At 36.0% G+C, this 72089-nt stretch overlaps 5 protein-coding genes across 6 annotated transcripts; 3 read left to right on the top strand and 2 right to left on the bottom strand.

Annotated features, from left to right (window-relative positions):
• The first annotated feature begins 12203 nt into the window (after nt 1–12203).
• Nucleotides 12204–16218, top strand: LOC121250180. The gene is made up of 5 exons (XM_041149175.1): nt 12204–12357; nt 12810–13699; nt 14003–14203; nt 14408–14603; nt 15744–16218. Exons 2-5 carry the CDS (start codon nt 12845–12847, stop codon nt 15923–15925), a joined length of 1434 nt encoding a protein of 477 aa, XP_041005109.1. The 5' UTR covers nt 12204–12357; nt 12810–12844; the 3' UTR covers nt 15926–16218.
• Nucleotides 16219–32091: 15873 nt separating this feature from the next.
• Nucleotides 32092–44448, top strand: LOC121249945 (dnaJ protein ERDJ2A-like). Of its 2 annotated transcripts, XM_041148819.1 has the most exons (12): nt 32092–32246; nt 32474–32548; nt 33307–33548; nt 33651–33746; nt 33960–34080; nt 34197–34303; nt 35663–35880; nt 36669–36846; nt 36949–37068; nt 41585–41671; nt 42922–43032; nt 43442–44448. In XM_041148819.1, exons 3-12 carry the CDS (start codon nt 33363–33365, stop codon nt 44270–44272), a joined length of 2055 nt encoding a protein of 684 aa, XP_041004753.1. In that variant the 5' UTR covers nt 32092–32246; nt 32474–32548; nt 33307–33362; the 3' UTR covers nt 44273–44448. The 2 variants fall into 2 exon arrangements, with proteins under 2 accessions (XP_041004753.1, XP_041004754.1); XM_041148820.1 differs by lacking the exon at nt 32474–32548 and having other exon boundaries at nt 32093–32246.
• A 1502-nt stretch (nt 44449–45950) lies between these two features.
• LOC121248539 (DNA repair protein RAD51 homolog) lies at nt 45951–49119 on the bottom strand. Its single transcript, XM_041147021.1, is given in 10 exon segments — nt 45951–46218; nt 46324–46445; nt 46621–46750; nt 47105–47218; nt 47294–47388; nt 47765–47856; nt 48041–48151; nt 48275–48419; nt 48913–48932; nt 48935–49119. Coding segments are annotated over 10 exon segments (1026 nt in total). The 5' UTR covers nt 49008–49119; the 3' UTR covers nt 45951–46094.
• Nucleotides 49120–50860: 1741 nt separating this feature from the next.
• On the bottom strand, nt 50861–51716 carry LOC121250537 (secreted RxLR effector protein 161-like). The gene has a single exon (XM_041149666.1). It carries the CDS (start codon nt 51665–51667, stop codon nt 50951–50953), a length of 717 nt encoding a protein of 238 aa, XP_041005600.1. The 5' UTR covers nt 51668–51716; the 3' UTR covers nt 50861–50950.
• Nucleotides 51717–62163: 10447 nt separating this feature from the next.
• LOC121249433 lies at nt 62164–64049 on the top strand. The gene is made up of 5 exons (XM_041148145.1): nt 62164–62545; nt 62687–62821; nt 62921–63152; nt 63647–63707; nt 63777–64049. Exons 1-5 carry the CDS (start codon nt 62164–62166, stop codon nt 64047–64049), a joined length of 1083 nt encoding a protein of 360 aa, XP_041004079.1.
• Nucleotides 64050–72089: the final 8040 nt, after the last annotated feature.

Below are 72089 nucleotides of genomic sequence, written 5' to 3'. Positions count from 1 at the left end.
TTTGAAATTCAAATAGATATATATATATATATATAATGTGTATGCGTTCTTTGCCTTCTAATTGTGAGAAAAAAATGTGCTTTGCATTAACAATGTGTTTGATTATTAATAAACAAGCTTGTAAATAGATTTCCCCATGCATTTGTAACAAGAGACTTCATTCACATGCTTTAATTCATCACTTTAGAGCTCATCAGGAAAGCTCACAGCCTTTGGCAGATTAGGTTTGGGCGTGCTTTCCAGGAGGTACTTGGTGACCAGTGATGCATGTAATGCTGCTCCATAAGGAAGTGCATCTTCATTAACCATAAAGGTGAATGTCCCCATTTAAACTTTCCTTTAGGACAGGTTTGGGGGATGGGATGAGACACAAAATTCTCATCTCATCTCATCTCATCATTACACCTTTTTCAAATCCTCATACAAAATATAATAAACAATTCAACTTTTTCAAATCCCAATTCACCTTTTTCAAATCTCAATACAATAATAATATTAAAACACAATATTTTAAACTCTCAAACAAAACACAAAATTCTCAATCTCACCCCCCCAAACCTGCCCTTAGTCTCATTCTTCATCCTAATGTAGAAGAAGTATTCCGGAATCACCTCTGCATAAAACGAGAAGTCTTCTACTCCCATCATTGGTTGCATTTCTAATACGTTATGGCCACCTAGCATATTCCCTGCAACTTTCTGGAAATGCTCGTGTAGATCTTTGTCATTTACAGTCACTGGGTAAAAGGGCTTCTGATCATTTGCATTGAAAGTGACAGTTGCATTGCACCTCTGTACACTTGCTTATTTTGTGATAACCTGTCACATGCATAGTTGCATCGAAATATAATTAACTAACTTTCACCCATAGAAGTTTTCTTTTTCTTTATATATATATATATATATATATATATATATATATATATATAAGTAATGAAAAGCTTTATCAATGAAAACATGTACACATCACATATTCCTTAAAGACGCTAAGCATTATTGACAACAGATACAAGACAAATGTTCTGCGATATATACTCATTACAACAAGAATGGTGCTTGTGTGTGTTATGCGAGCATGAGAGTGGAGGTAAGGGGAAAAAAAAGAAATATTTTCTAAAAAGTGAATGTTGATGGTCACTAGGCGTGTTGGAGGGATGCGACTCGGGCTAGGATGGGCTTTAGTATCTAGGCCGGGTCCAACCCATTGGGGGATGAGAATATCCCCTCCAGTTACCCCACTAATTCTTAACGTACGTGTATAGTAGGAATTTTTCCATTTTTGAGGGCGTATAGGCAGAATGTAAACGTCTAACTGACATGCTCTCAAGTGCGCCCGTCTGACTTCCCACATTATTTCTTACAACCCAAATCGCGAGATCCATACCCTGTCACCCTTCCTCCTGCAACGCGTGTCAGTTTACAATCCAATGAAGTCCATACGGTGTGGACTTCTATTTATACCCAGACTCCTTCCACTCTTGGTCCTTTTGCTTTCATTCCCTCTCGAATTTTTGAATTCCCTGCATGCTGCTTGCCTTCTTGCTTTCTTCTTCTCTTTCCCCCCTCTGCTTCCTTCTAACCAATTCTTCTCTTTCTTTCCATGGCTTCCAATAGCGCTTCTTGCCCTTCTTCTTGAGGTGCATGCTATTCCCGTCCAACGGACTCTTACAAGACCCTGAGGGGTTTGGACTCTCCAGAGGTCCGTGGTGCCTTGCAGTACTTTGAGGGGCATCATTGAGACTCAGTTGTTACTCCCGTCGACCTGTAGTCACTAAGATCCTTGTACGGGTTGACAGACTCTGTTGCGCTGGAGATCTCGGTGGCCCATCAAAGAGCCTTGGATTCTGATGGTTATGCCACACAGGTGGCGTTATTCCTGTTGATGTTCTCGAATGGGGTGCGGCTTCCCTGCTGCATTGTCTGGCGCAGAGTGTTGGAGGACACAGAGACAGACTACCTAGACCTTACTGTTGGGGAGTTCTTCCTCCCCTATAGCTTGTTAAGGCATTGATGGGAATCTATGCAACTTCCCCTCCCTTTAGAGGCAGATGGTTGCTTACTTGGAGTCTCAGTTTTCCCATATCAAGGACTGGACTCAACGGTTTTCTTTATGTTTGGTAGGGGATGGGAGTTCCATACCTCGAAAGTTGGTCAGCAAGAATTCCCTGTCTGTCGTTTAGGGGGTTGTGCTTGAAGACAAAGAGGTCCGATCAGCCTCGACTAAGGAGGATGAGGAGGCTTGGTTAACGACTATTCGAGCCAGGGTGAAGTAGTCCCTCGAGTATGAAGTCGTGTCATCGAAAGTCTTGGAGGTGGCTCCTTGGTGAAGTTGGGGCCCCTACCAGCCTGCCAATGGGAGTGGGAGTGGGCTCAGCATGGTAGTCGTCTGTCGAGGCGAGGATCCTAGAAGTCGGCAAGGTGCCCCTGGCCTCCTGAAGGGCGACAACCCTAGAAGTCAGTGAGGTGATTTTGGTTTCGCCAAGATGAAGGCTAAGGGCCAAGTTAGGGATAGGCTAGAGTCTGTGGTTAGCACTGGTTTAGACATTGTGCTTTTGGAGGGTGAGGACTTCGGGTGCTCATATGGGCGAGTGCCGACAGACAGTGTCGTAGGCAAGCAAGAGGTCCTTTCGGGGTAGGGGACCAGAAGAGACGCGGAGGGTGTCACAGACCTACTAAAACCTGCATCCGGGTTGAACCTTGGGGAAGGTGTTGTTGTGGAGGAGGGCGGGTCGCATGAGGGCTATCTGGATGCCTAAGGGGCCATGGGGAGATGACACTACAAGCAGCACTAGGGCCTCATTTGGGCCTCTGCCCAAGAGACTTAGCAGCTCCCCATCTCGGGAAGCCATCTTGCCCTCTTGGCATCTGGGACATGCAGGATCATCCAACGAGGCTGGCGGGAGTGAGGCTCTACAGGTTGAGTCGGGGTTTGATAGGGCTCGCACCTAGTCTACCCGGAAGATGGCCGACAAGCTCAAGGCTTTCTTCTCCAGGGTAGTGCTTGTTGTGTCCTCCCTCTCTTTTCTCTTTCCCTTCTTTCACCTTTTTTTTTTTAACTTAGCTTTCTCTCCTTGCCAAGGGGTGGACCAGCTAACGACTGTCATCGTGGACGACCAAGGGGCCTTGGAGGAAGAAGTATGGGGACTTCAAGCCCAAGCCAACTTGACCTAGCGGTACGCCCGACAGGCAAACAAAGAGAAGGAGGAGCTAGATGAGGTCCTCATCAAGCTGGACTTGGGTCGCCACCAGGAGAGGGCAGATCTTCAGGTGGACCTCGCCAAGTTGTAGGAGGAGGCCAACCAATACCACCTCGAGGCTAAGCTCTGAAAGGAGGACCAGGACAACTAACATGGCCAGCCAGACTGTGGATAGAGGAGGTGTACAAGTTGCGGAAGTCGTGCTACGAACTCTAGGACAAGAATTCGATGCTGATGAAGCAGCACGATTCTTATGCACGGTCATATAACTGGCTTCAAAAGACTTACACGAATAATTTTGAGTCTTGGAAGAACAAGTCATCCCTCCTCTAATCTCAGAACAAACAGGTGAAGGGATCTGGAAGTTGAGGTGGCCACCGCCCAGGCTGACACATACGCGAAAGTTGCGAGTGGAGCAGTTGGAGGTTGAGTTGGCCACCTCAGAGCGCGAGCTGTCCTCCTATGATATGGTCGGAGGACCTGAAGTTCAATTTGGCCGACGTCCAGGACAAAGTTCCTCGATTGTTAGAGTATATTTCGGCAGCAAAGCTCTTTTGTAATCGAGCATGAGCCTACGACTACATGAAGGGTCTGGAAAGGTTACAGGACCATTTGTTGGAGAACCCACAAGAAGACCTAAGATTCCTCGACTTGAGGTCTCTTTAACCATACCTGGTGGCACTACGACACAACAACTCCATAGGCAAGGATCTGATGCTAAACGCCTTCCTTGACGAGCCCTCTCCTTGATACTGTATTTTTGCTTCTTCCTTTCTTTTCTTTTTCTTTTTTTTCTTTTTTTTTTTTTTGTAAAGGAAAGATGTTAATACATTCTTTCGTTGAACATGTATACTTTTTTTGTGCAATATACAAATTGATGTCTGCTACGCACTCGCAATTTGTCCTTTTTCTCTTTCTTTCCCTTTTTTGTTCATGCATAAATTCATACTCCTTACCCGGTCTTTGCCTTGTCTCCTTTTGTGGTTGTTTCCTTTGTTTATTTCATACTTACGTGTGAGAAAGGCCGAGTCCCAATGAGGAGTTAATGTGGTTGGGTGGTCAAATGACTCACCCTCGTCCGTTGGGCCTTGGTGAGGAATTAGTGAGGTCGGGCGATCTTTGACCTTTCTTGCCTTTGGGTTGTTTGTGAGGGAAGTCTGACAGTCTGATAAATTGTCTCGCCTATTAATCCTTTGCGAGAAATGAGTGAGGTCCATCGGTCCTTGACCTTTCCCACCATGGATTTGCCGTGAGGGAGGTCAAGAAGTCTGATGACTTGTCCCCTTTTAATCCTCTATGAGAAATGAGTAAGGTCGAGTAGTCCTTAACCTTTTCCGCCTATGGGTTCACTGTGAGGGAGATTGGGCAGTCTGATGACTTGTCCCGCCTTTTAATCCTCTACGAGAAATGAGTGAGGTTGGGCACTACTTGACCCTTCCCACTATGAATTCGCTGTGAGGGAGGTATGGCAGTTTGATGACTTGTCCCGCCTCTTAATCCTCAACTAGAAATTAGTAAGGTTGGACGGTCCTTGACCTTTCACGCCATGGATTTTCTATGAGGGAGGTCGAGTAGTCTAATGACTTGTCCTGCCTCTTAATCCTCTCTGAGAAATGTGTGAGGTCGGGCGGTCTTTGACCTTTCCTGCTGTGAATTTGCCGTGAGGGAGGTCGGGCAGCCTGATGACTTGTCCCACCTCTTAATCCTCAATGAGAAATAGTGAGGTCGGGCAGTCCTTGACCGTTCCCGCCATGGATTCTCTGTGAAAGAGGTTGGGCAGCCTGATAACTTGTCTTGCCTCTTAATCCTCAACAAGAAATTAGTGAGGCCAGGCGGTCCTTGATCTTTCCCATTGTGGATTTTCCTTAAGGGAGGTCGGGTTATCAAGTGAATAGACCCGTTTGTTGACTCACAACGAGAAATTAGTGAGGTTTGGCGGTGATTGACCTTTCGCGTTGTGGATTCGCCGTTACGGAGGTCGGGTTGTCGAGTAGACTGGACCTACGTGTCAACTCTCATTGAGAAATTAGTGAGGTTGGGCGGTACTTAGGCTTTCCCACCGTGGATTCGTCGTGAGGGAGGCCAAGTAGTCGAGTGATTGGACCTGCCTGTTGACTCTCAACGGTATGGTTTTGTGAAGTGTTTTCTACAAAGTTAAACACATAGTTCTAAAGAGAAGACAGTTATTCATAATCTTTGGAGGTTGTATACACGTCTCTCTAATACATTTAACCGAAATATCTTCATAGATGTTCTGCATTCCATGGGTGCGAGAGTTCCTTTCCTTGTGAGTCCTGGAGTAGGTAAGATCCGGTTGTTTGTTGGCCGTGAAGACGTACATGCCTTCCCATCGTGGCCCCAGCTTTCCCTCTTCCTGGATAGTTGTCCCTGCTTGCCTCAATACCAGATCACCCACCTTGAAGGATCTTGGTCGAACTCTCCTGTTGAAGTAATGCACGACCCTTCTTTTGTTGATTGTCATCCTCATCTCGGCCTCTTGCCTCTTCTCCTCTAGCAGGTCGAGTTGCTCTTCCAACTTTTCATCATTCAAGCTTTGGCCAAAGTACTAAACCCTGTAGTTGGCATTCTTACTTCCACAGGCACCACTACTTCACCCCCGTAAGTGAGGGCAAAAGGGGTCTCCCTTGTTTGTGTCCTGACCATGGTACAGTAGGCCCACAAGACCCCGGGAAGCTCCTTTGCCCAAGCTCGTTTCTTGTTGGCGAGCTTCTTCTTTAATATCCAAAGCAATGTCGTATTAGTCACTCTAAGTTGTCTGTTAGCCTGGGAGTGTCTTGTAGATGACTATCTGAACTTGATTCCTAGGTCTCTGCACTAGTCGTGGTAGTGGTTGTTCGAGATGATGTAGCGAGAGATACCGAACCTACACACCACTGTCTTCCATAGGAATCGAGTGATGATGTTGGTCGTTATTGTTGCCAAGGATTCGGCCTCTACCCATTTGATGAAGTAGTACACGGTGACGACCATGAGTCTTACTCCTCCTTACTCAATGGTAAGGGTCTGACCAGGTCGATTCCCCACTGTGCAAATGGCCAAGGCGACATGGCTAATGTTAGCTCCTCCGGCGGGCAATGACGTATCGGGGTGAACACTTGACACTTACAGCATTTTCGGACGAGCTCTGCCCTGATCACTTTTCCTGCTAACTCCTTCCCACTGGAATGGTTCCTGCACACCCTTCGTGTATATTCGCCAGTATGTACCACGCTTCTTTGAATGAGACACACCTCAGGAAGGGTGTGGAGTAGTCTCATTTGTACATGACCCCATCTACCAAGGTGAAGCGCGCTGCCCAATTTTGACTTTACGCGCCTTCCACTTCTTATCAGGGAGCTTGTTTGCATCCATATACTTGATTATCTCTATTACCCATTTTGGAGCCCCCGTCTGACTTCTGAGATTTCGAACCCTACTGCAGGCATGTTGACTGTTCTAATTATCGTATGTTCTGGCATAGGGGCGTATTCTTTTCCGAATGTGGCTCACACTAGCCTATCAACCTTTTGGATCTCTCCCCTCGGTACCTGCTGGATCTGGAAGTAGCGGAAGTTCTCATGTTTTCCCCACACCATCAGCAAATATTTCTTTAACTTCTCGCTTTTCATGATGAACTCTCCTTGGACCTGGTTAACGACCACTTGGGAGTCGGCTCATACTTCTACTTTATCAGGACCCAGTGACTGAGTGATTGCTACTCCAGCCAACAATGCTTCATACTCTGCCTCGTTATTGGTGGTTTTGAATGCTAGCCTGATTGCGTAGTTGTGTTCCTCTCCAGGATGGGCCATCAACGAAGACCTGCCAGGGATTCATCAGAGGTGCATCTTGGACCTCTTCCGGGAAGTCGGTGAATTCTACAACAAAGTCTGCTAATATAGATTTTATGGGTTGCAAGAGAAGAACAAGAAAAAGAGAAAGAAACAAGAACTGAATCAAGAAACACACTGATGGATTTTACTTCGAGGGAAAATCCCACCTCCTGAAACTACAACAAGCAAGTTCTTCCAGATATCTATTTCTATCTTCTCGCTGGCTTTTATACACATACATGAAACAAATCATTTGTAATACAAGCATTCACAAGTTTATGCACAATTACCACTAGTTTAAAACGCATCACTTCACTAATCTTCCAACGCACCGTTTTGTCTACTTTTTTTCATTAATTCTCCTTCTCGACAACACTTCCTCTAATCTTCCACATCACTTCTAATCTTCTTCTGCACTTCTCTTCCTTCCTAACATTCTCTCCTTCTTCAAAAAGCATTGACCACAAGGTTGGCATGGCAAGGAGTTCAAATTCACCAAACCACAACGCATCTTTACAAATTTCAATATTCCAACACTCTTCATAGAGCCCATTATTTGCAAAGCCTTAGATCATTGCCATCCAACCAATGGAACAAAAATTATAAGGGGCCACTGAAATATATCTCTGACGACTTAATTCCTCATGATATTACTTTCCTCTGTCTAAGGGCCAGTAAGTTGGTATTTCAAAGAACTTAAATGAAAAAACAAACAAAATCATAGCATAAGTTTTTGTTCTAGGGTGAAGGGCCACAACCCATTCATCCATTACATCAAACACTTTGAAGCCAAGTTTCCAAGACTTGCATTTCGCACAGACTTCAAAAATAGTACTGCCCAAATACAAGTCAAAAGCAAACACAGATTTAAGAATCTGAGTTGCCATTTCAAAGACTGGGAACATCTCCTTCTAAACTTTTGTTTCTTCCTTCTTCATATATTGTTTTTTTCACTTCTCATATTCTTTTGTGCTTCCCATATTCTCAACTTTATTTTTAGTCAAACTATTTTCTTCAAATGACTTTGGAGCATCAGTAATATTTTGAACTTAGTACGAACTTGGTGCATCCCCCAAATTGTGGCGTAAGCTGGAACATTTCTAGTTTCGTCATGCTTATTCCCTTCAAGATCGTCACCAAGAGCAGGTGTAACTTTAAGACCTTCAAGATCAGCACCAGGAGCAGGTTCAACTATTTTCTTCCCTTCCTTATAAAATTCTCTCCTCTAAGCCTCCTGAAACTACAAGAAGCAAGTTCTTCCAGATATCTATTTCTATCTCCTCGCTGGCTTTTATACACATACATGAAATGAGTCATTTGTAATACAAGTGGTAATTGTATTACCATTAAAACTGCTCATATACAAGGAGAGGTAAAGTGCTCATCCCCATTCAAATACTATGTAGAGTAAAAGTGCTTACTATTCAAGTGAGCACTGTGGGAACAAAAGTGCTAGCCACTTTGGTGAGAACCAAGGGGCTTCATGCTCGTTACCCTGACAAGAACCATGCAAGGCAAAGTGCTCCTCAGTTAGGTCGATTTGGATGCACAGCGGTGACAGGCGTCCATCCCTAGGTCGATCTGGATGCACGGTGTCGTCGTGGTCCATCTTTGGGTTGTTGTACCCACGATGGTGCTGTGGGTTTATCCTTGTGTTGATGTCGACACACAACACTATCGTTGCCGTGGATCTCAGCACCAAAGACCCATAGCACTAGCACTGCCATCAGTTTGGTTTTTTTTGTTGTGTTGACCCACGGCGACACTGTGGGTCTTTGATTTTCATACCCATGACACTATTGTAGGTTTGGTCTTGATGATGTTCAGACTAATTTGATCTTTATATTTCAGATGAAGATGAAAATTTGTGTATGTTCTATGATTGATTGACATCTAAGATGGAGATTCTAAGTTGTAGTTGTGGAGATTTCTTATTGGACTTCAATCAACTAGTTTGATTTGGATTAAGGTATTTTTGTCTAATTTGATTTGTTGTAGGGGTATTTTAGTCCATTCAGATATGCAGCAATGGAATTTTAGCCTAATCCAAAAACATATTAGGGGCACTTTGGTCAAATCAATATCTGTAGGATAGGTATTTCAACCTAACATGGGATCTATAAGGGGGCATTTTGGTCTAAGTTATTACATGAATTCCTATGTCATAGCTTCTAAAGTCACTCTTTTATTATAAATAGAAGTCTAACAATTATTTAAACTTGAGTAAATAACAACTGCCTCAAGTAAAAGGGTCCTGCTGTAGGGACCACTGCATTTTTTGATCGCTAGTGCATTTGTGTGTGTGTTTTTTTTAAATATTAAAGAAATACACAAATGCACTCATGGTCACTGATGAGGATCAAATGCAGCGGGCAACATAGTATTTTTCTAAGTAAAAAGTGCTTTCCGTATCTCTTGAATTTGGACATTCGAGTATTTTTAACGGAAACTGAGTATAACCCTTATACTATAAAAAGGGTAATCTCCAAACAAGAAAAAAAAAATCACAAGTTTTTTTTAATCAAGAAGATAATCAAAAAATTATTAAATAGAAATATGAAGAGAATTAAAAAATTGCAATATATATAAATCACTATAGATGAGTTGGATTCAGAATTGATCTCAACTCATTATTTTATTTCATCTCATTATTACAACTTTTCTAAATTTTCATACAAAATATAATAAACAATTCAACTTTTTCAAATCTCAAAACAATAATAATATTAAAAAATAATACTCTAACAATATTTTATTCAACTTTCATCTCATCTCAACTCACTATCTAAACCTCGCCTTAGTATTAATACTAAGAGTTTTGCTACACAATCTCCACCACTCCACACTCCAGATTTTTTTAAATTTTTAAATTTTTTAATAATTTTTTTTAAATTTTTTTTGAGTTTATTCTTTTTAAATTATTTCAAATTTTCAATTTATTATTCATATAATAAATATTTGATAAAAGAAAAAAATAATAAAAATTAAAAAAAAATGTGAAATGTGGAGTGTGAGAGGTTGTGAAGATTTAATATACTATTAGTAATCCACGCCCCCATTATGGCCCATTATATATAGTATTAGTATACCATACTAATACTATATATACTATATAATGATATAATGATATAATAATATGTACATAGTTATCTACTAATACTATATGTTAGTGATAATATGGTATAATTACTAATACTATAGTGATTTATATAGTTATTTATATATAGTGAATTACTAATATATATATATATAGAAAAATGCTGGAGGCAGTCGGTTGGTGAAAGGCTGGGCAAACAGTGCTGACGTGGACAAAACAAAACGACGTCGTTTTCCTTTTTTTTCGTTTACCCCATTTCCCCAGCTCTCCCTCATTCTCTCTGTGTTTCGACCCCTCACTATTTTTCGAAGACCCCAAGACCTCTCTGTGTTTCTTCGACCCCTCTCCCCTTTCTCTACCCATCTGCCACGTCCGTCCTCACTGTGTTTCGAAGACCCTCAAGAAATTTCGCTCCAACTACCCTGTCCATTCTTACATCTCCAAAATGCAATTTCTCTCGCTCGAAGCCATTCCGTTTCTTTGAATCAACTTCTAAATGTAGAAAACACCATGAATCATGCTCCAAAGTCTCCATTTTTTCACTGGTATAAAAGGTTTCTTCCTACAATCATCGTGGAATATTCAAACTAACAAATTCATTAACCTTAAGAGAACCAATCTCTTTTCGATTTCAACCAATTCTTCTATTTCACTCATTGAAATCTCAACAATGGAAAAATTCCAAGATTTATTCATATCAAACAAAGAGGAAAAGCCATAATTCTCAAGCTCAAATCAGTCATCTAAGAATAAGAAAACCCATGATTGTTACCTCAAATAGCAAGCTTTCCAAACTAAAAATGAACTCACAAGTCCCAAAATCTCTTTGCAATCAAACCCAGATTCACGCTCTTAAAAATAAAAAATAAAAATAAAACACTAACATAAAAAATTTGTGACCAGTTGAGAGCAATTCCAAGACAAAAGTAACTGGAAAGGCAGATGGGAACAAAGTGGAGAGGAGATGGGCACTCAATGCAGTTGGATCGAGGTAGAAACCCAGAGAGATGGGTTTCAATCGACGAAGAAAGCTTGGCAAATGGGTTCAATCGGCTTTGGTCTCGCACGCAGAGCAAAAGTGAGAAATGCAAAATGAAATGGTTTAATTTGCTTTCAAGTTCATTTTCTCTCGTTTTCCATTTTTTTTAATATCAACTGACGTGACGCCACATTAGCCCACTGCACGACATCTACATGTGGAGAATGTATATAGAAGAATAGATATATATATATATATATATATATGTGTGTGTATATATATATAATAGTATCATAAGTGATATAGTATTTGATTATGTATGTTAGTGATAATATGTTAGTCTCTAACCTATTTATATATTTGATTATATATGTTGGTGATAATATGCTTGGTTACATATATGTTAGTAATAATATCATGGCTACACATATTTTTTATATGAGTGTATATGATCAAATGTATAAAAATGTATTTATCAAAAAGAATATATATTATAATTTATTATGATATAAAATGTATTTATCCTTAATAAATATATATATAGTTTATATTAATAACATATAATCAAATGTTCATGTTTAAAATTAAAATTTTTAATGATAATGTTATATTAAATGTTATATTAAGATTTATAAGATTAATTTTATGTTATATTAAATGTTATATTAATGTTATATTATTCGATTATTATTATTATACATGAATAATAAGATTTTAAAATTTAATGTTATATTAATTAACAATTTAACATATAATATTAAATTATTTATATAACATAAAAAATTATATATATATAAATCGGTCAGGTCCGATATTAATAAAAAGAAAATTGAAATTGGATTGATTTCGCCCAATTTAAGAAAAAAATTAAATCAATATCAGACCAAACTATTTTTAAATCGAACTAAATCCACCAGTTCACCATTTTTGTTTTTCAATCCTAAAATTTATTCAATAGATGTGATGAATAGAATGGGGTGTAATTCCTCAGAATTGGGCCTAAGAAACTGAGTATTGTAGGGACTGGACCTACCAGAGAGGTCCGGTCCATCCATATATTTTATTTTTTGTTAATAAATATATGCATACGTGTACGCAACAAAAAGGCATCTTTAACTTCATAACTCATCTTCTTCCTTGTTATCTTCAATTTCAAAGCTCCTCTTCTTCTTCCTTCTTCGTCGTCCTTTTGGTTGGTTTGATTGGTGATTGAATGTCCTAACAACTTCAAATTCTCCAGATGAAATAAAAGGTATTATATTTCTCCATTTATTCGATATTCTTGATATTGAGGTAACCGTAGATATGGTTTGAAAACCCTAATTCGAAGCAAAGACTGATTCAGGGCGTCTGCGTAGCTATTCTTCTTTTCTATTATGTTACTTGTTGTTCCTGATGGCTGGTGTTTCTGTAATTCCTTAAATTCAGCTCTCTTTATTTTTCGGTTGTTAACTTTTTTTAATTAAAGAATTACTATGTCCAAACAGGAGAATTGTAGGCAAAAATTCGTCGTCTCTATGGTTCCTTACACGAATATGATTATTATGTTGTGTATAAGTTCCCAGTGACCCTTCCACCACAAAATTTGAGCTCATTAGTTCTTTCCGTATCTCCATGTAATTGGAGGTCTTTTTTCCAATTTGTTGCAAAAAACTTGTAGCATTGTCTCTGTTTCTTACGGGTGTAAATTTTGGATTTTTTCAGTTATACCTCTTGTTGGTTTTCGGCCGTTATAGCGCATGGCAAACTTTGACGCAAGAGTTTCATATTCTTCACTCTCTAATATAGAAAAGGACAATTCCAGATTCCACTATGAAGATGACTACAGTGATTCTCCATGGTCTGTGCCACAAGCCCCATCAGGCTCAAACTCCTCTAAACAAGAATACTCATACCATTTCCCAATTGAATCCAATGACTTTCTTGATGGAGGATATGATTCAAGTGATGATACTCGAAATTCCATGCCAACTAACTTTCCTCCTGAGGTGAACTTAAAGAATGTGCTCAGTGGCATGTTTGCCATTTTGACTGGCCGGAACAAATCGGTTCCAAGACTCACCTCAAATCAGCAACTTCCCAGTTCGGATGTTTCGTTTCTTGAGTCTGGAAAGAATGGAAATACCTTTCTTCATTCTTCTGTTTACATACCCAGTGCCCCACCACTCCTCGAGCCTAGTGGAGTTAATTATAGCGCGTACAAAGAGGTCTTGGAGGCCGAGCCCCCCGAGTGGTTGCCAGATAGTTCTAGTACAGTTTGTATGCAGTGCACTGCTCCTTTCACGGCACTGACTCGTGGTAGACATCATTGTCGGTTTTGTGGAGGGGTTTTCTGCAGATCTTGTACGAAGGGGAGGTGCTTGTTACCTGTTAAATTCAGGGAGAGAAATCCGCAGAGGGTCTGTGATGCCTGCTATGATAGGCTCGATCCTTTGCAGGGTATTTTTGTGAACACTATAAGCAATGCTGTGCAAGTAGCAAAGCATGACGTCATTGATTGGACATGCACAAGAGGTTGGTTGAATCTTCCTCTTGGTTGGTCCATGGAACATGAGATATACAAAGCCTCCAATACATTGAGAAGCTACTGCCAGGTGCAATTCTGACTTACATCACAGCTTGTTTTATACATGTCAAATTTTTTTTGTCTCTGTAAAACTAAGTTCAGTTTCCTGCGTTGTAATGTCGTATATAGGATTCAACTTGCTAAGCATGTAGTTCATGCTAGCTCATAGATACTGTTTTGGGGCTTTATTTGTGTTGAATCTTTGCTTCATTATGTACTTGTCAACTAGCTGCTCATGGTACTTTTAGAAGTTGGTACTTCAATTACATTCTAAGTAACCATATCCTTTACAAAGTGATTTTTAACTTCAGATTGTTTTTGGAATGCACAGGTTGCTAGGTTGAATCCTGATAAGTCCATACCCTTGGCAGTTTTAAAAGGAGCAAAAGGCCTGGCAATTTTAACTGTTGCTAAAGCTGGTGTTCTAGTTACTTACAAACTTGGCACAGGTTTGGTCATTTCTCGAAGGTCAGATGGATCATGGTCTGCACCGTCATCCATAGTCTCCATGGGCTTAGGATGGGGTGCTCAGGTAAAGACACCATTGGTTCTTAGTATTTCTATAGTATATTTCCGGCTTTTACTGCTACAATAAAACTTGAAATTTTATCAACTTAAATGAATAGCATAGAAGAAAAATATTGGATATGCATGTTTTGGGATGAACTCTTTTACATAGACGTGAAGTCGTATTCTTTTGGCATCCATTGATTTTATACTTGCCACGTGTTCCCAGATTGGGGGTGAGCTCATGGACTTCTTAATAGTGCTTCATGATTTGAAAGCTGTGAAGACCTTTTGTAGTCGGATGCATTTTTCTCTTGGTGCTGGTTGTAGTGCTGCAGCAGGACCTGTTGGGAGAGTGCTGGAAGCAGATCTTCGTGCTGGAGATAGAGGTTCTGGCATGTGCTATACTTACAGTTGTAGCAAAGGTATTGTGTTATCTATTAGGTTTTCTCCATAACTTCTTGGTTTATAGGGGATCAGAATCGTATACTTGTATGTCTTTGTATACTGGTATGAGCACCTTATAGATAGCGATAACATGAAATAAGGGGATAAACAGTTGTTTGTATCATTGGCTTTGACCTGTATCTTCCTCAAGTTTCCTCTTCTTAAATAGGGGTTACCTTTTGTATACCATCTTGTGTACTTGGCCGATGCCTATGCATTTCAATATAATCGTTCACTTAAAAAAAATTTAAAAAAAAAAAAGTATCTTCCTCAAGTCTTGTTGAAATCTGTGAAATCTGCTGAGAATTAACATCCAATTTGTCAAGCCAGGGAATTCACTGCCATATCCGTTTCTTGTTTATGGATTTATATTGACCAATCAATCAACTACTAAGCCGTAATTCAGTTGGTTGAGTTTATTTTCATGAATTCTTTTGACTAACGCTATAGGAAAAATGTAGTGATAAATGATCTGTGTTCCATTTTGAACATTTTATAGGGGATAGCCCATACTCATCTACTGTATTCATGTGAACTCTGGTACATACCTTAGGCGCCCACTTTTTTCCTTGCTGGAATTTGGTGGTGGGTTGGTGGGAGGCATTCTTCTGTCAGTGTTATTGAATTTAACTTGATTTCAGGGCAAGTGAGGAAAGATATGTTTTATGACTCTTTTTAGTATAAGGGTGTTTTGTGTTGGTTGATGTATATCTTTGCTGCTTTCAGGATTATATGTTCTTTTGGTTGTACAGTACTTGGCACTTAAAGGTTATAACTGAATTGGATGTAATTATTTTCAGAAGACAGCCTAAAATAAATACACAATGGAGTGAACAGAGACTAGAGAAAAATGCCAAAGTATCATGGTCCAGAGATCAGTTATTGATTTGCTGTTAAAATAAGTATTTTGGTTTAAATATTTAAATCAGTTTGTAGTAGAAACCCAACAAATGGAAAAAAGTGTGAAGTATTCATTTCTGCAAGAAGGTAGTAAAGGCAGCTCAAGGATGTTTCGTGAATTCCATTCTAATGTGGTTTTTGCATATTTTATGGTAGCCTGAAAATCAAGGAGCACAGCTGATATCTTGTATTTTTTTTTTTTTTATAAACTATGACAGGCGCATTTGTGGGAGTGTCCTTGGAAGGGAATGTTGTTGCAACAAGGATGGACACCAACTTGCGCTTCTATGGCGATCCTTATCTCAGCACATCTGATATTCTACTTGGAATGGTAGACAGACCAAAGGCTGCTGAGCCCCTGTATGCCTCCCTTGAAGACCTCTTTTCCTGTGTACGGTGATGGTTCCAATTGTCTGTCTTTGCAATATGGCGTCTTTCTGGTGCACGTGAAGAATCTTTGCAACCACTGGCAACCTTCACTTTTCAGACACATGGTCAGATTCTGTTGCGTATTCCTCATCTTAAATCTGTTACTGTAAATAAGTCATTATTTCATGTACTCTGTATAAAGGTACTTACTTGTCTCGTGCGTGCATCTGTAATTGCCAAACCAATCAGTTTACTATGACGTGATACACTTAGTAGAACCGTTTGTTTACCCGTATAAATGCAATAAAATGATATAATTTCTCTTTCTCTCTCTCTCTCTGATTCGACTATGCTTACCAAAGGACTTCCTGTCATGCATGGTGGAACAGAATCATTCTAAAGTCGCATTGTAGGCGAGCATAATATGGTTAACAATCTGAGTTGTGTTGGCATATTTTAGGGTTACTTGGTTTTGTTATTGATGATGTGCCATGGTGTGGAGCAAGAGCATCATGTGCCGCGAAATTTGATAAGGAATGTCTTGGAATAGTCTGAGTACCGCATCTGATTAGCAGCATCAGGTAATTAAGAGCTCGTTTGAACACTATCTATGAATAGCAGTGAAATGGTTTAAGTTAAGATGTTTTATTGGATTTTGAAAAATGAAAGAGAAAAGTTGAATAAAAATTTTATAAAGTTAAAAAATTGTTTGAATCTAATTCATTTTTTATATATTTGAAAAAATTACATTATTTTTAGTCTTTTGTTTGTAAGTTTGGAAAAGTTATAATGATTAGGTAATGATTAGATGAAAATTTTGAATATTTAAAATTGAAAAGTATTTTATATTTGAATGATGGTTGAGAATGAAATATCTAAAAATATGTGAGAATATTTGAGAACAGATGTATTTTCAAACTTATTCTGTCCCAATTGAGCAAGACAATTTTTGCGAGCTATAATTAGCTAATAATACTTTTTTAAGATGCAAAACATAATCATCATCAAGATATTTGTGTTGGGATAACTGGCAATTAAATATTGAAAAACAATAGCAAACGCCCTTCCAAGCTGTCTACTTACAGATCAAGAATCATTTTCCAACTAAAAAAATACAGCGCTATACAAGTTGAGGATGGCATGGGGTACTCGGCTAAAATCCACCTTGGTCCTTTGAGGGATGATATGAGTTTGCCCATGAAGGTTCAGAAACTGCATTACATCCCTAAGAAATCCCTCCTGCCAGGACTTATAATTTCAGGAACAAATTATCGAAAAAGGTTCACATACTAGAACCAAGATTCTTTTATTTTTTTAATTCAAAAAAAAAAATTCCTTGGGCATGAATCGCACCTAGTATATATATTTAGGTCTAAGGCAAAACATGGATCATCTGGTTCGGACCAGCTCGAAAAAAAATCCAGCCTGGATGAACAGTGCTAAAACATGGATTAAGGTTTTTTTTATTTTTTTATTTTTTTATTTTCCAAAAATGGAGGACAACACTCCGTAATTTTACTTAAGAACCCTCACTCATTGGAGGAGTGCTATGGTTATCTCTTGTGATTATTTGGTGGTGACAAATATTCAAGAAATCCATAAGATACCTTGGCAGTTACAATTATTCCATAATAACTTAATGTAAACACTTTTAACAATAAAATATCACTATTGTCGACAACATATAGATGGAATGCCTCCTTTCCCTGACCTCTCCAGGCAACACTTTCCCCTAACTCCTTGTTTTGCCAAGAAATCTGCATCAGCATTTGCTTTTCTAAATACATGTGAAACTGTAACACCCATGGTAGATATCTATAAGATCATTTGGTCCCAGTAATTCATTGCTGACCATGGCATTCCTATCTTTATTTTCAACCAGTTGATCCCCACTTGAAGAATCATATTCTATATCTACCTTTTCCAGTTTTTTTTTTTTTTCTACACAGCTTTGCCCCATCAAGAAGAGCTTGTACCTCTATCTCAATATTTATAACTTTTGTATTGTCGAGAAAAGCTGCAAGACAACTACCTCTCACATTCCTTAATACTCCTCCTCCTCCACATGGTCCCAGGTTGCCATGGCTACTTTCATCCACATTCATCTTCACCCTACCAGAACTTGGTTTCTTCCATACAACTCTTGCCAATTGTTTAACTTTAGTGGGGATACTGGGAAGCCCTAATTTTCTCATGATATGGTTTTCTGTAAATTAAAGCTTTGCAACCCATTTAACTTTGCCTAACGATTCAATAAGGATCATTTTAACTTTCCAACATGCTAATGATATATCCTCCTTTTTGTTGTCCATACTTGCCTTGCATCTCCTATTCCACAGAAATCGACTGATGATTAAAGTAAAACAACAATGCCCACTTGAGATTTGGTTTGTGCTTAGAAAAACCATAACATCACTCTTCCATTGCAAAATTATTCCACACCTAGATAGTAAAGTCTCCATTATACAATACATGATCCATTGATTCTATGTGAGAAGATTCTCAACAATCACATCTTGAGGCTAATGGAATTTTACACCTCTAGATATTAATGTCAAAAGGCACTCCTTTAAAGAAACATTTCTACCCAAATATGGAGACCTTGTTGGATATGTACTTATTTTACTTCCATTTATCCCACTCCAACTTAGATTTCGATTTCTTTGTATGTCCTAGGCAAAAGTGAAGAAAAAGCCCTAGAGGAGGATTCTATCCAAATTGGTGTGTCACTTCCTTCTCTTATCCACATCGGTTTGCTTTTAATTTGAGCTACAAGAGCAGGTGACAACACCTCTCTAAGGATTTGTTCATCCCATCCTCCAATCTACAACATATCTTAAAGACTTTAACTTTTAAATCTAGTTTGCTAACATGCTCAACTTCTTCTACCAAAATGCCAAGTCCTTACAAGGTTTGGAACCAAAATGATACCCCACTCTATCTAAATATCCACCCTAAGTGCTTTAAATCTTCTGAAATGAGTCGAAAGACAGATTTCCAAATATTTGAATCTTGTCTTGAAGTTTAAACCTGGTAGGTTAGGGTTGAATGTCTTTTAGGTATTTTGCTCTAAAGTATTTCAGCCCACAAGGGATTTCTCTTAAATAAAAACCACCAAGCGAACTTCATGTGTAGGGCCCCCTTTACTGTTTCTAGATCTCACCATGTAACACAGTGAAATGAAGCCTGATTTATATAATTTTGCCTACTTCGAGGGGGTAGCCTCCAAAAACTTAGAGAGAAACTGAGAGAAATTGTATTAAAAAATAACCATTCTAATATTGCCTTACACATACTGAGGATATTAGTAACTAAGGAATCAACTCCACGGCATTCTCAGAGTCTCATCCAATGGAATCACAATATCTCATAATAGAAAAGGGTAAAATAGTAATAAGAGTTTCTCTCAGATTCTAATGGGCTCAATAAGGCATTACAATTGAAAAGAAAGATAAAAACAAATGACTAGTCTCAAGCCCACCAGTGCAACTCTAGGCCTTCTTCGATTTAATCACCAACTAAGCTTCCTGTGCCTTGGCCCATGTTAAGCTCATTAGCCTCTTATGCCCATTAGGCCCTTCATGCATGTGACATAGTCCCCCCGATTAGAACACCTTGCCCACAAGGTGTGGGTAGGTCTTCTTCATATCACGATATGCTTCCCAAGCTGCCTCCTCCGTGAGCTGTCCCTACTTGCGAATCAGCAGCTCAATCCAAGATTGGTTCTTCACCTTTCTCATTCTTTTATCTAGTACTTCTTTTGGTTATGGTCTCATTATTCCTTCTGCACTTATGGGTGGCAGATATTGGTGTGCCACCACCTGCTAGCTAAGCTTCTTCTTGATTTGGGACACATGAAACACTGGGTGGATGGGGGCAGCTCCAATCAATAAGTGACATCACCAATTTTCTGCATGATCTTGAATGGCCCGTAAAAACAGGAAGAAAGTTTCAAGCTTTGGCAATGGGCCACCGAAAGCTAGCGATAGAGCTTGAATATAAGGTAAACCCATTCCCCTACCTCAAAAGATTGCTCCTTTCTTTTAAGATCAGCATATTTCTTCATCCTGCTTTGGGCCTTCTGTAAATTGTGCTTCAATAACTGTAAGATTTGGTCTCAGGATCTTAGTTCCTCATCTACTGCCTCGACCTTTGTAGTACCAGAGGTAGGGAAGTAGTTTGGGTGTTGCATAGCAGTATAAGGCCTCAAAAGGGGTGATACGAATCAATGAATGGTAGGTGGTGTTATACCACCATTCTGCCAAGTGAATCCAATAAGCCCACGCTTTAGGTTGATCTCCCACAAAGCACCTTAAGTAGTTCTCTAGGCACTTATTAACAACTTCACTCAGACCATCCGTTTGTGGATGGTAGGAAGAGCCGAATTACCTTGAAGAGTTCTTGCCAAAGCAGACTGGTAAAAACACTTCCCCTGTCTGAGACAATCGAGTGAGGCATGCCATGAAACTTAAGGCCCGGTTTATATTCGCAACCCATCTCAACTCATTTCAACTCATTTCAACTCATCTCAACTCATCTCACTACTATTCATCAACTTTAACTCACAAATCTCACTACTATTCACAACCCATCTCACTACTACTCACAATCCATCTCAACTCATCTTAATTCATCTTCGAATCCAAACGACACCTTAAGGACATTTTTAACAAAAAGCTGAGTCATTGTCTTGGCAAAAAAGGAGTGAGCTAAGAGATAAAGTGATCATATTTAGGTTGCGTTTGGATGTTGAAATGAGTTGAGTTGAGTTGAGTTGAGTTGAGATGATAAAATATTGTTAGAATATTATTTTTTAATATTATTATTATTTTAGAATTTGAAAAAGTTGAATTGTTTATTATATTTTGTATTGAAATTTGTAAAAGTTGTAATGATGAGTTGAGATGAGTTGAGGTGAGTTGAGTAACCAAACGAAGCCTAGTGAGGCAATCTACAAGCACCCACACACTATTGAACCCCAAAGAAATGGGCCGAAGTCCATTGTAATGTGTATCCATGGCTGTGAGGGAACTAGAAGGGGCTGTAGCAACCCACTTAGCTTAGATTGGTTTGCCTTGACCCTTTGGCAAACTTCACACTCTCTGATATATCTTTTTAAATATGATCTCAATCCAAGCCAATAAAACTCCATTTTAATTTTGTGCAAGGTTTTTTCATAGCCAGAGTGCCCACATAGTGGCCCACCGTGCAATGTCTGTGAATCTTTTGCCTAGACCCCCCATGATCAGCAATCAACAACCTCTTTTGTAGTAACTTAACCCCCTCTGATGGTGAAATTCAGTGGAAGCGTCCCCTCCTGAAACTGCGAGAAAAGACTGATTGTTAAGAGTCCTGGTTGTACCCTTTCTTGACTTATTTCCACCACTCAATAATGGACATAGACAGAGCTGAGATGCTCATTTCTAAATCTTGCTTAGTGCCCTTATCCCTCCTAGATAAAGCATCTGCCACTCGATTGTCTGCCTCCTTCTTGTATTCTACTTGATGTCATACCCCAACAATTTGGAAACCCATTTTTGCTGAGTGAGGGTTCCCACCTTTTGCTCAAAAAAGTATTTCAAACTTTAGTGATCAGTCCTCACTGTGAAATTCTGCCTTGTCAGATAAGGTCTCCATTTTTGAATTGCATGCACCAAAGCATAGAGTTCTTTCTCATTGGTAGACCAAGCCAACACCCTGCCCTTAAGGACTTAACTAAAATAGGCAATGGGTCTATATTTCTGCATTAATACTGCCCTAATGGCCCTCCCTGAGACATCACACTCTATAACAAAGGGAAGTATGAAATCTGGCAGGGCTAAGACAAGAGGATTAGTAACTGCAACCTTTAACTTTTCAAAAGCCTCCCTAGCCTTTTGTGTCCACATAAACTTATTTTTTTTTTAACAAGCCAGTTAGGGGTCCAACAATGCTCTCATACCCCTTAATGAATTTCCTATAGTAGCCTGTTAGACCTAAAAAACCTCTTAGTACCTTGAGTAAAGTAGGGAAGGACCACTCTTTCATGGCCTTAATTTTCTCAAGGTCTGCTTTTACACCTTCTGCGTAAATTAAATGACCCAGATAGGCCACTTCAGCGCATGCAAAAATACACTTAGAGGGCTTGGCCAATAATTGATGCTCCCTTTGTGTTTCCAAAGTCCACCTGAGATACTGTAAATAGTCTTCAACAGTCTTACTATACACTAAGATATCATAAAAAAAAAAGATTAAAACAAACTTCCTCAAATAGGGTTGAATATGTCATTCATTAACTCTGAAAAGTTGAGGGAACATTAGTTAGCCCAAAGGGTATAACTACAAACTCATAATGGCCCTCATGTAAATTTTAAAGCCGGTTTTAGGAATGTCCTCGTTTCTCACCCTAATCTGGTGGTATCCTGAGCGAAGGTCTAGTTTTGAGAAGATCTTAGCCCCACTTAGCTCATCCAACAGCTCCTCAACCACGGGATGAGGTATTTATTTTTTACAATGGCATTGTTGAGTGCCCTATAATCAACACACATCTACCACGAGTCATCAGCCTTCCTTACTAAAAGTATTGGGGAAGAATATGGACTTTGACTGGGCTGAATCACCCAATCCTTAGTAATTCCTGTACTATTTTCTCGATCCCCTCTTTCTAAAAATATGGGTACCAGTAGGGCCCTATAGACACTGGTGGAGTATTAGGTGATAGGTTAATTGAATGATCATGTCTCTTGTGGGGTGGTAACCCTTGAGGTTCGCAAAAACATTTGAAAATTGCTCTAATAGTTCCTTAATAGTCAAAGTCAGAGTCGAAAAATTCAGAATTCGGAGTCGGGGTCGGAGTTTGAGGGTGAAAATATCGGAGTCGAAGTTCAGATTTGAACAAGACTCCAGACTCCGATAGATATACTTAATATGTTTAATATTACAACATAAATACCTGAGGCTCAATTAGCCTAATTGTTGTTGCGATTTTTATTAATCTCCATGCAGTTTTTATAAATACCTGAGTTCGAGCTCCCAGTGCCCCATGACCGCAAGAATAACTTTTTTTTAGGCTTTTTAACTAAAACGGCGCCACATATACTAGAATGAAATCAATTGAATAATGTTTTTTCTTCACTTTCTCCCCCCAGGCTTATTTCTCCCCTCCCCCCCCCCCCTGGGGACCCCAGTTCCCCTCGAGCCTTCTTCATTTGTTTTCACTTTTTGGTGCCGAGAGTCGAGAGGAGCATGGTGCATGCTGTTCAACAGAGATGGTGTGTATTGTCCGACAAAGATGATGGCTGAATCGAGATTGATTGGATTTGTGGGCTGAGGTGAGATTGGTTTCATTAGGCTAAGAAAATGGAGGAGATAGATCGAATATAAGTATGAAATTTCTTAATCTTTGTTGAATGTTGTTGGATATTGTTTGGATGTTATTTGGAATCTTTGGATGTTGTTTGGATGCTAGGAATGTAGGAAGAAAATTGGAAAAATCCCTAACTTCGAGTTGGGCTTTGACTTCCGACTTCCGACTTCCCACTCTAAAGCTCCAATTGGATTCAGAATCTGCTCCTGATTGGAGTTGGAGTCGAAACTCAACTTTGCCTCCGACCTTAGTCGGAGTCGGAGGTTAGAGTTGACTATTTCGACTCCATCGGAGTCAGAGTCGGAGTCGAAGCCCACCCCTAGGCTCACATGAGAGCTCAACTTCCGTACATTTGATACGACCCCAAATCAAATTGTTGGATCATGTTGGAGCACGACTCATGAGCATCTGATCCGACCTTGATCAAATAGGATGGATCACGTGGGGACTCCGTTCTCAAGCATATGATCCAAATATCAATCAAATTGGTTGAACCCTTTGGGAGCTCAACTCCCCAGCATGTAAAGTGTTGGCTAGCAAGCAAAATGCTTCTTTCAAAGGGCAAGTAACAACAACGGGCACTTTGTTCAGATGTGAGCTAAGGTCCTCACATCCAAGAGGGCAGGTTATAGTACTAAAAGGAATGCTCGCCCCTGAAGACAAGTAAAAACTGATTGCAACTTGAAAAGCCAGCAATACTATCCAACCCATGCCAGCAAAAGTGCTTGAACCTACCGTGGAGAGTAACAACTCGCACACTGGAGTGAGAAGCCACATCTTGCACCCGAGTCGAGTAAAGGGTGTCCCACCAGAGCGAGCAACAATATCTTGCACTCAGACAAAAGGGCGTCTTGACGAGGCGAGCAAACAATGCTCATCTCGAATGGCGACCAAAAGATCTTGCCTCGAGAAGCACTCCTCCCAAGGGCAAACACGGTGATGTTTGCAAAAGTGTTCGTCTCAAGCCCCGTTGGGCGAGCACTTTGCTCACATTACATGCTCAGGTATTGTGCCTGATCTAGTTTAGATTACATGGGAGCTCCCGAGTATATAAAGCGTACTAGATTGCCAACAATATCCGATCAAGCAATGTTTTAAATTCCATTCTAGTGATCATTTTGGTTTTAAGTATTGGAATAAAATATTTCAGTACCGATACATTCTGATGTACCATTTTAAGATTAGATATATATATATATATATATGTATGTATGTATGTATGTAAGTGTATATCATATATGTATTTGTGTATATGTATGTATGTGTTATATATATATATATATAAGATTTGAAGATTTCTAAATATACCTTGAAAATATTAAAAAAAAGGTAGAGATATTGGTGTCACAAGATTATTAAAAAGATTACAAACTTGAGTTAGAACACAAAAAAAGATAGAGTCGAGAAATTATTAAAAATAATAAGATTTAAAAAGAGTGAGAGAGAATGAATGGACATATTTAAGGTTATAAAAGAATTTAAATTATATAAATCCCTTTTAGATTTTAGAATTACATGAATGTCATCTAGATCTGAAATTTATAAAATGCCATCCAAACTCAAAGAAATTACAAAACTGTCATTAAACCAATTCAGAGCGAAATGTAGATTGAAATTGGCCAGAACGGACCGAAATTTGGAATGAAATGGAATGAGGATGTATAGTGTTCAGATACTACATCGGAACGAAGGATTTCTGTCATTTCCACTAAAAATCTCCATCTAAGAACCATCAAGCCAGTGACACACATACCCACAAAAAATCTCCATATTAGAACCATCAAGCCAAAGGCATAAATACCGGCTAGAAATCTCCATCTCAGACCCACGGCAATGATAGCATCGTGGATTTCTAATGGGCAAGTGAAGATATTTCAAATTCCCCTATATAGTATGGTGTTTGAACCGAGTAAAAGTGTTCGCACCTAATAGAGCAAAAGTTGTTGCACCATTGGGCGAGCAACAACAGCTTACCATTTTGCAAGCAAAGAACTCTTCACGAAGGGCGAGCAACAACATCTCTCACCTTGGGGCAAGCACTTTGCTCAGATGTGAGCAAAAGTCCTCGCATCCACCAAGGCGAGTGAAGTACTTAGGTGAGTGACAATACTGAAGAAGTGCTCATCCCAAAGCCCACAAAAGCCAAAAGTGCTCCTCTCAAATGGAAGCCAAAAGAGCTCACCCCTAGAAGTGTTCCTCCTAGAAGCGAGCATTAAAAAAATAAGTTATGTTCACATAAGTTCTCGTCCTAAAGTGCACAAAAGTCAAATCAAATGGCAGCCAAAAGAGCTTGCCGCGAAAAGTGTTCCTCCCAAGGGCAACCATTCAAAGAAATAAATAAGGTGTTGTTTGCAAATTAACTCATCCTGGGTGTACAAAATTCAAAAGTGCTCACCGCTCGGGGCGAGCAACAACATCAAGCACCTGTTGGGTGAGCCCTTTGCTCACATTATATGCTTAGGAATCATGGTTGATTTCCATAAATATCTGACCCCAATCAAATTGGTAAGATTACATGGAAGCTCAGCTCTTGAGTATGTAAAGCATACCAGATCCCCAACAACATCCGATCAAGTTCACAACATAAATTCCCACTAGAAATCTCCATCTCATAACCATCAAGCTGACAACACAAATACCCACCAGAAATCTCCATCTCAGACCCACGACAACACCAACGTCATTGGTCTTTGGTGTGAAAGTTAATATATTTCTAATTATTTTCAACACAAATCACGTTGTGGGTCTCTGGTGCAAAAGTGAAGATATTTCTAATTATTTCATTGCGAGTTACACCATGGTCGGATCTAGTCACTTCGACGTGGTCATCCATCTTTCACACCATGGGTTGCGTAGTCACATCAATGAATAAACATGGCCATGCAATTTTTCCAGAGAAAAAGAAGTCTGAAGCAAAAGGAGAAGAGAAAGAGCAGAAGATTGAAGAACAAGAAGAGGGTAGATGGAGAGCGGGGAGTGCGAGAGAATATGAGGATGAAACTGGTGCCGGAGATTTCTGGTTGTCGGCTAGTTTGGTTTAGGTCAGGGTTGTTTCTTTCTAATTTAATTTGTTGTAGGGGTATTTTAGTTAGTTTGGATATGCGGTAGGGCCATTTTAGCCTCACCCAAGTCTCTTGCAAAGGCACTTTGGTCGGATCACCATATGTAGCAAAGGCATTTCAGTCCAACATGTGATTTGTAGATGAACATTTTGGTCCAAGTCATCCCATGAATTCCTACATCGTAGACTCTAAACTCGCTTTTTTATTATATATATATAAAACAGTTATCTTGAAGCGGTACAATAGTATGTACTAATACTAAAATATTCTGTTCCAGTGCTTAAATTGGAGTAATCACTGAACATAATTAATTGGAATAAACAACTAATTCATTTTGCTTAATTACTTGAAAGAATTTATTTTAATATTTCTAATGTTTTTCTATAGATAAAAAGAAAATTAATACACCATCTATATAAATGAATGAAAAATGGGTAAAGAAAGTGAATATCTCATTTAGGACTCTTCCTCGTAATAACAATGTGTGAGATAATATTATGAAAATTCAATATGAATATTTTTAGTTCGAATGACATCACATTTAATTCATAATAGCTAAATGAGACTGTAAAAGCAGTTTTATAATGAACTTTTATTATTGATTTATATTTTTCAAAATCCACTTTTCATATCAAATTTTAAAATATATAGTGGTATTATATAATAGTGATAATAAATATTTTTTTATTAGGAATTGGATAATAAGTCATTAATCTCTTTTTTACAATACTCAATAACTCAATATAGAAGACAACACAATTCTTTGGTGACTTACTTTTTCTAATCAATAACTTTTTTAATAAATTTTCAATATATTTTTTTATAATATTCTAATAACTCATTATTCATTTGAATAGGTTTGACTTTAATATGAATGTTCTTTTCCGAAAACTCTTTCTCATTAGATAATTCAACTGCATGATGCTTCCTATTTCAAAAAGCATTTGATAAACTAGAATATACATTTTTCTATTATTATCGTAAAATTAGTAATTTTTTTGTACTAATAATGGATCTACTAACTGCTCATCTACTCTTGTGTTTTAATTCTTGTTTGAGAAAGCTTATTTTTTTAGTTTAATTTTATGTTTTGCTAAATAGTTAATTTCTTACTCAATGAAGTATTTTTTTAATGATTTATTTCGTTTGAAAAGGGTGGAAATAAAAGCTTAAATTGATTTTTTTTGTCCATATATGTTAGTAGTCATCCTTTTATCTGTTACTGAAAAGTGATATAATAAAGAAAGAAAAGGATTTCATAGAATAACTTCTGTTTTAATATTTATAACCAAAATAAATATAGTTTTAAAGCAAATCCAATTATTATAAATATTTGTATTTGATAATTTATAATTTATATATATTTAATTTTGTGCCATTAGCATGTCATGATAATATCTATTTTTTTTTTCAAAATACTTATAGGATATTAATCATTCTTAAAAACAATTTAAGTTTACTCTAGTATCTAATAATCCAATTGTTGTAAATAAATATTCTTGATTAATCAAGATTGTTATTTCCGTGTACCATTTTTTAAAATCTATTTTATTTATAATATTGATGAAACTTTTAGACTCCTTGTTTAGAATTATAAGTCATGAGAAGTCAGTTTTTTCTTAATTAGGTATTATAATATGTTAATCCATTTTTAGTAATATGATTCTTGTAATAGTTGTTCATTTAATACTTCTAATTTAAGATTAGAAATTTTCTAAGTGTTAATATATTGTTTATTTGATTAATTTCTTGTTACAAATAATGTAAAGTAATTTTTTGTTTTTTGTCTTGAATCGATCGATAATGTCGAGAAATTATAAGGTTGAGCATCAGAGCAGTCTCAATTATTTCTAATTATTTATCCATAGTTTGCGAATTTAAATTTATATACTTATTTTGTTGAATAATATTATCTACACTTAGTTTGAATAATGAGTTAAGATGAGATGAAAGTTGAAAGTTGAATAAAATATTATTAGAATATTATTTTTTTATAATTATTATTATTTTGAGATTTGAAAATGTTGAATTATTTATTATATTTTGTGTGAAATTTTGAAAAAATTGTAATGATGAGATGATATAAGATAAAACACTTCTTATATCTAAAGCAAGCCTAACTGTATTAATTAATAGTCTCAAAGGGTGGATATTCTTCACAGACAAGTTGAACATTGCCTCATTTAATTCGTTGGTTGTTCATTCTTTTAATGGTAGATAATTGATTCGAGTTGTAAATATCAAGCCATGTAAAAAAAGACTCAAAATAGTATATTTTCTTGTATTTCATTTAAAACTCAAACTATTTTTTCGAATAAAATTTCTTTCAATTTTAGAAAAAGTTGCAAGAAATGATAATCTTCTGAGTATTATCTTCTAACATAAAATCTTTTATATCAGTTTCACAATTATCTTTTAAAATAATATAAATTTGAGCATCATCTCTAACTATCTATGTATAAGTTGGAGAGGATGGTTCCTTTTGTGGAATTGAAGTGTTATGAAGTTGAAAGTATATTTGTATTTATATAATAAAATTGTGTGTCAATAACTCTTTGATCTTGAGTATTCAAATTTTGAGATTTATTTTAAGAAATTAAAGTAAATATAGATCTAGCTAACTGATAATTTGAAGATGAAGGCATTTTAATATAAAAAAAAGATCTTCTAAAATGTTGAAAACATATTTGAACTAATCTACCTAACTTTTGATCCATATAATCAAGAATAGATATAACATTATTTTCAACTCTAGATAATAGAATTATATTTTCAACTTTCAATAATTAGGAAGAGTAGTTTGATTCAGTTAATTTGTCTACGTTATAATTTGGTATACTTGACTATAATAATAATGTATAACTCTTGGGGTTAGTAATCAGAGCTTGTGGCCCAAACGTTGTTTTTATTAATTTATAATAAACGCAATAAACAACACTTAAAATGGTGCGATCCTTTCATCATATGATAACGACTAATTTTAATATTTAATAATAAATCATGTCAAATATTGACATCAAATAATGATAATAAATAATTAAGATGACAATTAAAATAAATAAGATCTTGATATAGGCTAGATTCTATCATATCAATTAATGAATTATAAAATTTATAATGGTGTCTATCATGTACACATAGTAATTAAGAAGCATTTAATCCACCTATTGTCAATGGCTTAATAGCAACCTGTATATTCAATAAGAATAAAATAATATTTTTGTTCAATACGTTGCTTAATAGCCTCTTAGTTAATAATTGCAATGATTCATAATCACTATTTAAACTAACGATTTTTTCAATAGTTTCAATTGAATTATTCATGAGAAATTATAATTTAAAAGTGATACTAGATTGCTTATAAATTTTATTTTTTGGAACATGAAGAATGATCCAAATGGAAATTTCTTTCAATATCTAAGATGGCTTAGGACTCACTTCTCCTTGTAACTTTTAAATTTTTTAGGCTAATGTCTCTATAATTTATGGAGGAATTCTTGAGTAGAAATTATCTTCTTCTTTTTCTAACCAAATCATCCAATTTGATACAGAATGTTAGAATTATGTATAAAATAATTACATTACTATTAAAAAGAAAATTTTAGTTATCATATTAAGTATTTATAGGTTTCAAAATGATTTATTAAATCAAAATTTTCTGCTATGCATTGATTGCAAATTTGCTAAAGAAATTTTAATTAAAGACATAGAAAATTTGACTTCTAAACAAATATTTACTAGATGACTAGTTATATAAAATATATTTTATTTTTATATTGAACATATTAAAAGAGAATCTAATTAACTTTCCAATTTACTCTCTGAAGAATTTTTACGAGAAAAACCTTATCATCTTTCAAATTTTGAGTAAAATCCAAATATTTATATGCTCCACCATCTCTATACTCTCATTCTCATCCTACAGTTCCAAGAGTATAATTTTAGGATCCTTGTCACCGTTGTAATCTTCTTAGGGTTGGTTTGGATTCAGAGAAGAGATGAGATGATATGGTTTTAGATTAAAGGTGAAAGTTGAAAAAAATATTGTTAGAATATTATTTTTTAATATTATTATTATTTTGAAATTTGAAAATTTTGAATTGTTTATTGTATTTTGTATGAAAATTTGATAAAGTTGTAATGATGAGATACTTTCTGAATCCAAAAGGGGCCTTATAATTACTTTTCATCATTATCTTCGCCAATTTCTTCTTCTAAATTACCCACTTATTCAAAAGTGGTCTCTCATTCTAATTTTCAAATTATATCTCCTCCTTCGTTATCACAACCATCATCTTACTCTATTGTTATTAAATCACATTAGCATCGTATCTTCTCTATTAAACCAGAATTAAAAAAAAAGAAAGAATTTCATCATCTCACTGAACCTCGTCATGATCTTTCCTTCTCACTAGCATTATCCTCAATCTCATTTCATCTCATGTAATTATTATAATTCTTTTTAACTCACATACAAAATATAATAAATAATTTTATTTTTTCAAATCTTAAAATAAAAATAACATTAAATTTTAATAATATTTTATTCAATTTTTAATTTTTATATCATATCATATCATCTATGTAATCAAACGAGACCTTTAGAAAATTCAGCACCTTTACAAATTCATTTTATTAGATAATTTATTCAAACATTATTTTTATGTTATTCCATGCAATTTATATACCCAACCTACTCCTTTTACACGTTCAATTATTACCATTAGACAGATGATTACTCCAAAAATCCTTATTTATTAAGAAAATATGCTCAACCTTATAATTCACAATATTTTGATTACTATGACCATCAGAAAGCGTGGACGAAGACTACTTTTCTCCAACAAAATAATTTATTTATTTATTTAATTTTTATAATTCTTGGCTATTTCATTTTAACAAATCACAAAACATTAAAGTAGTGTTTTCTCGATGGTGGGAACATAAAACTCTCTTCTCTCTTCACCATTAAAATAAAGCTTTAAAATTTCTTCTTCTAAAAATGATTATCCTCCCACAATAGAAAATTTTATTTTTTCTAAAACTCAAATTAAATTAAATTAAATTATGAAGGGGTTGATAATTCTTAAGAGACCATCCAATACTTGACTCGTCTAGTTTCAATAAAATGGTGGAATAAGTATAATTATGATAACATTATTAAAATGTTGTCTCAAATTTTCAAATCTCCTGAAATTTCAATCTAGCATAGCAGATTTAAAGCTCAGTTTGGATTGAGAAATACTCTCAACTCATCTAATCTCATTTCATATCATTATTATAATTTTTACAAATTTTCACATAAAATATAATAAACAATTCAATTTTTCAAATTTCAAAACAATAATAATATTAAAAAATAATATTCTAACAATATTTTATTCAACTTTTAATTTTTATCTGAACTCATCTCAACTCACTATCCGAATCTAATTTAATATCTTTCTCATGTTTTCCCACCCCCGTTATGATATTTTAAAAAATATTTGTTGTATGCATATTAGATATAAATATATAACATAAATAAAAATTGTTTCATTCCTATGTATGAATGTTTTATGTATTCTCCATTTAACAATATGTATTCTTATAGACGATAATTTGATGATTTTTTGAGTTGAAGTTATTAAAATTTTAGATAATATATATTTAACTCAGTTTTACTTACTTGTATTTATTCTCTGTAGTGAGATATTGATTATAGTTATAAAAGGTGAAAATACTAATTATTATTGTTTTTATTTTTATTTTTATTTATTTTAAAGACGGTGGAGTTCGAATCAGCGGCCTCTTGGCTAATTAACTTTTTCTTTCGTAATGGCGGCTTAAGATTTAGCAGTCAAAACCAAAAGGATTTCGAGCTCGACAACATAGCTCAACTCTCTGAGGACACCCTTCGCGATCCCCCTCCTCCTCCTCTTCCGACTCCTCCGATCTTCTCTCAGGTTTTCTCTCTAAATCCGAAATCTCTCAAAAGCTAGCCCTAATCTAACCCCTTTCTATTATTGCTCTACTGCTTCTATAGCCCTTTGCTTGGCCATCCCAAATTTTATAGGATTAGGCTTCCAATCTCACTCTCTCTCTCTCTCTCTTTGTTACCCCCGTCTTTTGCGTTTCATTCCTGCTTGGATCCTTTTTGGTTTGATACTTGAATTTCTTGTTTGTTGCACAGGATTTTAAATCCAGTGCGACTTTGAGCTCAGCGATCGAGCTCTAAGGTTTCAAATTTTTATCACCTATTGAACAGGTTAGGTTTCTGCTTGGAAAAAGAGGAACTGGTTAGTCTTATTAGGGTTCTTGTATGCATATGTTTATGTATATGAGCTCGTATAGCTCATTGAGGTTACGCGGTAGCTCCTGGATGTGCATCATTTGGGGATTGTTCAAAAGGCTTATTTGTATTTAGGCCTCATGTATATTAACTAGCTTATGGTGTCTGTTAGTTGTCCGGTTACTTTTCTTTTTAGGGGGTGGGGGCGGTCGGTGCATTGCCTGGTGTTTGTTTTCTGAGAAAATGGAGGAAATGGTAGAGAGGGATCTGAGATTTGCTTGTTTGTTGTGATAGGATGAATCGAGAGGACTGTTTTGTCTTGTTGGTTCTTCCATGGATTCACAATGGTACTCGTTTGCTCAAAATATTTTTTGGCTACTGAAAATTTTATGAAAATCAAAAAGAAGTCCTGAATTTTATGTTTTATTTTGCCTTTTGTTACAGGGAGTGGGGGTAAGGAAACACAATTTAAATTGGTATTCTACTATGCACATTTTGCCTGCTGTTTGGTTTATATTAATACTGAGGACATGGAGTGTTGTAATGGAACACCTTGAACTTTTTATCTGCTGGTGTGATTCTTTGGGTGAAAAGCTGATTTTTTAAACTTCATCCGGGTCAACAAATTCTACTGTTGAGCTTTGTCAAAGGACAGGAAGTAGAAGAGATTTATCATTAATTGAAAGTAATGGTTAGAGCACCTTGACTATCAATGACTGGCTTTTTTTAACCAGATTCATTCGGGCAGGCATAACAACTATATACAAGTTGTTTTAGATAGAAGGTCTCAATGGCTGCTTCAGAGGAGAATAGCGCTTTGTTTCCAATTTTTATTCTGACAATAATGGCCCTGCCATTGGTGCCATATACAATTATGAAGTTATGCCGAGCCGCCTCAAAGAAAGCAAAGAGTATACACTGCCACTGCTCCGAATGTTCTCGTTCGGGGAAGTACCGCAAATCTATATTTAAGCGCGTGAGTTGCCTCATCTTCCCTTAGATGTATCCTCAATTTTTTATCACATGACTAGTCATGTTATTTTATCTAACCATTGTGTCGATACTGGCTATCTTGCAGATTTCAAACTTCTCGACTTGTAGTAATTTGACTCTGATACTTCTTTGGGTTGTCATGATTGTCCTGGTTTATTACATTAAAAATATAAGCCGCGAGGTAATTATTTTAATTAAAACTTGAGCATTAGTTTTCAAAATCTGAGCGTTAGTTTAAAACGTGACTGTATGACTTCCGTGTAGTGTTATAATTTATTGAGTTCCTTGCCATTTTTCATGATTGTCGATTTTGTTTAGGGTTTTGTAGCCACATGCTTTGATTCTTGAATGTTACCTCACCTTGAAATTCTTTTTTTGGGGAGTTTGTGCTCAGATCCAAGTTTTTGAGCCTTTCAGTATTCTTGGATTAGAACCTGGAGCTTCCGATTCAGAAATAAAGAAAGCATATAGAAGACTATCTATTCAATACCATCCTGATAAAAACCCAGATCCAGGTTGAAGGCATTTTAGTTCTTCGGTTTATATTTTCAGACCTTTGTACCATTGAGAAAGATGGCTCAGTTCAAATCCCATGCATGCTAATAGTATATTATTTTGGTTTTTTTTTTAGAGGCCAACAAGTATTTTGTGGAGTCTATATCAAAGGCTTATCAGGCTCTGACAGATCCAATATCACGTGAGAATTTTGAGAAATATGGCCATCCGGATGGCAGGCAGGTAATAATATCTTTACCTTCTTGTGAATTGCATGTGATTGCCTTTTTTTTTTTTTTTTTTTTTTTTTTTTTTTTTTTTTTTAAATAAGTTAAAGTAAAGTCTTATTGATATAAAATGCATCGCCTAAGTACACCGGTAGTATAAAACGAACATGCCTAATTACATCTAAGTACTAGTGAGAGATACAAGCAAGTCATGAAGATTGTCAAAAAAAAAAAAAAAAAAAAAAAAAGATTGTCTGTATTGCAATAATTGCCGAAGCCCAAGTGTGTAAAATATTGCAAAAAAATCGCTTCAATTCATCCAAAGAACACTCCATGTCTTCAAAGCACCTCTTGTTTCTCTCCAACCACAAGCACCACATAATGCAATGAGGGATCATTCTCCACACAATAGCGATGTGGGTAATTCTAGTCCAGCACCTCAGAATATCCCTAACTCTTCCAAGCATAACCCAAGCCACCCTGGTTTGATTAAAGATCTCATTCCATAAACACCGGGCCACCTCGCAATGTAACAAACGATGATCCACTGATTCCTCATCTTTCTTGCACATATAGCACCAATCTAAGATGATGAGATCATGGTTTCTCAGATTATCCGAAGTGAGAATCCGCCCAAGAGATACAGTCCATACAAAGAAAGCAATCTTAAAAGGTACCTTGCACTTCCCAATAGCCTTCCAAGGAAGACTATGATCATTAGAAAAACCTAAGAGAGCCGTATAGAAGGAGCGCATTGAGAATCTTTTATTTCCACTCGGATACCAAATCATCCTATCCTCCAACTCATTGCCCATCGACATTGCATGTCATGAGTCAAAGAAATCAGCAAACATATCCAACTCCCAATCGTAAGCCGCTCTCGAGAAACTTACATTCCAATAGACAATACCATTAGATAATACCACTAAGGACTCGTTTGGATGGTGAGATGAGATGAGATGGTTTTAGATGAGTTGAATAAAATATTATTAGAATATTATTTTTAAATATTATTATTGTATTGGGATTTTAAAAAATTGAATTGTTTATTATATTTTGTGTGAGAATTTGGGAAAGTTGTAATGATGAGATGAGATGAAACCATCTTTGTATCCAAACAGTGCTTAAATCTGCCATAGCAGCCTCTGTCACAAGAAATTTGGTAGAGTTTGGGAAACACCTGCTTTAGAGCCCTTTCACCACACCAGACATTATGCCAAAAATAAACGCTATTACTTCTTCCAATTGTGAATCTGAAAAACTTGGAGAATCTTCCCCATCCTGTTCTAATGTTTTGCCCTTTACTGTTTGTCTAATTGTACTAAAATAGAAGTGGTCAAGTTTTAAAACTATTTGTGAATTTTTGTTGGAGCAGGGTTTTCAAATGGGCATAGCTCTCCCTCAGTTCTTGCTAGATATTGATGGGGCATCTGGTGGAATACTTCTACTTTGGATTGTTGGTGTCTGTATTCTTTTACCTTTAGTGATAGCTGTTGTTTATCTCTCGAGGTCTTCAAAATATACGGGAAATTATGTGATGCATCAAACACTGTCAGCATATTATTACTTGATGAAACCTTCTTTGGCTCCAAGGTACATGTTTTAATAGTTAGTTGATTTATTTTGTTTACAATCTTAATATTTATTTCTGGTGAAGTCCATTTGGGGTACATCTGTCAGAATGAATGCCATCTGCATATGGATATGATTTTCCTGTACATTATCAGGCAAAAGATCTAGGCATGCTTGCAATAGGGTGCTAGAACTGGGTGAGTTTTTTAAAGCTTAAACATCTTTTGTTTTAACCCCTAGGGGCCTTGGTATTGGTGGTATGTTCCCTTTAGGTCTAAGTTTCAGACCCTTGGGCGCAAACAATTTCTAGGGGCTACATCCCATTGGTGAAAAGCTAATCATTTACCTAGTTCGTGTGATGGAGATGCATTACACGGGTCCGGGGTTTAACTGGGTTAAAGACATGTTGCATTTGCACAGTCTGGGATTCCTCTTCATCAAAAAAGAAAAAGAAAAAGAATTGGGTGAGTGGTGAGTAACATATACTCCACACGAGCGTGCACACACAAACATAATACATGTTTCTTAACATTTGGAAGATAACACCTTTCTTCCAACTAAACCAAAAGTATACTCTGATTGGCATTACCTTGTACATATTACTGATATGCTTAGTACAAAGAGTTGTAGTGGCTCATTGATGTTCTAAGCAACCAAAATATGACACTAAAATGATTAATTGGAGGCCTTGGTGATACCTATATTTTCTTTCCTCTTTTATTCATACATATTGCTGAATCTGCTGCATATTAACCTGTAATCTTTGTTTTGGTTTTCTGTCATTCTAATATCAACTCTTTATTTCACAGCAAAGTCATGGATGTATTTATAAAGGCTGCTGAATATATGGAAATTCCAGTTCGTAGGACTGATGATGAGCCCCTCCAGAAGGTTTTTATGTTGGTCAGGAGTGAGTTGAATCTGGACCTTAAAAACATTAAGCAAGAGCAAGCAAAGTTTTGGAAGCAGCTTCCATCACTAGTTAAGGTACTTTCTGTGTCAAGATTTTGCTGTATTAACCAATTAAATTGTGTTTTAATGGATTTTTGTAATTCTTGTATCATTGTATCTTCTTTCTTTTCTATTCAGACAGAATTGCTAATTCAGGCTCAATTAACTCGTGAATCAGCAACCTTGCCTCCATCGTTGCAAGGTGATTTCAGACGGGTGCTAGAACTTGCACCTCGCCTTCTTGAAGAATTAATGAAGGTTATATCTATTTCCTCTGTTACACTTTTCGAGATTTATAAGACCACTGCTAATTGCATTCTTTATAAGTACTGCTGATTGCATTTAACACTGATATCTCCCGTATGTCTGTGCTGTTGTCTGTTAATGATTGAATCTGTTGGAATGCTTCTTTGTTTGAATTGGTTGTCTAAAGTAGAAAGGAAGTCAAGTGTCGTGTTCTCAAAATTGTTTATTTTTTTTCATTGATGAGGAGTTCTATTTCCCTCAAAATATAAGTTCTGTTTAAGCTATAAATGTGTGAATAATGGAAAAATAAATGTGTGAACAATGGAGTTTTTTAGGGCGATTATGTAGATGTCAGTTCTCAAAAGCATTCTGAATATTTTCACGCAGTGTTTTGTTGGAGTATCCCATAGTTTCACAAAACGTAATAGAACAGAATGTAAAGTGGCTTGTCATTTATTGTTTATATTTTTAACAACTAATCAGCTGGTTTTTCCAGTTGTACTTTTTTTTTTATAAGTAAGAGATCAAAATTATATATATGAATGAAAGAGGCATAGCCTATGTACACAGGGAGTTTCCAGTTGTACTTGGTTTAACAAAATATAGAATGTCATTTTTAATATATTTTTTCTTTGTTCAGTGGGTTCTTTTTTGGAGGGTGTTGAGGGTTTGGATATGAAAACCATATAGAAGAGTTATAGAGTCTTCATAAAAGGATGTAGGAAGTTACTAGTTCTGGAAACTTATGTTAGTTACAGGCTGTAATCACCTGCTTGTTTTGGACAAAGTATTGAGCTAGTGTAATTCCCACAATTTATCAAGCAATATTTAGTAACATAAAGGCTCTATTATTCTACTTCAAAGTAATATAAGCAATGGAATTTGCTACATATATTTTGTTTGGAAGCATATCCACTCTCGATATCACCAGAGTACTATGACATAAACACGATTTCATAACTTAAGGTCGCATGATCAATTCTTGCTGTATAGGCCAGGTCTAGTTCATAACTATAATTCTAGTACATACATAAATTCAAATGGCAAAATACTGTTTTCTTGGTAAAGAACCAACTAATGTACTTAAAGAAAAAAGGCAAAATAAATATCCCTTTGATCGTATAGGTAAATCATATATCACACAATCATAACTAGTTGGATCCAAAAGCCTACTACGAAAGCTCTCAAGAGTGTGCCTACACTTTATTTTAGCTTCTTGTCCTCTATGTCAGCGTCATCTATAAAATAAAATTTGTATAGATGGGAAATGAGTCTTTGGCCCATTGAGTAAACAGCAAAAGTGAGAATTCAAATGATAAGAGCCTTGTTTTAATCCATGAGGATAAAATTCTTTTAGGACATTGTTTCACTTTCAACATAACAATAATAAACTCAAACGCAATAGTGAAACATAGTTATCATTACAAGAAAATAGAATTATATCATAATCATTTTTTTATAGGTCGCATTATTTCATAATCATTTTATCTGATAAAAAAATATAATCATTTTCTAATGTGAATTGTCTTAAACATATCACGTTAATCATCATATCATCTTACTCAAAATATCTCTTAGATCTTTTATTTAGACCAATCATTTCTTCTTAATTGTACAAGATTATAGTTCTTTCTTTAGCCACATTAGTACAATTTAACCCTTGAATCATTGATTTTGATGAGACACGTAGATCGTCCATAGCCCATGGTCACAGACAAGGATGGATGAAACATATTGGAAATGCTATTTGCTCAATCTTTACTTCTTGGTTGACACATTTGAATAGGGAGTCCTAGGTGATAGCCCACACCATATTATGCGGTTGTGTCGTGCTATCCTTTAATCGTCCATATCACTCAAGGGAAGCCCAAGCCACATTTGGGCTTTACTCAAAAGGATTAGTCAATAGTACAATTGGAGCCATATTGGACTAATCATCACAAGCAAAAATGTATCTACACTCATCACATAGTATAGGTTATCATAATCTCCCCCCTTCAAATTTATGAAGTTTTTATCGAGTTATTCCATCATAGGTTGCACGGCTCAAGTCATACATTTTTTGTTGGGATAGACTCTGATATCATTTGTAACACCCCAAAGGAGGCCTAAGTCATATATGGGTCATAGTCAATAGTACAACTGGAGTCTCATTGGAATCATTATAAAGAGCAAGAATTTCTCCCTCCCAAGTAACGAGGGATTGTATACGTCAGCTACACTCATCATTCAATATGGATTATCACATACTTTCACCACCATTTCCTTTCATTTCATGATGTTCATGTCATCTCGAACTATGAGGGTGTGCGCCTTTTTACATCATACCATATGTCAGGCCATCATAAAAATTCCTTCATTTCATAACAGATCAATTTTGTTAGATAAACATAACATAAGTATATATTATATATATATATATATATATATAACATATAGGCTTTCATAATGTAATTAAAATATGTTATATATCTATATATATACAATTAAAACATTTAATTAAAACATGTCAACTCATTCATAATAAAGTATCAAATTTAGTTGCAAGTTTTTCATGAATTAAAACTTAATTAATGCATACCTAAATATCCATTCAGTTGCAATTTATCATATAATAAAACTATCCTCTCCTGGGTACTAAATATTAGTTTAATTTCAATATATCATAATAATAGAACTCATCATTTAATGCGCACTAAAAATTGCCATTTAATTGCTATTTACTGTAATATAAAACTAAAAAATTAAAAGAAAATTTTGGTCCACCAATGCTAACATAATACATGTGGCTGAATCACATGCTGTCATGTTTCAATTTTATTTAAAACAAAAAATGAAAATATGATGGAAAAGTTAATGGAAGGTCCTCTTTTTGCTGTACTCATTCCACAAGGGTCACTTAAAAAAATGTACAAGGTCTTAAACCTAAGTATCCCATAGCGCAGAGAGTGTTTGACCAAAATTTCCTTCTGAAAAATGCCTTTTTGATTCATATTATTTGATTAGTAGAACTCTACAATTTATGCATACTAAAAATATTCATTTAAGAGAAATTTATTGAGATATATGTCTACAATTCATAAAAATCCATCTAATCACACCATATTATGCAAGTAAATTTAACCCCATTTTGGAGTTCATTTTCTTACCTTGTTCACCATCAATTTCCTTATTCTCCATCAATTTTATTTTTAACACCTTGGGCATCGGTTGATTTTTTTTTCCTTTGTTAATTGGGGTTTTTCCTTAATTCACAACTTTTGTTTTTTAAAATTACTAAAGTTAATCTTTACTAAAAGTTAAACTCTTTTTCTTCTTCCTCTTGTCTCACTCACTCCTCGATTGCTTCCCCCCACCTCTCTCTCCTGTTTTGTGGTGTGTGAAAATGGGGAGGGGAAAATTTATGTAGATTAAATAAAATGGGAAAGGGGTTGGCTTTGAATTATAAGGGGGAAGGCCATGTTGCTGACAGAAATGTTTTTCGGGGGGAGCCTGTGCTGCACCTAAACTTCCATTTTTTTTCTCTTTTTTTGTTTTATTATTATTGTTATTTTTTTCTATGACTACACCTAGCTCCCAAGCATACAGAAGTAGCCATGGAAAGACTATCAGATAAGTGGTGCAGCATTTCCATGGTGAATACATTAAACATCTCAGCCCCACATTAGGAGTATGAATAACCCAGTAGTGGGTAGATTATAAAGGTAGTCATCGGTGCTAAATTCCACATTTTCTCCTTACAAGGTGAAACTTAAGCTTTACAAGTGATTCTAGGGAACCTTCAAATCGAGTAGCCTTTATGGGATTATGATGTAGATGTTGCTAGCTCTTTCCTTGAGTCATTACATATGGTATTAGAGGCACACCTAGTAAGGCTAGTCATGTGAGACTGGGGCACTGCATAACATGACCTGAAGAGGATGTCAGGAATTTAAAGGGAAAGGGGGGGGGGGGGTTTGTAACACCTCAGCCGCTCGTTGGCAGTATGAATAATCCACATACAGTTGGCTAGTTATAAAAGTAGTTATGGGTGTTAAATCCCACATCCGCTCCTCCTAGCTTATATGTGGCTAGCATCTTCAGTATGATAATCCACATGTAGTTGGCAAGTTATAAAAGTAGTTATGGGTGTTAAATCTCACATTAGCTACTTACTAGGTAAAGCTCGGCTTCAGATTGATTAACCTGTTTGGTGTTATAGCGTAGATGGGAGTATTATGGATATATTTGAAATATGTTAAAATTTTACATTTAAAGGCAATTATATTATAGTCGAGGCAGGGGATATTAACATATAAACATAAGAAATGTAACAGAGAAAAACTATGAGTGATTGAATTAGAAGATGCAGTTTTTAATGAGGCAAAGCTTGCAAGCTCTTTACAGGTTTGGGTTTGGCATAGGATCCTTCATTTGAGATTCAGATTACTTTGTTGGTGTAACCAATATGCTACTTTTGTCTTTGACAGTTCATATTCCATTGCTATAAAGTGACAGTTAGACTATGGTCTATTCCTTATCTCTGCAGATGGCAGTTATACCACGCACTGCTCAGGGGCATGGATGGCTGAGGCCTGCAATTGGCGTAGTTGAGCTTTCACAATGCATCATTCAGGTGAGATGTGTGTTGAGGACATCGTTTTAATCTTTATGACACATTCCAAAGTTCTGGAATTTTTGGGAGGATCGGATGCGTAGCTTGTGTATTATGTAGAAGCTAGTCGCTATCATCTTATAAACTACGTCTCCAAACATCGAAAGTTATTCTTTTGTTTAAAGCTTGTCAGCATCTCTCTCTGTCAAAGCATGGATGGTGTTTCTTTCACTATAGAGCCCCCTTAACTTCCTCAGTGTTAATCCAAATTAGTTTTGAAGAATTTCAATATATTGAGTGGAAAATAATACCTTCTGAGTTCCTAGTAGAAACCTGTTGAACTTTGCTCATAAGTTTGTAGCAGACCTGAATATGCTCTGATTTTTACATGTTTGCAGTCTACATTCCCTGTAACTTTTGACTGTACTTGCGTTATTTTCCAGTCAGGTACTGAAATATCAGCAAGTTCCGTTATATATTTATCTAGTTATTGTTTGGCAAAGCTTGTTGCCGCATGGATACCTTCATTTTCAGAAAAATACACAAACACTCAAACCACCATCCAATCTGTGCTATTACTCCCAAATTATCAATTTTGGTGACACCCCCTCAACCGACAAAAAGATTGTAACTTACTTCTTTAAGAACTTTGATATAAATATCCTTGATAAAAAAAATTAGAAATTAAAAAAATCGAAAGACAAAAAATAAAAAAGTAATGAAGACGAAAAATAAAAAAAATAAAAAAACTGAAATCATATTTTGCAAAAAAAAAAAAAAAAAAAAAAAAAAGAACATAAAAACATGAAAAATAGTATTTAATTTTTTCTTAAATAATATTTTATTATTTCAAAAATATTTATTGCAATTACTTCTTTTATTCTTAAAGAATATTTCTAAAAAAATATATTTTTTGACTTAATAGGTTATTTTGTCCTTTTTAAGAGTTTTACGGGTAAGTTTATCTTTTTAAAGGGAGAAAGGGGTACTTTGAAAATTTTTTTGGTAGTTTGGGGGATTTGGGGAATGATTGCTGAAGGTGATAGTTTGATGGTAACTGTAAATTGGGTAGTAGTTTGAGGGGGTTTGTGCATCCCGAGTATTTAATAACTAAACTTTGTTTGATTAGTAAAACAAACGTAATAACTAAACAAAAGTGCTTTGCAACAAAAAATGATGGATACCCTTTGATGAATGGGAAACACTTATTTTTATCTTTTCCTAGTTCATTACTCACAGTAGGATTCCTTACATTGTTTGGCATGATGCAGGCTGTTCCTCTCAGTGCAAAGAAGGCAACCGGTGGATCTGCTGAAGGCATTGCACCATTTCTGCAGCTGCCACATTTCAGCGAGGCTGTTATAAAAAAGATGGCACGCAAAGTAAGCAGATGAAATCCCTCTCTTGAGTATCATGTCGAGTCAGAGTAGTTAACATGCCTCCTGTGTAGCTTTCGATGGTAGAACCACAACTTTATCTGATGGCTGCCCTTGTTTACCTTGTAGTTTGTATATCCGTATATTTTCTTCTTATCTTGTATTTGAACTCCTATAAGTTTTCTAAACCCATCTAATTAGTGTTTGAAAATACAAATCTGATTAAGTTTTGGAATGGATTTTGCATGACATAGAATCCTGATAATGATCAAAATGGGGCATTTAACATATTGTTTGTTTGAGTGATGAATACATCCTGTGCTTCCCCTTCCCCGTCCCACCCTGAAAAAGACTCACTCCCCGTGTTTATCTTCTCTGGATATATTTTAAAAGCTTTTTTATTCTTCATTTGCAGAAGGTAAGAACGTTTCAGGAGCTTCGGGACATGAGTTTGACCGAACGTGCTGAGCTGCTTGCTCAGATAGCTGGATTCTCGCCTGACAATGTACAAGATGTTGAGATGGTGCTGGAAATGATGCCTTCTATAACAATTGAAGTTGCATGTGAGACTGAAGGTGAAGAGGGTATACAAGAGGGTGACATTGTCACGGTCCAAGCTTGGGTAACACTCAAACGTGTTAACGGCCTGATAGGTGCCCTTCCCCATGCCCCTAATTACCCATTTCACAAGGAAGAGAACTTCTGGTTTTTGCTTGCAGACCCTGTTTCAAATAACGTGTGGTTTTCCCAGAAGGTTAGTTTTATGGATGAAGCTGCAGCTATAGCTGCCGTTTCAAAGTCAATTGAGGACTCAATGGAAGGATCAGGAGCAAGTGTAAAGGAGACCAATGTGGCAGTAAGAGAGGCAGTTGAGAAGGTGAAGGCTGGGTCTAGACAAGTGATGGGCAAGTTCCAAGCCCCATCAGAGGGTAATTACAATTTGACTTGTTACTGCTTGTGTGACACATGGATAGGCTGTGACAGAAAGACTAATTTCAAAGTGAAGATTTTGAAACGGACTAGGGTTGGCACCCGAGGTGGCCTTGTCACAGAAGAGGGACCGATCGCAGAGGATGGAGTTGAAGAGGAAGAGGAGAATGAAGAAGAGGAATATGACGATTATGAGAGCGAGTACAGTGAAGACGAGGTGGATGGACAAGATGCTAAAAAGAAAGGTCCTGCTGCCAATGGCACCGTGCATAAAGGAGGCTCGAGCTCAGAAGGTTCAGGCACAGATGACGAGTGAAACACAATTTTATTTTATTAGTAACGAAAATAAAATTAATTTTTTAGCTACTTTGATCTTTGGAAAAACTTTTACCACCTTTAACAGCTCAGTGAGTCATTTTATACTTGAAGGAACTCGTTACGAGCTTGTTTCCCCCACGACTTAGTTCAAATTTTAGGTATTAACCGATGCAATGGCTGTGCTTATAATCCCAAATGATACCATAGATTGAAGGGATTGTGTATGCACGTTTTTATTGCAATCCGGGCATCTAAACTCGTGGTGGCGTGATAATGACCCCAATCTGTTTGGTGTTCAGAATTTTATGAAACTAGAATTTCAAACGACACCAAAATTATTTCTTCATCTTCCCTTTCGCTTAACTATTGGTCGTATAATTTGTGGGTGTATGCATTTGAAATACACACAAGACAGTGGACACCCAATTTCATCTATTCCCAAGTCTTAACACTGCAAGCCAGATTGCAGAGGAGAATGCTCTTCACAGACGGATATACATATTTTTTGTAGAATTTTTCGAGAAATAATATTCACAATCATTTTAAGAGAATAGGGGATATTCAGAATCCCCAAATGAAGCCTTTTATCGTCCCTTGTCTTTATAATGAGATGAAATGAGATGAGATGAAATGGAATGTGATGAAAATGATTTCCAAACATCCCATTGCAACCGAAATATTTATGCGGACAATAACAAATGCAGCAGTTCCATTTTATGTATATCGGGCACGAACTTGAGGGGCTATGTTTCTAGTGTTATGAGATCTCATGTGTACATTCCTGTTTTTGGTGTTTATTTCTCATATTTCAGTTTGTTTCATTGGGTTATTTGATTTTGTGGTATTAGGTTGTATTCACGAGTGTTTTGTGATAATTTAAGTGAAGTAATAGAGATGGCAGCCTAAAATTAGTACTTGCTTATCTTAAAAGTAGCATTGTCTTTTGATGTGGTGAAGCATGTTTTTTATGTCACAAAACTTGGATTAAGAAGCTAACTAAAATTTTACGCCATAACCACAACATTCTTTGGCTGTCTCCTAATCAAGTGTTGTCTCAAGGCTCAATATTGAATATTACTTGGACTTTGTTTGTCTCTTGGATTGTCTACCAATTACCATATGGAGAGATATTGCAAATATTAAAAGATATTTAAAAGGGCTTGCACATGACAATTTAATGAAGGGCTTGCACATACCATCTCTAAATAGGGACTGCAAATAGAATTTCTCTAAATGTATTGACAGTTAGAGGAGACATTTAAAAGGGCTTTGCTATGTATTAGCCACTATTCTCTCCCACATCCCACAACTGACAATTTTTTTTTTATAGGATATGGGATGGTAAATAGTGACTGATGAAAAGATTTTATAATCAAGTTGTATGAAAAAAATATAAAAATAAACTCCAGTCATTCCAATAGATCCCTCGAGATATTGATCTTTGAGGTTTTCTTTCAGCAGAATTCAAATGTCCATAACTACTGTGGGACCTCCTCAATCCTTGCCGTCAATACGTTTTGCATTGTTTATCTATTTACAATCAACAATTCTCAAAACAAAAGGTATTAGACTCGTAAAATGTTGTAGCAATCCATGACAAATCCTTTTCCTTGATACTACTACACAAAATATGAACAAAAACAGAATATAGAAAGAAAAAAAAAAAAAAAAAAAAAGACCCCAAAATGCTTCATTGGAAGCCCCTTACTGTCAACAAAATTACAAAGATATCGCTCAGTTGCAGAAAACATTGAAAAATACAAGGACAAGTGATCAACAAGACCTTGTAAAAGTACTGGAAAATGGTGGGCTGAAATGGATCAGTCCTTGACATCAGTTACACCTTCTGCAGAAATCTGAAACCGTGCTTCAGCTTCGGCCAAACAAGGAGAGCTTATTACTTTACAGATGCGCTCCTCTGCTCTTCCCTTCCGCAGAGCAAGCCTGTCATAAAAGCATGAAATTGCCATAGACATTAGTCACATTCAAACAAGGAACCACTTTTATTTTTGGGGAATGTCGGGAAGAATAAAATTTTGTTTTACGGACCTTGTTGTGGAAGCATGCGCCATAATGTTACCACCAATAGGCTTGATTTGAGGCCCAGCAAAGAGTGCTGAACCATCCACTTGTGCAACCACTTGGTTTGTGATAACAACAGCCACACCAAACTACAACCATGGAATGCAGAAGGAAAACAGTAATGAATGACAATTGCAAAGTTCAAGATGTGAAAATGCTCATCACAATAACCATAATCAGAAAACATTTAGAAATGATCTCTTCACCGAGATATCAGTTGAATGATGCTAGGTTACATAAGTAACAAAATATAAGATTCTTTACCTCATCTGCTAACTTTTGAAGGCTCCGGAGAAACTTTGCAAGATGCATCTGCCGGGCAGAAAGTTCTCCCCTTCCAGAGAAATCTGTTCTGTAGAGAGCAGTAGCACTGTCTACTATCATAAGAGCAAACCTATAAAAGCAAACCCATTGAACAATTAGTCTTAGCCGCAATTGCAAATCACCAAAAACAGCTACATAGTACAACTCAATAAGCTACAGCATGTAATAAAAAATTCTTTATTATTTTATAGGTTGTAAGAAAGATCAAGTTTGTCATCGCCAGCTGAACAAATACTGACAAACCAGAATCGAACAAATATCACCTATTTAGATTACCGAGCTGTAAAAATGATAATAAATTCATCTGTTTAAGAAAAGCAAATAACATTCTAAACAGGTTTCCATGTTCAAGGTTGAGCTTGTTTCAGCATTTTCAGAATTCCAGGACAAAAGATAACAGTCAAGACAAAATACAGGATTACACCTTGTTTCCACCATCATTGAAGCTGCTTCAAGTAAAAGCCTGGACTGATGATCAGTGTTATATGCTCTAGCATAGGCCACATTCTCCAAGACATCAGCACCATTTAGTCCAAATCTGCAGCAGAAGCATCAGCTATAAATGGGACAGACGGGAGAGAAGCATATTCATCTCAAGGTAACTGCATGACACCTGTCTGCTATCTGTAAGAGTCTCTGTGGCCTGAATGTGCCCTCTGCATCGATGTACATTGCTTTTCCTTCACCACCTCCTTGATCTAATGGAAGCTGACATATCAGAGTGCATTAGTGTGTGATTGAATATATTGGCATTCTAGGTAACGGATGGTAGTTGCATCCATTGAATAATCAAATGGTTGTATCTACTCAACGGGACTGATTCAGATTACAAGCTCCAAAATCTTTGCAACTCAATGTAAAGTTTTGGAAATCTACTCATAACACCTTTACTGTAACGCAAACGTAATATCATCAATATTCACATCAATCAGCAGTGCTACACAAGTGTTACAAATAAAAGTGTATATTTCAATTTCTCAACAGGAAAAGAACAAATACATCTATTTCTTATGATATTTGATGAATCTGTTTTCTAATGTAAAGCAAAGGTGCGGGGCGTAATAAAATAACGACGAGCTCTTACTTGGCAAGTGACACAGAGCGTGTGACACAGCTGAGTCTTTCCAGAACGGAACTCACCATATAACTCAGTAATAGATCCTGTCTCGATTCCTCCTGTCATTAGCTAGCCATGTCAAGCTACAAACATGCAATTTCACCATGAAGACTCTTAATGCTTGTGAACAAAATTAGCATGATCTCTCTCTTCTGTTTTGCGAGTGGCTCAGAATTATTTGGCTAGTCAGCTAAAGAAATAGTTTATGACTAAAAATCTGGTACACATCATTGAAAGGCTGACCTTCCAAGATCTTGTCAAGCTCTCTTGATCCGGATGTTATTTGAATAATTTCAAGCCTTTGGGCATGAAGTTGGCTAGCACTAGTAAAACCCAAAGGGACTACCTTGGAAGCTGTGATAAATGAAGGCACAAACAAATCCAAACAACGTGATCTCAAATAACATATCACAGACGATAGCAAAGGAAAATATGAAAATGATGAGAAAAAGACAAAATTGGGTGGCGTGGACGTGCCTGCTTCAACGATCTTGTCAACTTTAGCTTCGCTGATTCCTTTGATTTGCAGGAGATCCTTCCGCGGAGAGTATGCAACAGATTCGACGGTGCAGAGACCCGCATCTCTGAGCTTCTTAATATCAATGGAAGCAATGCCCGACGCCTTGAGTTGAATATGAAAAGGAAAAAAAGCAAACACAAGCAAATTACTAAACGATTTAAACGACACCTAGAATTTCAGGGCAGAGATGAGAAAGAAACCCATTGGCCAAACAAACAAAAACTACTAATTCTTTCATTGGCAATCTAAAAAATTGGGTTTGCAATCGAAAAAACCCCAAAATTAATTGGATAATACTGTTATTTTCGATTGACTTGAAATAGATGAAACACCCCCAATATCCGCATCACGAGAAACAAAGACGTCCAAATGCAAAACGGAAAAAGATTATTGAATCTCGAGGCTAACACAACATTCTACCAGCCTATAAGAGATCGAACTGAAAGTAAAATTCTTTGCTTTTTTCCCCGACAAGTAGAACATATCAATCTCAAAAAAGCCAAAATTTGGACCGTGCCCATGATTCTTGGTGCAACCCTGAAATAAAAAAAAACCTGGGGATCAAATGGGCAGAGACGTGTAAGGTAGGTAAAACCTGAAGCTGTTCAACAGGAATGGCCCATGCTGTATCTCTTCTACTTCGCCGTGTTGTTGTTCTTGTGCCATCTTCTGATTCCTTTGCTGCTCCATTACTATTATCCTAACCCCTCCCCCACACCCACTGAGAGAGAGAGAGAGAGAGAGAAGAGACAGAGAGAGAGAATTGTATTACAATGGAGTGGCACGGGAAAGGAGGGAAATGATATATTTCGAACGGGGTTTTTATGGGCGCCAAAAGCAAAGGCTTACTGAGTACGTTTTGAGCTTCACGTATAACTAATTGGGCCTTAGTTTGGGCCCACTGAACTTTTTCTCCAAGGAAATCTATTTAAATATATAAAAGTCGTGTTCAAGATGTCCAAGTTGGCTTTCATCCCGTATTTTTCGATTATGCATTAAATATCGACCAAACAAAGTGAAATGTGACACACCAAATTTTGAAATTGTCTTAATACCGCGCGACTCTATTATAAGTATGAAGAGTTGCCTAGACTAGAATGCCTGTAGAATATACGATAGATATATTGAACATTCTTTCAACGTTTTGCAACATGTCTAAAGACCAACCGTCTCCTCTACCAATGGTGCGAAGTGGCCAAGAATCATCAGGTTTGCTATGCCTGTCGTTTATTCCTTTCATCATCAGAAACTTTTGGTACATAGACGGATTGAGGCAAGATTTTTTTGCTGTTTATAAGAAGTCTGCATGTTGTCTCAGGTTATATCGAATAATTTATATGCTATGTCGAAGATTAATGTGTATTATCAGAGGTTGATTCTAACAAAAACCCAGTTGAAAGACAAATGTTTTTACAAGTTTACATAAACATAGTCAATCCTCGATGTTCGATCATCCTCATCGATTACGGATGGACTTACTTACATAGACTACGAGGCTGCCGACGACTTCAACCCGGAAAAGCTCATCGTGTAGCCTCCCAGCCATTGCCACGGATGAGCCCAACCCAAAATGAAACCCAATGTAAAGTCCTGTGGTGCCCACCGAACAATACCACAACTGATAGCCCATGTTGCCGTATGAGCCACCCAACAAACCACCACCACCGCCACCACCCTTGCCCCTTCGCAACATCCTACACATCGAAAAATAGCACCCTCAACCTCACAGAAGGCCCCTGTTTCCTGCACAAAAAACAGATAGAGCAAGTTATGTGCTCTCAGCCCCGATACTTCCCTGCACTTCACCACCTTCATGCACTTCACTAGTAACAAAGTGTTGTACCAAAACCACACAGAAACACACTCAAACACAAGATAGAGACAATATGTAAGTGGTTCGGTAATTTGCATACGTCCACTGTAGCAGAAACAATAGATTTCAAAGTGTTTGTACAAAATATACAAACTCTAACAAGATTATCTCTATCTCTACAAATGGCCTCTTTTATGTATTTCCCACACACACTATTTCGTTTACAAATGATCTCCTTTTATAGGAGAAGCCTCAGGAGACAAACAGACAATTAAATGGGATGTAGGAGAAAAGCTTGATATTTTGGAGACAAGCTTGATATTTAGAGACAAGTTTGATATTTGGAGCAACTATTCAAGACTTTTGAGGGGCTACTGTTCACACTTGGATTGATATTTAACAATCTTGGGTTGATGTTTAACAATCACCTCCTCCACCCATGTGTGCCATATTAAATTGCTGCAAACTGTTGCTTCTTTCAAATAATTTCACCCCCTTATTGAAATACTCATTATATCTGCCATGAGAGATTTTCGCTATCAAATGTGCTCTAAGGCACCAACGCATCCGAAGGTGCTCAGCAGTGTGAGATATTGATCAATTCCAAACAGTCTTGGAATTTGATCCCTGTGACGACTTTCATCAACATATATGCTAGATTGTCTTCAGTGTCAATCTTCTGAAGTAGAATGTCCCCTTCATCTAATATCTCAAGTATGAAGTGAAAACGAACATCTATATGCTTTGTTCGAGAATGATATACTTGATTCTTGGTCAGATGAATTGCACTCTGACTGTCACAGTAAACGGTAACCTCTTGCTATTTAAAGCCCAAATCTGTTACCAATCCCTGTAACCAAATGGCTTCTTTCATGACTTTTGTCACAGCCATGTATTTAGCCTCCGTTGAGGATAGTGCAATTGTAGATTGCAAAATAGATCGCCAACTAACCGGTCCTCCAGCCATAGTGAACACATATCCAGTTGTCGATCGTCGTTTGTCAAGATCACCAGCATAGTCTAAGTCAACATATCCAGTGACTAGACTATCTTCACTCTTCTCGAACTTCAAACCAAGATCTACGGTCCCTAGAATGTACCGTAGAATCCATTTAGCCGCATGCCAATGTGTCTTTCCAGGATTATGTATATATCGGCTGACTAAACTGATGGCTTGGGAGATATCAGGTTGTGTACACACTATGACATACATCAAGCTTCCTACAACACTTGCATACGGGACATTTTTCATATAGTCCCGCTCTTCATCACTTTTAGGAGACTGCAATGCACTGAGTTTGAAATATGGGACAATTGGAGTGCTTACCTGTTTCGTCTTTGAGTTCATGTTGAAACGTTGTAGTACTCTCTCCAGATACTGCTTCTGAGTGAGGTGAACTGTGTTTTTCACCTTATCTTTGTTAATCTCCATCCCTAATATTCTTTGTGCTTCTCCTAGATCTTTCATTTCAAACTCTTGACTCAGTTGAGTTTTCAATCGATCTATCTCCACCTTGCTTTTATATGCAATCAACATGTCATCTACATATAAAAGCAAATATATGAAAGATCCATCTGCAAGTTGTTCGAAATGCACACAGTGATCGTATTGGCAACGAGTGTATTTCAAGTCAATAATGAAGCGGTAGAAACGTTTGTACCACTGCCGAGGTGACTGCTTCAAACCATATAGAGATTTTTTCAGATTGCAAACCAATTTTTCTTTACTAGCTTCTTTAAAACCTTTAGGTTGAGACATATAAATCTCCTCCTCCAGATCACCATGTAAGAAAGCTGTCTTCACGTCAAGCTATGCTAACTCAAGGTCATATTGTGCAACCAAAACTAGCAAAATCCGAATGGATGAATGTTTTACAACATGAGAGAATACCTCGCTATAGTCAATTCCATCTATTTGAGTGTAGCCCATGGCTACCAATCTAGCTTTGAATCGCACCCCACTTTTAGCAGCTTGATCATCTTTCTGATTGAAAACCCACTTACAACCAATTGACTTCTTTCCATTTGAAAGTGGCACAAGCTCCCATGTCTGGTTCTTATGAAGAGACTACATCTCCTCACTCATTGCACTTTTCCATTTAGTCTGTTCACTAGACTGTATGGCTTCTTTGTAAGTGGTTGGGATCTGATCTCCTTCAACTGGAAGTGCATATGTCACAAAGTCTACATAACGTGCCAGTAAACGTATCTCTCTTCTCGGCTTGTTTGTTGCAATTGATTCAAGTTGGCTTGGAGATATCGTGACTGGACTATCAACCTCAAGTTGCCCATGATCTCGACAAGTTCCTCTTGTCGAGACGAACCTCCTGGTGGGACAAAAGTTGATTTGGATCAACTTGAAATTTTTGGATAGCGCAAAACTGAAGCTTTGATACCAATTGTTGTACCAAAACCACCCAGAAACACACTCAAACACAAGATAGAGACAATATATAAGTGGTTCGGCAATTTGCCTACGTCCACTGTAGTGGAAACAGTAAATTTCAAAATATTTGTACAAAATATACAAACTCTAACAAGATTATCTCTATCTCTACAAATGGTCTCTTCTATATATTTTCCACACACACTATTTCATTCCAAATGATCTCCTTTTACAAGAGAAGCCTCAAGAGACAAACAGACAATTAAAAGGACTATAGGAGATAAGTTTGATATTTTGGAGACAAACTTGATATTTAGTGACAAGCTTGATATTTGGAGCAACTATTCAAGACTTTTGATGGGCTACTATTCACACTTGGGTTGATATTTAACACAAAGGACACTGGAAAGCAAGACTCCGTGGTTGGACTGCAACCCGCATTGCTCGGTCGTCGTTCTCCTCTCGGTAAGGCCATGCCTAACCTTCTCTCACGATGCTCTCTGTTCTCTCTCTCTAAGCACTTTCTCTCTCTCTCTCTCTCTCTCTCTAAGCACCTGCTCTGCCATCGCACTTACCAACGTCGATCTCAACCCAACTCCCTGTGCCGTCGCAGGTTCACTTCTCTCTCGGTATGGAGCTCACCTCTCTGTTTGCATGTAAATTCTGGTTTGGAAGTGTTTGTAGTTTCAGAAAGATTTTAATGTCCCAAAAATGACAACTCCCAAAACCAAACTGCTTATACGTATCAAATGTTTCAGTATCTTACGCATTGGACTGAAATAATATCAACTCCCGAAACCAAACTGCTTCTATGTATAAAATGTTTCAATATGTTACGCATTGGACTGAAATAATATTTGCTCCTTCAGTTCCATACTCACCTTTTGTTACTATGGGTATATCTGGTGGTTATACTTTCTTCCCTCTTTTGTGAAATCAACAGCCTACGTACATGCTTAATCCCCAAGGTTTAAATGGATGCCTCATGGTAACAAATAATAAAGTGTCATGCAAGGAAATCAGGTTTAGCAAGTTGAGTTCGAGCAAGTAAATATACTAATCAAACTCGAGCACCCTTGTTTGGATTCAACTCGACTCTGTTAATTTGCAACCCTAATTACTATGAAAAATGAATTATAGAGTCTTAAAAGTGTAGAGTTGTAAGAATTTGGTCTGTAATGTAAATATTTTAGTTCATCAATAATGCATTGTAAATATTTTATCACTATAGATTGAGATAAAAGAGTGCAAGATGTATGTATCTATTACTAATAAGATTATGTTGGATTAAGTTTGTATTATGTGATTGTTATATATTTTTGGCACATTTAATGGCAGTTATTTTAATGTAATTGTTGCAACTAAAATGAATTAAGGAACAAGTCATATATATGCATAAAACCTTAGTATATTTGGTCGCACATCCCTTATGCTATATCTGACTTGGAATTAATTCCATGTATTTTTCTAAGAAATATCACCTTATGGTTTCAATTTTTTGCACAAAAGAATTATTGGCTAGACTTATAAGTCTTATGTTGATATGATACGGTTATAATGAACACTTGAGTTTTGATATTTAAGAATGGACCTCTGTGCATCCATCTTTAATTACAATGAATATATTTTGTTTATAGCTTATTTTGTATATATGTATGTATGGAAATCTAAAGTCTCGTTTGGATAGTGAGAATGTTTCATTTAATCTCATTTCATCATTACAACTTTCTCAAATTCTCACACAAAATATAATAAATAATTCAACATTTTTAAATCCAAAAATAATAATAATATTAAAAAATAATATTTTAACAATATTTTTATTTAACTTTTAATTTCCATCTCATCTCAACTTACTATCTATATGGCACCTTAGTATTTCTTGGAATTAGTTAAGATAGCATTTCCAAAAATTTTTATACTCTTAGATACCATCTTTAATTGTTTATACCCTTAACATATTGTGACACCCCATACCTTCCCATTTTTTATTCTTACCGGGTCATTAAGGCATCGAACTAATAACACGTAATTATAGTCATGTCGTGTCATTTAAAAAGATTATAAAAAATGAGATATATTTTTTTATGTATTCACTGATGATGCAATGGAAGCACTTTAACTAACTACAATGACTGTACTAAAGATAAAACTAAGAACCATCAAATATATACAACAAATCTTCACAATACAAAGTTACAAAACTACCATTACACACGTGAGTTTTCATGAACACATTAATTTACAATATAATTATACAATGATTTTTAAACACAAGCACCAGCTAGCACTGCAAGAATATTGGATATTTGCGACCAACTTTTTTTCATCCCCAGAGAAATCAACGACAATACTCATTTTTTGCGTCCAACTTAACCTTGTCGCAACATTCCATCGCTAATGGTGTGATTTGGTGATTATACTATTTTAAATTTTTTTTTGTGGCAACCATATAGGCTTGTTGTGGCGTTTTATGATCAACACAAAAAGCTTAAGTGATTTCCTCACAGTAAGTTGCAATTCCAAGCTGCGCAACATTATGTACACCTAGTTACGATGAAACATATTGATTTTGCAACGATTAATTTTGTCGCAATTAGAAGTCCCTTTTACACTCTCCAAATTGAAACTTAACCTCAGTCTCACTGTGGGGGTTCGAGAGTCTTCGACCCTTCCCAATTTATTTACATGTTTTCAATCAATTCATTGAATCCTTCCATGATTTTACTTTAAGAAGAACAATCACAAAGATGGTATGTTCTCAATGATTAGGAGGAGGATTGTTTATCACAAGCGTAGAGATATCGGTACGAGTAGGCCCATGCAATCGACTTCTATTCTCTCCTTTTGTTTGGCGATTAAGGATGCATGGTCTCGGTTCCGTGAATTGACATGTTTGAATTTCGGCTCGGTTGCAACTTTCATTTGGCTTCATTATTGTTAATTTATTTAGTTTATATGACTTAGATGAGTTGTGATTAATGTTTTCACACAAGCTTGTCTAAACCCTTGTTGTTGATCAATGAAAGATACCCTTCGTCAAATTTGATTACTGGAAGATAAGGTAATAATTATGTGCTTATTCTATTTAAGTAATGAAAATATCATAATAACTTGGGGTTGGTACAAATTATGAAACCGCTATAGCTGGTCTTATAAGTGATTTTTGTTATTGGATGTTGCAGTGGGTGGGTGTAACAAATCTGGTAAATTTTTTTCAAGAGTCCCAATGGTTGAGGAAGAAGGGAAAGTTTGTGATACACCTGACTGAAGATCTCTATGTGAGTAACGTTAAACACTGAAAGAAATTGTACATTATTTTTGTTGAAATTAATTGAGTCATGGTTATCTATGTATCCATGCTTTTGCAATCGAAAAAGGAAATTGAATTTTTGATTAATATGGAAGAACCAAGCGGTGGAGAAGCTAAATATAATGGAACCGGAAGCTCGAACTAAGGAGGCAACGATGGTCATCTTAAGGGAGGTTCTCAACAGAAGACTGAGATATGCAAGGGGTTTGGGGGAGATGGTGATGGCCGAATCAACATATACAACACCAAGTGGTGAAAATGTAGGTGTATTGTCAAAGAATGCGCAGTATTATAAGAACTAGCTTGAGGAACTAAAAGCAAATGTTTGGAAAATTTTAAAAAAAAAAGTTGTGTTCGATAAATTCATGACGTACTCGATGTTGTAGCAACAATCCCAGGGAGTGTCTCGGAGGGAGACTCAAGGAGCTCAGTAATTGTGGTAAACATAACTTTTTGGACTTTTTGAATTTTGAGAGACAACGAGATACTCCATTTTGGTGGCTACTGGGATATATTATTTGAGTGGGTTTATTGGAGGCATGGTTGGGTGAACTCAAGATCTTGAAAGATGATAATTGATTATCAGAATTTTTTGTTATGTGATGAGGGTGCACTGATACAACTTGGGAATTCATAATATGGGGCAATGTTATTTTTCTGATTAGAGGTTGGATATTTCTTTTTTTGGTTTAACTATGTGATGCCTACAACCCTGCTTGAGATTTGATAGAGCTTGAAGCGTCGGGATATATAACACAAGGTTACATATCTCCGTTCATGACAGTTAAAGATGCAGTGCACCTAGTATATATATAGAAGTATGCAATATGCACAGTGGATAATTTTTTTTCTTCGTGCAATACACAATGTATTAGAAATATTATATCCCAAAATATAAATATGATTCATATTTCCATAGTAAACACATCTCCAAAATGTTATAATACTTGTCCAACAAGTCTATATCACAAAAGGTATTATGGAGTATCGATGCTCCATAAATATAGACATCAAATATAAACTACTGAATTAGATCACTGACCCACTTACGCAGCTCCACTATAATATCCAAAATGATGTCTCAAAAACCAGAGTATCAACTCTCAATCTCCCCGACGTGCTTCCTTGGCTTTACTCGACATCTTCTAGGCGATTATTTTCTCTTCTATGACTTCCTGATACATCTTCTACCATTTCGGAGGGAATGATAGTTGGGACTACCAAGTGAGAGTTGTTTACAAATCTTAACAACTAAGCTACTAATCCACCAATAGTATACATATGCATACATGATAGTAAAATGATGTGTATGCATCATGACATGAACTTGAACATGCGTGACTTGATTTGGCAAATAGCATGACATATACTTAAATTGAGAAATAATGTGACTACACATGGGCATAACATGAGCTTGAAATGAACTGAACTTGATATAACTTGACATGAACGTGAACATGAACTTAAAAACTTGTTAACATATACATGATTATAATATCCTAACAATCAAAATGATTTTGCCAATTGTTTTGTTAGGAATATTTGAACAATTAGAATGATTCCACCCAACGTATTCAATTAGAAATATTTGGACAATTAGAATGATTACGTTTTGAGTACATTGTAATAATTTTAATGGAAATACTCTGACTATTAGAATGATTACGTCATGAGTACCTTCTATTATTTTTTAATGGAAATCTTCTAACAATCAGAATGATTACGCCACGAGCATCCTATGCATGAATGATTGAGAAAATACTTCATGTTAGACTCATATGACTCATGACATGTAATAATGGTGTGTAACAGATGACATGACATTTATGATATGTAACAGATGGTAAGACATTCATGAAATATAACAGATGAGCTTGTAACAGATAAGCATAAACTGTAATAATGATAGGGCTTGGCATAACACAATTCAATTTAATAACTTAAAAGAAACATGAACATAACTTGCATGTATCTTACCACCATATACACATAAATATCTCGAGAGTAAGTTAAAGGCTAACTTACTAATAATTATATACTTCTTGACATAATGATCGTGAATTATGACATATATTCATACTTGATATACATAAAAACGTGTTATGACATAGCATAACTCTATTTAATAAAATTAAAGTAAACACATACATAACTTGCATGGATCTTACCACCATACATACATAATTATTTTGAGTCACTTGAGACTAACTTACATAATTGTTGCGTAAAGTAAAACATAGCCTGGAAATATATGAATTGAAATGAAATATTTCTAAAGGTTAGAATATCTCAGTAAATACTTAGAAACATAAAAATTACTGTCTTATGACTAAAATTGCAAAGTTACCCCTATACTTTTGAAAAATTACAAAGATATCCCTAAAATAAGGATTTTGCATACTAACTCTGTGATACCCTATATGATAAAGATAATGGTAGGTGGTGTATATCCCACATTGCTTGTGAAGGAGAAGTTCTTGATTTTTATAAGGTTCCAATGGAGCTCCAATTGTTTCATTAATTAGTCCTTTTGGAGTATAAGCCATGTGGTTAGGGCCTTCCATTAGGGTGTTACAAACTCCAAAACTTACCAAAATTTAGATTCCTCATATAAATTTTGTTCTAAGACCAAACATCCAATTAGAAAAATTTTAAACACAACACATCTAGGAGAAACATTACTTGGCTGATTCACATTATAAGTTAAAAACTGATTTTCGTTACAATTTGACAAATCATCAAACTAACATGCTTCAACAGATTTTTATAACACTAAAAAATCACATCCTAGGTTTTACAATCATGCTAAGACATCAACATAATTATTCCATAAAAGTCTAAACTCATTATATTAACAAGAATGCCAAAAACCAAGTTTAGGTAACAAAAGGACCAACTTTTGATGTTCTTGGTATAATGCATTTCAAATCAATTACAATGACTCAAAAAGTCCATAATCATACTCCTAACATGTTTATCATTCAAACTTAATTGATAACATGCTTGATTAAATAACCAAAATCATAAAAATACAACCAACATAATTGGCTTGCACTAAAATATCAAAACCATGTATATCATGCTTTGACTTAAAACAAAATCAATAGATCCTTGATTTTCATGAAATAAATATTCAAGCAATATAATCATATACCTCATATCCAAGTTCTAACTTGATGTAAGCATTAAATCTAGCATCTTATGATAAAAGTTTCATCAAAATATAATACCAACTCTAGAGCCTTTATTTTCTTGGTAATTTTGGTCCAATGTGATTACCAAGATGTAAGAGAGTGATTAAGGGTGTATGAGGGAAAAATTAAGTGATTAATAACTTTTAGAAGTGATTAATCCAAGTAATTAAACACTTAATCAAAATGGACACTATAGGGTTTGAAACCAAGTTTAGGGTTTTGGCCATCACCATAGGTTTAGAGTTTTGATTGAAATACAATGGTTTGAGGTCTCACTAGGGTTGAAACCTTCTTTGTGTTGATCAAAACGTGTTTTGATTAGTTGGAATAGTATTTTTATAGGTGGTATGATCACTTGGCTTGATTTGCTCTTTATTCCATCACAAATCAATGTACTCATTACAAGTGTCCTATTACTATTTCAAAAATTGGCTAGGAATGTGCCAAGTATCCATTTCAAAAGTAATCCTAGTGATTATGAGTGGATTAGAACAATCTACATTGCGATTTGACAATCGTTTAAACTGGGTGCCACGTGGCACTATCTTGGGTGTTACTATTTACCCAAAAAATTGTGAAAAATATTATTGCATCATAAAATTATAAATAATCATACGAGTCTAGTGGTGCAACTCATTTTGAAAAATTCGACTTCTAAGTGCCTCGATTAAATAAAAAGGCACTCCCCATTACTATTCATCCAAAAAATGGGAAACGTATTATTGTAATGTAAAATCGTTCAAGACTAATGATACAATTAATTTTGAAAACTTATACTCCTAAGTGTCTTAAATAAATAAAAAGGAAACTTTGTCACCATAATGGGTAGGGCTCCAACTATGCTGACAGACTAAAACCTAATCGATCTTGATAAGCGTACGAAAGTGCACTCTAAATACCCTATTATTGGACTAAAATGTTAAAATGTGAATAGAAATCATAGAAATTAATGTGTATTCTTGAATTGAGTTTCTATTTACTTTAGGATACTTCTGAGTAGATTTTTATGTTTAATTTCAGAGTCTATAAAAGAGTAAGTCCAAACCCAGTCAAATTCAAAAGACTTTCAAGTGGAAAAGACGTTAGAACAACCTAAGAACTTTCAATGAGTATAGGACTCTTCAAATAAGGATAATGATGGGGTTTAAGAGTAATTCGGATCAAGATAAAAAGTCAGTCCGAAATTCGCTAGTGATCATAACTTTCCACTCACATATCAGAATGATGCGATTCTTGATGCGTTGGAAAGATATCTTAAAGGGCTACAAATTTTTCTCTAATAAAGATTTCTAAATTCAAACTTCTGAAGTGCGTACGTGGCTTCCAAGATGAGTCCTAAAATTTAGATTATTTTTTATGCTAGAATCATGAAGACATTAGGGTTTCTTTCCTACCCTATATAAGCACATCATTAGCACAAAATTGGGGGTGGATAGAGGAGTGACGGCTCAGTTCTGATGGGGGAGACGAAATTAATTTCCATGGCTGCCGTTTGCTTTATTTTTCTCTTGAGATTTTTGTTGTCCATTATATTGATGGGTAACTAAATTCTCAAGTAGGGTTAGGGATGAAATTGCACATTAGATGGTATTTTTAATTTATATGTTTGATTTTTAATTACTAAAACTCTTATGTTTTATCATTCTCAATTCATTTTTGATGTTTTCTTCTCTGAATAATCATTGAATTTATTCTGTTTATAGATTCAGTCATGCTTTTTCTATTGAATGGATTGACTCTTTGATTATGTTTGGATCAATTATTTTTCTTTATTGATTTAATTCTTTACTGCAATATTACTCCCTGAGTATATTGTCGTCGTTAGATTTTCTCAATAGTGATAATAATTTACATATTTTAAAAGTGGTGAATGATTTTTCAAAGGGTTACATTGGTTTAATTTTGATTTATAAATCTATACCTTCCGATTGAGAATGTTGGAAATTGAGTTATTCAATGAATTAATAATAATTAAAATACCAGATTTGTGCAAGGAATTCCCGACGCTTTATTGTTTGTCAAATTTGAGTACTTTTTTCATTAGTCACTTTGCTTCACTTTAATTGCATTTAAAATAATATTTGTTCTCCGTTAATCATTTAACATTTTTTCTTTAGTTTTTTTATTCCTTATGGTCCAAATTTGGATAATGAGAGTAGGCGACTATGGGAGGAGTTGGGGGGTCTTATTTATTTGTGGGAGGTGTCATGGTGCATGGGGGGAGATTTTAATATTGTTCGCTTTCCCAACGAGCGTTCGGGGACTCATCGCCACTCGGCAGCTATGGAGGAGTTCTCAGAGTTTGGTTTGTATTTGATTTAGATCTTATGGATCTCCCTCTTCTTGAGGGTGAGTTCACATGGTCTAATGGGCGGGGATGGTCGAGATTGGATAGGTTACTTGTCTCCCCGTCATGGGAGGCATACTTTCTTGATCTTTCTTTGAAATAGTTGCCCCGTGTGTGCTCCGACTATTTTCCTAATGTCTTGGACTGTGGAGGTATTATTGGTAGACGCAGACCATTCAAGTTTGAAAATATGTGGATAGCGGCGGAGGGCTTTGTAGAGAAGGTGCCTTCTTGGTGGTCCTGTTATATGTTTACAGGCAACCCCAGTTTCATTCTGGCTTGTAAGCTCAAAGCTTTGAAGCAAGATCTATAGAAGTGGAATTAGGAGGTGTATGGTAGCATTGACAATCAAAAGAATACTCTAATAGAGGAACTACAAGATTTAGAGACCTGGGAATTGACAGGAGACCTCTCAGAGGAGGCCCTTGTTAGAAAAAGAGAGGTTGTAATTGACTTGGAGAAAGGTGCTATTGATGGAAGAGATTTTGTAGCGACAAAAATCCAGGGCCCTTTGGCTAAAAGAGGGTGATAAATGTACGAAATTCTTCCATAAAGTGGCGAATTCACATCGACGCAGTAACACTATTGAGTCACTCCACTCAGGTACCCAAGTGCTTTCATCCTCTGTTGATTTGGAAAATCATGTTGTTCAACATTTTGAGAACCTACTTTCGGAACTGGTATGCTTGAGGCAAAAAATTGATGGCTTATCATTCGAGGCTATTGATTCACAAAGTACTAGTGGGTTGGAAATGGCATTTGAGAAGATGAGGTGTGTAAGGTTATTAGTAACATGGCGAAGGACAAGGCACCGGGCCCAGATGGTTGCTCGATGGGTTTCTTCCAGGCTTGTTGGGATGTAGTAAAATGTGATATTATGCAGGTTTTTGCAGAATTCCACTCTTTCCATAAATTTGAGAAAAGCCTAAATGCGAAGTTCATTACTCTTATTCCAAAGAAACATGGGGCTAAGGTAGTTGAAGATTTTCGCCCCATAGGCCTGGTGAGTGGAGTTTATAAAATTATCTCCAAGGTCCTGGCAAATAGGCTTAGCTTAGTGATGGAACATATTATTTCTAAGCCTCAAAATGCCTTCATTAGGGGGAGACAGATTTTGGATTTGGTACTTATTGCCAATGAGTGTTTGGATCATAGGTTGCGGGAAGGCGTCCCGAGTATTCTTTGCAAGCTTGACATGGAAAAGGCTTATGACCATGTGAATTGGGATTTTCTTCATTACTTGCTAGGTAGGTGTGGTTTTGGTGACAAATAGATTTCTTGGATCCATTGTTGTATATCTACTGTTCGTTTTTCAGTATTAGTTAATGGTACTCCTGCTGGGTTCTTTAACAGCTCATGTGGTTTGAGGCAGGGGGATTCCTTGTCTCCTCTCTTGTTTGTCATTGTTATGGAGGCACTGGGGAGGTTGGTGAAGGTCACTGTTGGTGGAGGTTTTTTATCCAGTTTTTTTGTGGGTAATGGCAAAAAGGGTACTACTTCACTTTCTCATCTTTTATTTGCAGATGATACACTCTTATTTTGTGATGCAGATACTGGTCAGATTCAATCTTTGCGAGCTCTCTTGTTATGCTTTGAAGTACTGTCGGGGCTTAAGGTTAATCTTGGTAAATTCGAGATCGTTGTGGAGGGTGCGGTGCCTAATATTAACAACTTGCCTATGAATTATTTGGGTCTTCCACTGGGGGCCAATTTTAAGGCTCGAGCCATTTGGGATGGGGTGGTGGAGAAAGTAGAGAGGAAGCTTGCTGGGTGGAAACGGATGTATCTATCAAAAGGGGGTCGACTTACTTTAATTAAGAGTTCATTAACCAATCTCCTCACTTTTTTCATTTCACTCTTTCCTTTACCTGCAGGAGTGGTGACTAGAATTGAGAGATTATCCCGATCTTTTTTACGGGGGGGAATGGGGGAGGAAACCAAATTCCATTTAGTTAATTGGAACAAGGTTTGTTCTCCTATTCCGAATGGAGGTTTGGGGATTTGCAATTTTTGAACGTTCAATAAAGTTTTATTGGGCAAATGGTTATGGAGGTACCACTTAGAGGCGAACACACTATGGAAGGAGATTATTGATTCTATACAGAGTGGGGAGGATGGTGCTCTAAGGAAGTAAGAGGGAGACATGGAGTGGGCCTATGCAAATTTATTAGGAAAGGTTGGCAGGGCTTCAAAAGTCACATACGATGTGTGGTGGGAGATGGTTCTAGAATCAGATTTTGGCATGATATTTGGTGTGGAGAGTGTGCTTTGTACAGGGGATTTCCAGCACTCTATAGTATTGCAGCTAACAGAGAGGCCTCTGTTGCAGATATGAGGGTATTCTCCCATGGATTTTACAAGTGGAATATTCTTTTTAATAGAAATATTCATGATTGGGAACTGCAGGTTGTATCTGATTTTTTTAGGTTGCTCTATTCTATGGGAAATATTACGGCTCAAGAGGATAGGTTGCAATGGAAGGCTAATGGTAGTAAAAAATTTACAGTCAGGAACTACTACAAGATGTTGTCAACCCAAGGTCATGTATCATTTCCATGGAAGAGGATTTGGAGATCACGGGTGCCTACTAAGGTAGCTTTCTTCATATGGACTACCACTCTTGGGAAGATCTTGACTACGGGCAATCTAAGAAAGAGGGGAATCATAGTGATGGATTAGTGCTATTTGTGCAAAAAACAGGGAGAATCTATAGATCACTTAGTTTTGCATTGTGAGGTCATGAGGGGGTTATGGAATAAAATCTTTCGAAAAATGGATATTACTTGGATAATGCCTCTGCGGGTGGTGGATTTATTGGCATGATGGAAGGAGCTTCAAGGCTGTCCCCAAGTGGCAGCAGTGTGGAAGATGATCCCATTGTGTATCATGTGGTGCACATGGTCCGAGAGGAATGAGAGATGTTTTGAGGATAGGGAACGCACAATGGAGGAGTTTCAGAATTTTTTTATGTGCACTTTAATGCTATGTTTTTCAGCCATTGTACTTGATGGAAACAATGTCCATGACTTTCTTTCCTTAGCTAGAATGTAATTAGGTGTTTTTCTTTTGTAAACATATTACTTATAAATATATATATATATATATACTACTCATTTTGTCCCCTTGATGTGACACCACTCAATTTATACCACGACACAAATGTGGTGCCACATGGCTTATTAAAAAAATTTTAAAAATATCTAATACAAAACAAAATGGAGCCCGCAAACATAAAATATGAAGACTAAAATTCTAGATTTTCTCTACCCTTTTATGTTTGTGTTTTTAATTTTTTTAATAAGTCATGTGCTAGCCACGTCAAGGAGACAAATTGAGTGGTATAAATTAGGTGGCATAGTAGCATTGTCCGATTTTAAACTCTAGTGATTCGAGTAGGCTTCAAAACTTTCACCATATAAGTAATGCCTTCATATTTTGAAGGCAAAAATTAAACCACTCGAGCAAGTTCAAGGTCATTAGTAGAGTAGTTATACCCATAATTCTTCAACTATCTAGAAGCATATGCCACCACTCTTCATTCCTACATTAGCATGCACCCAAGTCCATACTATGATGTATCACTATACACAACAAACTTCTTGTGTGCTTCTAGCAAAGCTAATATTGGCGTTGAAGTCAGGTTTCTCTTTAATTTTTGGAATCTGGCTTCACACTGGTCTGACCATACAAACTTGGCATTTTTTCTTTGTCAATGCTGTGAGTAGCCTTGACAGTTTGGAAAACCCTTCTACAAATCTTCTGTAATAACCAACAAGACCCAAGAAGTTTTGAATCTCATGAACATTCGTTAGTTTCTGTCAGTTTACTATTGCTTTAACTTTACTTGGATTAATTGCTACTTTGTCCTTGCGCTACAATAAATATCCTTTATTACAACGATTTTTTCCATGCGGCAAAAAAAATTGCTGTGAATATCCAACGAGCTTCACCTCATTCAACCAAAACTTGCACTTGTTGAATTTAGCATACAACTTGTGCTCTTGTAACTTGTCCATGACATACCTCAAATGATCTTCGTATGTTTCTTGATCCATAGAATAAATCAAAATATATTCAATAAATACCCCCACAAAGGTATCTAAAAATTGCATAAACATCCTATTCATTAAATCCATTAAGGTTATAAGGGCATTTGTTAACCCAAACAACATTGCCAAGAATTGATAGTGCCCATTCCTTGTTCTGAAAGTGGTCTTAGGTACATCTTACTCCATTATTTTCAATTGATGGTATTTAGATGTCAAATCTATCTATGAAAATACCATGGTTCATTTTAATTGATCAAACAGATCATTTATCCTAGGCAATGAGTACTTACTTTTTTTTTTTATAGTGACCTTATTCAACTCCCAAAAATCTATACACATATGAAAGGTGCCATCCGTCTTCTTTACAAGCAAAATTGGTGCTCTCCAGGGTGGAAAAATCCCTTGTCTAATAGTTCATAGAGCTGGTCTTTCAAGTTTTCAACTCCTTCAGCTCAGTTGGAGGGATCCTATATGGGGGGGCTTTATGGATTAAGATTGTTCGCAGTTCTAACTCAATAACAAATTCTATATCCCAGTGAGGTGGCAATCCTGAGAACTCATCTGTAAATACATCTAGCTATCCCTCAACCATTGATTTCCCTGTTATAGTCTTCTTTTCTTCAGGCTTCTCAATAATTAAAGCCAAATATATATGCTTGAACAGCCAGACAATACACTAATTTTTAGCGTGTAACGCTAAGCTCAGATGATTGGAAGTAGTACCTTAATAAAACTACCAACATATTGAACCCTTTTTTTTTTTTTTTTTTCAATGCAAACGATATCTCCCTTTTTTGACAATCAATTTTGGCGTAATGCCAGAGCAATCAGTCCATTTGTGAGGGTACTGAGAGAATGAAGGCAATATCCATAGCAAATCATGAGGAGCAATCCCATTCTCCCCAACCACTTTACTGTAAATTTCTTTGTTTTAATCTCTTCTATATTGTTGAGATTGTATGAATGTAAATATTTTATCTTTATCTAAAAATATTTGATTTAAGTAGTTGTTAGATAAGATTTTAGATAAGTCAAGAGAGTGTGTATCTGAAGTTCAAGGAGTTTGAAATTATCTAGTCGAATGGAAATTATATCTAATGAGAAGACTTAGTGCTAGGTGCCAACAGACGCGTCAGGATACTCATTCCCAGCAGAGTCCTCCTGTCAACAGATTTCTACTACAGTTCAAATTCCTAACAGACTCAGTCCATCAGCAGAGTCCTACTACAGATCAAATACTGGACAGATTATTTAAAATGATGATCTCGACTAGGTGATTGATCTTTTTGATCAGTTATTTCTTAGAGCTTGGAGATTGGAGAGATATCCAAGAACTTGAGTGTGAGAGAATTATTGTGAAGAATTTTCTAGTATTTTCTCTTTCTCTCATTGAGTGTGTTCTTACTTCGTGTCAGAGTTGAAGTAATCGAGTTTAGCCACTGGAGTTCCAGGAGGGAAGTCAATAGTTTGAAAATCACCAGAGATTCTGGCTGCTACTGCGGTAGAAGACAAACAGGTCGTTTGTCTGGTCAAGTAAGAGAGTCAAATTACAAAAGTTTTGTAATTGAGAATTACTTGTAATTGATTTTCAAATAATAAGATTGACTTTCCTGGGTTTGGCTGTCCCGTAGGGTTTTGCCCTTGAAGAGTTCTTTAAAGGGTTTCCCTTCGTAACCAATATCGATCTTAAGCACTTTTATTACTTTATGTATTTGATTATTTATCAAATTATTATATAACGAATGGCTAATCAATTTGTTTGATTGTGTGGTGAAGCGTGAGATCTAAACATAGGGGTACTTAAGTAATTTCAAAATCTATTACTACATATAAAAGCAGAGTCATACAATTCCGATGTGACACCCAAGCTGTTAAAGTCGGTTATCGTTAGTGATAATTCGAAAAAAAAAATCTCCAAGTACTGTTGTTGTATCATTGATTATGAATCATTGTAATTTTTAATTCTTATTTCTTTTCTTACATATAAAGATATAAATAGATTGTTTTGGTGCAAGACTCGATCCACCAAAAGCCACTCATCTTAACCCTATGTATTGTTTCGCCAAAAGAAACCACAAGCCATTTCGAGTTTCTTATTATATTATAAGAAATTAAGCATTTTTCAGCGCTCAAAATCGTCGCAAATACTCCCAATAATCGCTGCATTTGATCATTTTTGGTGATTTATAAATCGTTGCAGGTTCGATGAAATCAAAGAGCTGCTTTGATCAATTTCAACGATTAGAAAAAATCGTAGCAAAAACTACTATTTCTAGCGATTTTCTTTCGTCGCAACTGTCCAATAATCGACGGAAATGACCTTTTTGTTTACCATTAAAATCGAAGAGAAAAGTTAATTGCGGCGAAATAATTCGTCGCAAAAGGTTAAAAAATGCGGCAAATAGATCAATATTTTTCCAATGAATTTGAATTATCGTCGCAATTATTGATTTATAGCGTGAAGTTTCGCCGCAAAAAAGTTTATGCCACGAAAAAATTATTTCTAGCGAATAATCGCTGGAAAAGGTGTTTTAGAAAATAAATAAAAATGCAGAAAACAGAATACAAAAAAATATAATGCACATTCAAATTATATGTTCTTGCTAAAAAAAAAAAAAAAACAATTACACAAGTGGGAAGCACAAAACCAAACTTACAAATAATCTAAAAATCTAAAAGAATATGTTAAAGTAGCAAAAGAAACAAAAGAAAGGAATGAACTAACCCTCTTGGCTTTAAGAACTTGCTCCCTTTTGGTAGGTTTTATTCCTAATCCTGTGCATGAAACTAGGACAAAGTCTGTTTCTTGCCCAGTTTGCAAGACATCGGTTATCATATTAAAAAAATTGAAAATATATCTGTAAGTCATTCTCCCAATATGAAGCTAGCCCAAAAAGCTCCCATTGCAACTAATTCTTTTGAGAGATTTCACAAATATGGCTAAACACATCCTTAGCTCATGACAAATGGTATAAGAGCCATCTTAATAACTCCATGTGGCTCAGGGTGCACACAATGCATATTCACTCGAAGATGTGTTAAGAAAGAATAATTATGACAAAAGCAAAGGGTGGATCATTTTTAATTTATGAAAAAATGGATTTTATAAAATATTTTATCATATAACATATCACTTATGACCCTGGATTCTTAGATAATGCTATCCTAGTAAAAATTACATGCGGAACATATTGAAAATGAAGAAGTTATGAGAAGTAATAGATATAAGATCCAAGAAAATCACAAGCTGTGTTCATGCAAGATAATGATTCAAGCTTTCAACCACCAAAATGAAGCAAATCCCACCCCTGTACATATTCATCAAGTGCAATAAATTGCATGACAAACCATCACTGGAAAACTGCACTAGCAACCAGGGAATAAAAATTAAGAAGTATAAATATCGATTGAGAAGGCCAAGGAAAAAAGAGTAATACACCCCCATAAACACACAAAGCATGATGGAAGTAAACAAAACAAGTAAAAAGGTGACTCCCTACTTCAAAACATTATAACTCTTGTGACCTGAATGGCAAAAATCAATTGACACTTTGGTTTATGAGTTAAAGAGTTGGGTTATTTGAAGTAGAAAGGATATTAGTTGGGGCAACACAGTCCCACTCTCCATCGTACTTATGCATGGCCTAAACACTAAAGAAGCACTAAATTCCCTGCTAGATAATTAGTAGTACCACACAAGCTCACAAAACCATATATACTCTGTTTTTCTAAGCAATATTGAGACAATGCAATGTCATCATCTTAAAAAAAATTTGCTTATAGAAAAAAATCATTTAAAAATGCAATGTAAGTCATTAGATTAAAATTCATGAGCAAAGAGGGTATGGCTAGCATTCCAATATGCTAGCCATACCATCCACATTAGAAACAAAGGGCTGCTACTCCAATAGACATGAAGACATTCGAAACACCTAAGTAGAAAATAAAAAGAAAAATATTTTGACATTGTATAATCACTATGTGCATTTATCTTCCAGTGAATTAGCAAACTATAATCACATTGTAATCTCGGGAACTATGATAGCATGCATGCTGCATAGTCTTTCACTATTTGCTATCTTTTGTTTATGTACCAATCATTTAAAAGATGATATACAAATATCATTTTTCCTTACATTAAATACAAATCATGATTGTCTACTTGTAAACATGTTGACATTAGTTACTAAAAGTAAACTTAGATACCAATTTTCTCAAAACATATATCCCAATTTTCCATGGGCAGAAACAAGCCCTGAGCATGTCTGCCTGTGCAGGTGTGCATAGAAGATGATAATCCATAGACACTTGCAAATGTGACACACAACAATGACAGCATATAACAGTTAAATAGATTCATACCCAGGGCATTGGTCAATGATTTAAAAAAGTCATTTAAAAATGCAATGCAAGTCATTAGATTAAAATTCAGTATATGATCATTGTTAATAAGGTTCAAATGAAATAAAAGTTGAAACTTGAAAGTTACCTTATTTGTGACTTCTAACGACTTGCGATAGAGCTCGTTAGATGGATCCTACAAAAACAAAGACAAACATATTGATAAGTATATATTCCTAAAACATTGACAGCCACATGCAATACTACTTGAGTTCTCTCTCATATTTATAGATATGTTGGAATATATATATATATATATTTATATATATGATGTTGATAATCATAATCCTAGAACAAGGCTAACAACCAAAATTATCTTTTTTTCCCTATAATTATATTAAATACTGCAAATAAAGATTAAAAAAAAGGAAGAAGACAAACAAAAGATTAAATGCCACTGCACTAAAACATAACTACATAACAGATGAAGTTTGTGGTGCATGCAGTCACAAAGGCTAGTAGAATGCACAAAACACAAGCTGATCAAAGTTCCAATAAATATGTTGTCAGCAGAGAAAGAGATGACATCACACAACTTATGTTAATTCACGAAATAAGCAAGATACCTTTTTCCAGAAAATATGGTAGGTATGCAGCATGATCCAAGTGAAAGCTAGAAGTAGAAGCATCACTTTAGGTTAAACAAAGAGGCAAAACTATACATTACATTAGCATTTGGTGGTAGTGGTTTTTAGTTGTCTGAGGTATGTACTAATGACCATATAAAGGCAAAAAGGGAAACCACTTCGCCCCTACATAGAAGCCAAGAAATTAGAATATTATTCCAAAATCCCCATTAAAACCTATTAAAAGATCCCAATTAAATTTATGCAAAACCAACCACTCATTAAATAGTGTCCAACATAAAGATAAATATTGAAATTTTTATGGATCACTATCTAAGTAGTTCCTCTAGAATCAGTGATTCTACCTCACTATTCTGCTGCACACAGTCACCATTTGGCTTTTACCTCGATGGTATTCAAGGTGATATCCTGTGAGTTTTAGATCTTACTTCCTATATCTCTAAATAGGTTGAGCTAGTTAAAGTATTGACATTAATATGATATCCTTGTTTACAAAAAATAAAAAATAAAAAAACAAAGTACTAATGTTACCGTAGAAGACAACTTTGTACAAAACATCCAGAACATACAGGAGCAGAAATTAAGTGGAACTAACCCAACAATAAAGGCACTTTCTTTCAACTTGGCATGAAAGAAAAATCTAAGAAAATACAGAACATAATGCACAAAACCTCACAATATAAATCCCAAACTATTTAGGTAGCACATTCTGCTGCAACAACTCAACAGAAGTCAGAAAAAACATTCATTCCACTCAAGCATTTTCAGGACCAATAAGTCTGTCAACATTCTAAATATTGGCTTGTGATAAAATGAAGAATATTGGACAGATGTCATGCAGTGAGTGGAGAGTAGATTTGAGTAAGATATTAGAAGATGTCTATAAATATGAAAATGGATTGTAATAGCGCAGTAGGAGAAAATGAGAATAATGTCAAATATCATCTTCTAATATTAGTGTGGCTTTTATGCAAACAGCTTGAATCCTCTATCTCTCTTCACTTTTAAAAACAAACTGATCTTACCCAAGTTACCACTAGGAACCTAAGTACAGTATCTTTAAACTTTTTTCAAACTTGATGGAATCATAAATAATGTCCAACTTTTTAGGACATTATTTGAAGCATTGTCAATCTAATTGCCTAGGTATGAGTTTCTAATAAGAAAAACATTAACAACAGTATTAGAATTTCACGGATGAAATCATAAGTTAATTGAAAGTTATTGAAACATCCTTTGTGGACATTTCAAATGTGCAACAATTTATATATGTCTCATTATATAATAGAGAGAAACATTACAAGTATATTCAGAATTTTGTACAATTCATTTAGAAAACATCACAAATTTCCTTATATACTCTTTTTTCCCAAGCAATATTGAGACAATTTCCTGATATACTCTCTCTTCAATTTGGATTTTGTGAGAGATGCATATTGAAGATTTTAGTAAGGGCGAAGAGATATCGGCATGATTAGCATTGGTTTGTTCTTTTCTTTAAAGAAAGGCTAGAAGAAGGAAAAAGAAATGCCAGACAAGAGAGGCATGGTTCCGAAGATTTTTAGAAAAATAAAATAAAAACATCTCAGAGAATGAAACTTGAATTATAATGATATGATGATGTTTAAAGAGTACTAGAGTGGAGTGCATCAAAATGGCTAGCTAGCATATATATATAAATA

The sequence above is a fragment of the Juglans microcarpa x Juglans regia genome, chromosome 2D (assembly GCF_004785595.1).
Source record: "Juglans microcarpa x Juglans regia isolate MS1-56 chromosome 2D, Jm3101_v1.0, whole genome shotgun sequence".
Classification (NCBI taxonomy): domain Eukaryota; kingdom Viridiplantae; phylum Streptophyta; class Magnoliopsida; order Fagales; family Juglandaceae; genus Juglans; species Juglans microcarpa x Juglans regia.
The sequence above is the reverse complement of the archived record's forward strand: the minus strand, read 5'-3'. Positions and strand labels throughout refer to the sequence as shown.

Bases quoted from the DNA above. Each gene is read 5' to 3' on its own strand.
- LOC121249433 (XM_041148145.1), top strand. From the start codon at position 62,164: ATGGCGAAGGACAAGGCACCGGGCCCAGATGGTTGCTCGATGGGTTTC. The intron at 62,822-62,920 runs GTTTTTTATCCA...TTTGTGATGCAG, and splicing joins GAAGGTCACTGTTGGTGGAG to ATACTGGTCAGATTCAATCT. The intron at 63,153-63,646 runs GTATCTATCAAA...TGCTTTGTACAG, and splicing joins CTTGCTGGGTGGAAACGGAT to GGGATTTCCAGCACTCTATA.
- LOC121250180 (XM_041149175.1), top strand. From the start codon at position 12,845: ATGGCAAACTTTGACGCAAGAGTTTCATATTCTTCACTCTCTAATATA. The intron at 14,204-14,407 runs GTAAAGACACCA...ACGTGTTCCCAG, and splicing joins GCTTAGGATGGGGTGCTCAG to ATTGGGGGTGAGCTCATGGA. The intron at 14,604-15,743 runs GTATTGTGTTAT...AAACTATGACAG, and splicing joins TACTTACAGTTGTAGCAAAG to GCGCATTTGTGGGAGTGTCC.
- LOC121250537 (XM_041149666.1), bottom strand. From the start codon at position 51,667: ATGTTGATTGCATATAAAAGCAAGGTGGAGATAGATCGATTGAAAACT.
- LOC121249945 (XM_041148819.1), top strand. From the start codon at position 33,363: ATGGCTGCTTCAGAGGAGAATAGCGCTTTGTTTCCAATTTTTATTCTG. The intron at 35,881-36,668 runs GTACATGTTTTA...TTTATTTCACAG, and splicing joins AAACCTTCTTTGGCTCCAAG to CAAAGTCATGGATGTATTTA. The intron at 37,069-41,584 runs GTTATATCTATT...TTATCTCTGCAG, and splicing joins TTCTTGAAGAATTAATGAAG to ATGGCAGTTATACCACGCAC.